Source organism: Lupinus angustifolius, unplaced genomic scaffold (assembly GCF_001865875.1).
Source record: "Lupinus angustifolius cultivar Tanjil unplaced genomic scaffold, LupAngTanjil_v1.0 Scaffold_39_79, whole genome shotgun sequence".
NCBI lineage: Eukaryota > Viridiplantae > Streptophyta > Magnoliopsida > Fabales > Fabaceae > Lupinus > Lupinus angustifolius.
Window position 1 is genome coordinate 1 of NW_017721135.1, and position 52,826 is coordinate 52,826.

At 34.5% G+C, this 52,826-nt stretch overlaps 1 protein-coding gene across 1 annotated transcript; it reads left to right on the forward strand.

Moving 5' to 3' along the window:
* The first annotated feature begins 2,013 nt into the window (after positions 1–2,013).
* LOC109338719 (probable fatty acyl-CoA reductase 4) lies at positions 2,014–31,459 on the forward strand. Its single transcript, XM_019576008.1, has 10 exons — positions 2,014–2,188; positions 2,283–2,386; positions 3,356–3,558; positions 3,874–3,974; positions 14,312–14,504; positions 15,657–15,818; positions 30,322–30,403; positions 30,494–30,742; positions 30,848–30,906; positions 31,011–31,459. Exons 1-10 carry the CDS (start codon positions 2,101–2,103, stop codon positions 31,171–31,173), a joined length of 1,404 nt encoding a protein of 467 aa, XP_019431553.1. The 5' UTR covers positions 2,014–2,100; the 3' UTR covers positions 31,174–31,459.
* Positions 31,460–52,826: the final 21,367 nt, after the last annotated feature.

Genomic DNA, 52,826 nt, shown 5'->3' on the forward strand with positions numbered 1-52,826 from the left:
TGGGTGGGTGGGTGGGTGTGGGTGTGGGGGTGGGTGTGTGGGTGTGGATGGGTGGGTGCGCGCGTGCGTACGTAAGTCTCATTTTAGATTTGATTAATTTTAGCTTGTGAGACTTTTATTAGGGTTCATCCTAGCCTAGACTCTTACTAAGCAAGCATCTTAAGACCTAATAAATATATAAAAATACTAACCCCTAGATCTTCTTTTGAATGCATTGCCTTGTGTGAACTTGAGTCTTTATTTTATAGTTAATACTTGTTGTTTGTTGATTTGCTCATCCTCTCAAACTTGTCCTTGAACATTATGTATGTTGTCGATCCTTTGCCTTTATCACTCTTTTGTCTTTATCAAACTCTATGTGTCCTTCGTTTTCATCAAACTTTATGTGTACTTTGTCTTCATCAAAACATTATGTGATGCATGTTTGCCTCTTTAATCTCTCATTCATGCATACTTGCATCTTCAGAAATGAAGTTCATCTCTTCCTAAATTACAGAATCGGTCTTCCCACCAAAAATTGAATCACAATAATGGTCCATCAAACATCCAAATTTTTCTTCTTTATAGCAAGAAGCCATAAATTCTAAGATGCAGAAAGTACACAATATTATGAAAAAATAAAAATAAAAGTGCATAAACATAATTTTGTTGTTGTTGACTTGTACCAAAAAACTATAAATAATGAGATGGAGAACGTACATGTGGGGTAAGCTACCATGTTGAGTAGTTATGGTGATTGTCTTGCTCAAGTCATTCACGTAATAAATTACTAAATGGGAATGAGAAGTCCACTTTTGTCTCCTTTACGTATATATTGGCAAATGCATGGTTGTTGGATCTGCCATTAATGTTAGGTAGATTATGTGAGAAGACATATCCTCTCCTAGATGGAAATAATTAGAGATGATGCCATGTGTTAGTGAGTGCATACCCTCAATTTTGTTTAAAATATTTATATCAGTTATATAACCTTATAAATCCTAACTTTATTTTTTATAAACTATATGATATGGTTCGTGAAAATAAATAATTATTATTATGTTGAATTATTTTATAATATTATGGATATGTAATTTAAGGAATTTCACAACTACTTCTTTGTATGTTTTGTTTGGGTCCAACTAATTTCTTCTCTAGTTTTGATATGACAACACTGATTAAATTTGCAAAATTTTATGATCCACATGATTTTTATGCAATTGATTTGGTGATATTTGATAATCAACTTGAGACTTACTATACATCGTTGATAATGCATAACAATGTTGAATTTAATTATTTGAAGTAAATCAATAATCTTTTATATAAGTTTGTTGAAAGTGGATTGTTTATACATTAGTTTACCTTATTTTAAAGTTAACAGTACCGTTGCAGAAAAAGTTTTTTCAACTATGAAAATTTGAAAATTTGGTTAGTAATTAAATAGGGGACACATTGATGAATGATTGTCTAGTCACTTATATTTAGCGAGAAGTGTTCAACAACATTTCTAACAAATTGATAATTCAACAATTTCAAAATGTAAAATCTCATAGAGATTAATTATAAAATATGTAATTTATGTGATAAAATATATTTAAATTTTGTAATTTTAACATTAATGTTTTCAATTGATAATATTTATTATTTTAATTTTTAACATATCTTGCACGCCTTACCTCTGAATCCGAAATTTTAATTACCTAGATTTTAAATTATTTAAAATAAATTAATTTAAAAAAATTATCAAACTCTCATTAATATGAGAGAATCTGAGCTCGTAACTAATGTCAAACATAATATATCTCAAAATATAGAAATAGTGCATAACTTAAATGAAAGTATCGGAATCCTAAAGATCAGAAAAGTTTATAAAATCTTTATCACGTAATGATATAAACTTATGAGCTTTTATTATACATGCAGTAATGAATCACTAAAAACATCTTTTCATGAGGAAAAAAGAAGATAATAATTACATCATTTTCCATCATTATACGTATGCTTTAACACCTATGTGTTTCATATAGCTGCATAAGCGTTATATATAGAGTCATACATTTGCAAAAGCACAAAACAAAAAATCATCTAATACACTTCTGCCACCATTATACGTATACTATGCCCATGATGGAGCTGAGAAGTGTTAGTGATTTTTTCAGGGGAAAGACCATTTTAGTTACTGGAGCAACAGGATTCCTAGCCAAGGGTACATTCTGTCTCCCTCTACCCTAAGTTTTATTCTTGTATTTTTGTTTAGGTCAATATTAATTAATTAATGTTTTCTGACCTTTTTTGAGCAGTTTTTGTGGAGAAGATACTAAGGGTTCAACCGGATATAAAAAAGTTATATCTTCTTGTAAGAGCATCGGATCCTTATTTGGCTACCCAACGTTTGCACAATGAGGTAGGGTATCAGCTCTCTAAGATTAAAATTTTGAGATCTCTTTCATGAAGTAGAGCATTTTTAGGGTTTTTCTATCTGCCAACTCTATCTATCTAGGATTAATTTTGAAAACTAATTAATACTTCTCTCATACCATTTATTTGACTCATCCGAGACTGGGGTGCCTCTAAGCAAAAGAGAATTTCATTATTATAAGGGATGAAAATATCAGAGAGCCACAAGTGAAAACCATGTGTTGAACCCTCTAGGATTGACGTTGTGTTTAACTAATTGAATTTTTTACCCTAAATTATTAAAAAACTTTATTTTTGAATAATACATTCAAATATGATTCTAAACTCAACTTTGATCAAAATTAGTTTTACAGAATCAAAAGTTATTCATAATCATATTTTATAAACACTCACCCAACATTAAACAAGCACGCCCTAAACGGTTTAACATGGAGAATCCAGCTAGAGATGCATATTTACACATATATCATTAGAAGTATCTTCAGTCAACCCTCTTGAGTTTTATTCTTCTATCACCTCACTTCCTTTTACTATACCCAACTTAAGTAACGTTCTATGTTATTATAAAATTCATCGAATAGGTCCATTAGTTATCACATATTGCTATATTTCATAAGCATTTACCTCTCATTTATTATTACACATACCTTATCTAATAAAATAAAGGCAGCTTTTAAAATATGAGGATCCGATATAATCAAGTTATTATACCTTAAGTAGTTCAGCATAATTTAATGTAGATAGGCCTATCACTTGTTTTTCTAATTATCTTTAATTTATTTACTGATTAAAAAAAAGTCAATTCAACATAATTTATTTATACAGTCATATCATTATTATAATGTCAGATTGGCATAAAATATATATTAAAATAGCATATATATGGTACATTCAAGAAATTTAAATTTAATCCATGCATATTTTTACTAACTAATCCATCCATATTTATATCTAGGTCTTTAAGAAGGACTTGTTCAGGGTTCTACAAGATAAGTGGGGTGCGAATTTTGATTCCTTCATATCCAAGAAAGTGGTAGCTGTTGCTGGCGATGTGTCACGTGACATGCTTGGATTTATAGACGTAAAACTGAGTGAAGAGATGCTGAAGGAGATAAATATTATAGTCAATAGTGCAGCCACTACCAATCTTGATGAAAGGTAAATAAAAAGAAAAATATATATATACCGATAGTATAAGAGTTTTTATACTGTCATTTTATTATCTACCATTTATTTCTAATCATCATTGACTCTTAAAAAATATAACTCAAATGAAGGATAGATGATATGCTAACTGTGTATATATCTTTACAGTATAAATATTATACACTAAATAAAATTGTAAAATAATTATCATGTTTTATAATTCTATCTACTAGTCGTTTTTATATATGATTTTTGCTCACATATATGTCAAATTCAGTGAGGCATATTATAGTCTTTTTATAGTTATCATGTTTTTTTCTTCTCCAGATTTGATGTTGCAATGGGTACCAATACGGTGGGAGCCTTTAATGTTTTGAATTTTGCTAAAAGTTGTCAAAAAATAGAAATTATTCTTCACGTATCCACTGGTATGTAAATTACAACCTTATCTGTCAGTGCCTCTATTTTTGGGAGATATATTTTGAAAGCGTAATTTGGTTTCTATGTTTTGCTCTCTAATACAAAATTTGTAAGATCTCTGATCTCCTCAGGTAATTTTATCAAAGCTTAATATTAAGACATATATCTTGAATTTTTTTTTGGAAGGTGAAAATTTTATTAATGAAAAACAAAAATACAAACAAAGAAATAACAAAAGAAAACAGAGACCACAACACCAAAGCCTAAGACAACACCAAATGAAGAACAATCAAGAAACTACAAAAACAGAGAGAATTAATGGAGAGTTAAACATAGCAAATCAAGCTAGCAACCGGTTGAAGACCTATTCAAACCAACACATAGAAGAGTCTTTGATTTTACTATTGATCTAGAATCAAGATTTAAACTTTATTACATCTAGCAACTCTCCCACACACATCCTCCTGTTGTTAAATATAAAGTCGTTCCTACACCTCTATAAGTACCAAATTGCAGTTAACCAAATCACAGGGACAATCCCTTTCGTCTGACATCCCTTAATATAATTAAGGTATTGAAACCAGTGAGGCATAGTTGAGGAATAAGGTAACACCCCCAAGAGCCCCAACTACCCATATAAAAGTTGTCAAACTCGGTAAGAGAACTGGTAAGAGAAGAAGAGATGATCTACAGTCTCCGACTGAAGATGACACCAAACACATAGTACATCATTTCCAACAAAGTTACCACCTCTCTGGGAAGGTTCCACTTACTAGGAAGTCTATCCAAGAAAATTCTCCAAGCAAGTGCGCGAGATTTCAAAGGAGCCCATGATTTCCATAACACATTATGCATCGAACGATTCTCTTCCCTGACCTCTTCCATTTGTCAAAGCACTTTATAAGCAGACTTGATCGATTAACTAAGAGAGGGATCATAAGACCAAATCCATTTGTCAGCACCATCTTCTTTAAGCTGGATCCTATTCAGAATCCCCATCAACTCATCAATCATAGGAATTTCCCACACAAAAGGCTCTCTTCTCCACGATAGTTGCCACAACCACTTCCCATGCCTCCATTCACCTAAATTACCCACTTGAGCCCCCTATCTGAACAAATATTAAAAAGCATAGGGAATGAATCCTTCAAGGAACACTCCCCCATCCAATGGTCCTCCCAGAAACAACTAAGTTGCCCATCTCCCACCTCTCTATGAAAGCCTCTCTGAATACTCCCTCCAAATCTACCCGACCCACTCACAATCCTCTTCAAATCTCTTCACCAAAGTGACTCTGAAATCCCACCAGTAATCCCCCTCTCCATTGAGAAGCAATTTGGTCCACATATTTGGAGTGCAAAACTTTAGACAAAAGAACCTATCTCTTAACGAGTAACCTCCACCACCACTTACCTAGAAGAGCAAGATTAAAAGAATTTAGATATTTCACTCTCCCATACAATAAAGTAAGAAATGGGTTAATGATTCTTACAATGAGAGGATGAGAACATAGTGGGGAAGAGCATGAGAAAGCTGGAGATTTAGAGTGGTTAGTAGAGAGAGAATGGAGAAGGAGGGGAGGTGGGCTGGTTGGTCTCACACTAACCGGCCTCAGACTAGGAAATCATCCGGTAACATAGCTTCAACTACTTTTTACTTCTCAAACTTTCTAGAGGATGTGGGCAAAAAGGAGTTATGGACTTTGTTTCAACGAAAGGGTAGGGTTTGTGAAGTTTTTCAAATAGTTATAAAAATAAAATTTATTTGCTTTTCTTTCATATAAATATTTGTTAAAGCAATAAACCAAGTAAAAGATTTGGTTTTGTGAGATTTCTCAACGTTCTTAATGAACTATCTATGGAATCTACTCTTGATAATATGTGGTTTGGCAATAAAAACTTGGAGTTAATGGTGATGGAGTGAAAGTATTTTTATCTCATAGTCATTATCATTTATTTATAGTTTTAGTTAAAAATTAATAATTGTGACCAAATGAATAACGGATAATATATCGAGAGTGTAAAAATGGTATATCATTTTTCTATACTTTCTACATCCGAATATTTATAAAAGTGAATAACCTATATTCAAACAGGGCTACATATGTTTAGGGTTTAACCTATATTCCCATGTATATAAAAGTCTAACTTTTTTTTTTTATGTATTTTGAGTTTTAGTTTATTACTAAAACATGGTTAAATTTATAATAGAAATGAACATCATGAAACACAAATGTGAGTGCAATAATGGAACTATTATCATATTCTTTAGCTTGACATTTATGCCTCTGTTCATTTTTTCTTTGTTTCCTCATATAGGTTTCTGTTAGTTTTCTGTTTTCTGTTTTATTCCTTTTTTAGCCGTTTTCTTTTTGGCGCCAATTTCTGTTAGCTTTCTGTTTTGTTGCTTAAGCTTTCATGTTTTCCAATCCTGTATAAATAGGACCAGAATTGGTTCTTCAAGGTAATGAGAATGAGGTATATTTCATTGAATTCTTGTCAGATGGTATCAGAGCTCTCAATCTGAGAGCTCTGCTGCGCATTTTTCCACAAAGTCTCTGCCATTGCCGTTATTAGTCTGCTCTTCAAAGATCAATCCAACTTCATCATCATTGTTAAAGAATAAGCATTCTTCTTGATCTGTGATTGAGCCTTCTTTTAAAAAGGTGTGTTATTTCTTATCTCATTCTATATTCATCCTGCATCGTCTGATTTAAGACTCAAAAGGAACCATGGCAGACATTGATTTTGAAGATTCTCAAGGCATTCCAGCCCCTGTTCTTTCTACAATTGACCTACAAAATCCCTGTAATCCTTACTATCTCCACCCTGGAGAAAATCCAGGGTTTGTCCTTGTCTCCCCACCCCTCGAAGGGGGAAACTATTACTCATGGAGCAAATCCATGAGGAGAGCCTTGCTCTCAAAGAACAAATATAAGTTCGTAGATGGATCAATCACAATGCCAAAAACCAGTGATCCAGATTTTGATACATGGGAAAGGTGTAACACAATGGTGGTTTCTTGGATTACAAGAACACTAACACCTCAAATTGCACAAAGCATTGTATGCATAGATAGTATCCAAGAACTTTGGCAAGATCTAAGAGAGAGATTTTCAAAAGGAAATTACTTTAGAATGTCCAATCTGTTACAAGAAGTTCATTCTATCAAACAGGGTGATAGAGACATTAATGCATATTTCACTAACCTCAAGACACTATGGGAAGATTTAGAGTCCTTAAGGCAACTACCTGCATGCACTTGTAACATACAATGTAAATGTAACCTTGTCAAAAGCATCAAAGAAAGCAGGGAAGCAGAATATGTCATATGTTTCTTGAAGGGCCTAAATGATCAATTCCAAACCTCAAGGTCTCAAATTCTTCTTATGGAGCCTTTGCCCACCATCAACAAAACTTTTTCATTAATTGTCCAAGCAGAAGGACAATTTAATGAACAAAATCTAGAAGAATCCAAGACCCTTTTTAACACCAGCAACCAAGATCAGACCTGGAAACAAGCATTAGGAAGAACTCCCTTCAACTTTGTAAGAGGGAGAGGTAGAACAGGTGGGAGGAACTACAACAACAGATTCAATCCAGTAAAGGTATGTACTCATTGTGGCAAAGAAAGACACACCATAGAAACATGCTATTTCAAGCATGGTTTCCCTCCTAATTACAACAAATCCAAACCTGGCATGAGTTCTGTTAATAGCATCACAGAGGGACAACCAATAATTGAGATCACTGATAAGAACAAGAAAACCAGTTTGCAATTCAACTCTGAACAATTCGCTCAACTCACCTCTTTACTGCAAAAGGCAGAGATCACTCCTTCCACACATCATGTTAATCAACTGAGTTTAACCAACACTGGCATAGCAACCACAACAGATTCTTCAGAGCACAATACTACTCAGGTAAAATGCATAATTGGGTTTTAGATAGTGGAGCTACAGATCATGTGAGTCCTTCCTTATCTAATTTTGATTACTACCAAACTATTAAGCCTGTTACCATTAGATTACCAAATGGTTCAACCACTATTGCTAATTATAGTGGAACCATTACACTATCTACTAATCTAATTCTTTACAATGTATTGTACATCCCTAATTCTCATTATCATTTGATCTCAATACACAAACTCACTGCCTCACTTAATTGCAGATTGATATTTGACAAGTCTCATTGCCTTATTCAGGATATGAATACCTTAAAGATGATTGGACATGTTAAAGCTATCAATGGGTTATATGTGCTCAATATGGCTGCTACTGCAAGTAGATTTACTTCATATTCTGTTAATGATATTACTGATGATACTCATAACACTTCTTTTGATTTGTGGCACTCTAGATTAGGCCACCCTTCCAATTCTGTGTTGCATACAATTTCTAAACAATTTCCTGATATTAAGTACAATACTGCTCATGTTTGTGATTTCTGCTATATGGCAAAACTGACTAAGTTGCCCTTTCCAACTAGTTTACACAACAGTAGTTCCACCTTCCAATTGGTCCACATGGACATATGGGGACCAATTGCTATCCCTTCCATTCATGGCCATAGATACTTCCTCACTGTCATAGATGATTTCAGCAGACATACATGGTTATTTCTAATGAGAACCAAAGGAGAAGCCAGAACCCCTGTCCAAAATTTCACTACTCTTGTCCAAACTCAGTTTCATAAGGTAATCAAGACTATAAGAACAGACAATGGCCCTGAGTTCATCATGCCCTCCTTTTATCAAACTCTTGGGATAATCCATCAAACTAGTTGTGTTGAGACACCCCAACAAAACTCTGTGGTTGAGAGGAAACACATACATCTTTTAAACATAACAAGGGCAATCTTATTTCAATCCCATTTGCCAAAGGTTTATTGGGGCTATGCTGTTAAACAGGCCACCTTCTTAATTAACAGACTACCCAGCCCTGTGCTTCAACATAAGTCCCCCTATGCTCTCTTACATGATCATAAACCTTCCCTAGACAACCTAAAGGTTTTTGGTAGTCTATGCTACGCATGTACCCTCCAACACCATAGGGCCAAACTTGACTCTAGAGCCAAGAAGTGTGTCTTCTTAGGATACCAACATGGCACCAAGGGTTACTTACTTCTTGATCTCCATACTAGAGAAATCTTTCTTTCAAGAAATGTGGTCTTTAAAGAACATATCTTCCCTTATGCCACCCTGCAACCTCCCTTGCCTTCTTATCCTGAAACCAATACCCAAACTTCAACTACAGACTCTTTATTCTTTGATTCACCTACACAGGACAAACACATTACCAATCAACTCCCTATAGACATTCCCTCACATACTCTATCTGAACCATCCATCCAACCAACTTCATCTCCTACTAACCTTAGAAGATCTACTAGAAACAGACACCCTCCATCCTATCTACAGGATTTCCACCACTCTCTCCTTCACCAAACATCCTCTCCCACATCTTCTAGAATTACTCATCCATTATCCACTGTCCTGTCCTACCATAACTTAGCCCCCAAACACCTACATCATACATTATCCATCTCAACCGACTATGAACCTAAAACATATAATCAGGCCATCAAATCCACTCACTGGATAGAAGCTATGCAGGATGAGCTCAATGCTCTTGAAATTAACCACACTTGGTCTTTGGTTGATCTACCACCTGATAAAACTCCTATAGGTGCCAAATGGGTTTACAAAATTAAACATAAGGCTGATGGTAGCATAGAAAGATATAAAGCTCGGCTTGTTGCAAAGGGTTATAACCAAACTGAAGGGATTGATTATTTTGAAACATTTGCCCCTGTAATTAAACTCACCACTGTAAGGCTTTTGCTTGCTGTTGCCTCTTGCCAAAACTGGACTCTGCACCAACTTGACATTAATAATGCATTTCTTCATGGTGACCTTCATGAAGAAGTATACATGTCCATACCCCCTGGAGTTACTGGACACAAACCCAATCAAGTATGCAAGTTGCACAAATCCATTTATGGCCTAAAGCAAGCAAGTAGACAATGGTACCACAAGTTATCCTCTACCCTCTTTTCTCTTGGCTATTCTCAATCTCAGCATGATCATTCTCTGTTCACGAAATCTGCATCTAATCATTTTTACTGTTTTACTAATATATATGGATGATCTCATTTTAACTGGCACTAATGCTTCTGAAATTTCTTTTGTTAAGCATCACTTGCATCAATTATTTCGAATTAAAGATCTTGGCCCTTTAAAAAAATTTCTTGGAATTGAAATAGCAAGAAGCTCCAAAGGCATAACATTATGTCAAAGAAAATATGCTTTAGACATTTTATCAGATACAGGTTTCTTATCCTCTAAACCAGCAACAACACCTATGGTAAGAACATCCAAGTTACACCAAGGAGATGGTGACCCTCATCCAGACCCTGCCTCTTACCGAAGATTAGTGGGGGATTGCTCTACCTGACCAATACAAGACCAGATATTCCATTTGATGTCCAACAACTCACTCAGTTCATGGCTTCTCCTACAACAACTCATCACAAAGCTCTTACCAGGGTCCTTAGATATATCAAATCTGCACCTGGGCAGGGCCTATTCTACCCATCATCTTCTCAACTTCAGCTCAAAGCCTTCTCTGATTCTGATTGGGCCTCATGTATAGATACCAGAAAATCCATCTCTGGCATTTGTGTATTCTTAGGAGATTCACTCATATCCTGGAAATCTAAAAAGCAGCAAACAGTGGCCAGGTCTTCATCTGAGGCAGAATACAGGGCACTTGCTTCAACTTCTTGTGAACTTCAATGGATTACTTATCTTCTGCATTTTATTCAAATTCCTTACAATTCTCCAGCTTTGATATACTGTGATAATGCCTCTGCTTGTCACATTGCCAACAACAATGTTTTCCATGAACGCACAAAGCATATCGAGATAGATTGCCATGTGGTTAGAGAGAGACTTCTTCAATAACTCTTTCATTTACTTCCTATCTCCTCTTCAGAACAATATGCGGATATTCTTACAAAAACTTTGGATCCATCCCCTTTTCATTACTTACTTTCCAAGCTTGGAGTAGTTAATATCTACTCTCGAGCTTGAGGGAGGCTATTATCATATTCTTCAGCTTGACATTTATGCCTCTGTTCATTTTTTCTTTGTTTCCTCATCTAGGTTTCTGTTAGTTTTCTGTTTTCTGTTTTCTGTTTTATTCCTTTTTTAGCCGTTTTCTTTTTGGCGCCAATTTCTGTTAGCTTTCTGTTTTGTTGCTTAAGCTTTCATGTTTTCCAATCCTGTATAAATAGGACCAGAATTGGTTCTTCAAGGTAATGAGAATGAGGTATATTTCATTGAATTCTTGTAAGAGGAACTAATATTATAAAATAGAAATGAAAGTAAAATAATGGAATGAGAATCACTACATTATTGATTAGTTTAGAACAATGAGATAGTGATTCTCGATTTATTCAATAATTTCAATCTCATTTCTATTTCATAATGTACATCATCCTCCAAACCTCTAAACATTTTTTTATCAACAATGAAATTTATTAATAAAATTGGAATTATAAGAATAAGTGGTACTCATATCAAACAAACAATTGGATGGTTGTCTCAACCATTCCATATAAGAGTAATTGAAATTATTAAAACAATCAAGGAAGGTATTCCAAGAATGTAAAAAATAAGATCTAGCACCTCCTCAAGGTTGAACCACAAATTCTCAAAGATAATTGTATTCCTCACAAGCCAAATAGTCCATAAAGTGATGAACGCGACTTTGATATCTTATTCCTCAAATTTCAGTTTTAAGAGATTATTATCCGTTTCTAATAACCGGTTGAATTGAATCCCATCAAGAATAGGCTTATTCCAGTCAGACTAAAAAAACTTCGCCTCAAAGAAGTGTGTGATGTGATTTTTAACACTTATGGGATCTTCAATTCATTCTTCATCAATTATCAAACCAGTCAACATCTTAAACCTCTGACTCCTATTGATATAAGAGTGAAAGAATCTAGAGTTAGAGTCTTCATCCCGGATCCAATTTTGTCTAGATTTCTATAATAGAAGGTTGTCTTTTTGGCTCAAAGCTCGTCATAGTTCTGTTGTAGTCTCTCTTCTTTTGTTGATATCGACTTCTGAAATGACTCCATAACTACCCTTTTCATCAACAAGGAAAATTATGTCTACGTGATCTACAATTCTCCTATCCAGAATTCTAAACTGATCTTATTCCAAAACCTTCAATGCCCCTTTTAATTTCTTCAAATTTTCCTTTAACATAAAAGAACCCCGATCTTGGTCATCCAATTTTTTTCACTCTTCTTGAACAAACTTTCCAAAACTAGGATCAAACATCCAACAATTATTTGTGCAATACGGAGTTGGCTCCCAATCAGAAATATCAATTTTTTGAAAATAGGACAATGGATAGAGAAAGTCATTGGGAGGCCTAATTGCACCAGATTGCCTAAACATGCATTCCCTCATCATTTACCAGGAATCTATCAATTCAATCTATCAATTCAACTCATCGCGTTTCCATTCGAAGGAAACCAAGTAAATTTCTTTCCATAGAGAGACAAATCAAATAATTTCATCTCATCAACAAACTGATTGAACTCGTCACATTCTCTTATATCGTCTTGTAGCCTTGTTCCCTTTCTTTCACCTTGTTGTAAAATTGCATTGAAATCACCCGCACAACACCACAACTCACCATCACGACCTAGTTTAACATTCTTAGTATCCTCCCATAATTTTCGCTTTCTATCCAAATCACGAAGGCAATAGACATTCATAACATGAGATAATTGAGTATGCTTATTCCACTTACCCATAACAAGCACAAAATTAGACCCACACTTCACATCCTCCAAATATAAATTCTCCTTATTCCATATATTCAGAATTCCACCAGAATTACCTTCAGCCGGTAGAGCTGCCCAATCAAAATTATCTGACCCCCACAATAAAGAGCATAGCCTTCTATCTATGTTCTGAATCTTGGTTTGGTCCACGTGATGAACCAACAAAATTCCATCCTTCCACCAAAAGCTTGGTCAATGTGGGAGATTGCTTGGGCCCTGACTTAATTCCCAGCCCACAATCTTACAACTATGGTGACCGAAGCATTAAAATATTTTAGATTGAAGACACATTTTGTGACTAAAACGTGTAGCGTGAAACAGTTGGACGAGGATTGTATTTTCCATTCAGTTGAAGAGGCTTTTAGAAATCCAGAATGTACTAGCTACACCTCAAATCAAGGAATTTAGTTCCAGTACGGTCTAATGCGGGGTCTGCTACCAAAAAATTAAAAGATTTGAAAAGTTGGTAAAGAAGCAAAGGAAGATATCAAAGATACTCAAGAAGAAGAAACAAAAACAGCAGCTTGTCAACTGGAATAATTTTAGTATGGATCTTGGTGATGATCCTCTTATCAATAACACTACAGTTTCAAATCAAGCCTGTGATGATGATAATAATTTGAGTCCTTCACCGTCTTCTCCAAAGGTTAACAATAGAGGTGAGGTCGGGGTCCAGGTTAAAGACTTTTCAAACGAGGCCGAAGAAATGTGGGAAATTGGGAAAATTATTGGTCTATGTGGGAAAGAAAATGATGTTGATATTATGTCTAAAGTAGCATGCTTTGGAGGAAAGGGACCATCGGTAGTTTGAGACTGCAGTCAGATGGAGACAATCTATGGTTAATGATAACCATGTTCATTAATATAAGGGGTAGGAGGGCGTTTAAAGAAGAAGGCAATGAGAGATGTTATCCAAACCCCTAAACATATAGTATCTAATCATGTTGAGTAATAAACTAAAGAGGACAAAATATCTCCTCGTATAAGGAGATAATAAGGAGATAAGTAATTTTTTTTACCATTAAAATCATGATATATATTCTATTTAATCATTTTTATTAAAAATATTTTTAAAACTAAACAAAAGAATATATATGTCATACTTTTATTAGTCGGATGAGATATTTTGTTCTCATAGATTTAAGTCCTAAAGTAATGATATATTTTTTTATTAAATAATTCTGCCCACAAAAATCATATTACTTATAAATCAATTGATAAACAAAGTGACATTTTATGATAATGTTACTTTTATATGGTGTAGGAGAATATATTATTTTTCCATAAATTTAATAAGCATGCTTGGTAAGCACATCAAAAATTTTAAAAACTTAAAAAAAAAAGTTATTACATATAAAACCTAACATTTTATAGATCCGTCTTAATCATGGACTAACAAGATCAAAGCTTAAGAGCTTCTACTAATTATTTAATTAGCAAAGCAATGAAGATTGAACAGTTTTTCATTTCTGTTTCAGCTTATGTTTGTGGGCAGGGAGAAGGACTTATAGCTGAGGAACCGATCCATATGGGTCAGACACTAAACAAGTGTCGAAGATTAGACATTAACTTAGAAAAGCAGTTGATTCAGGAAAAACTGAGTGAACTTCGAGCACAGAATGCCAATGAAGAAACAATCACCAAAACAATGAAAAAGTTTGGAATGATAAGGTGCTTTGTGAATATATATGAGAAAAAAAGTATATATTAATAGTGTAAATGTTTTTTTTTACATAATATGTGATTGTTTACTATTCATTTTCAATTATCATTGACTCTTAAATAAAATTAATACAAATGAATGGTAGATGATGCACTCATTATCTATAAATATTTACATTATTAGTATATAAATATTACACTATATTTATATATATACTTAATTTATATATATATAGAGGAGGAACCCGTTTATACCTAAGTTAAGTTACACTAGTTACACTCAATCTCATCTATTGATTTCCTTAAATCCAACGGACCAAATGGATGAGTGAAATAAGTAATGAGAGAAAAGATGAAGACTTTTTAGTATCACTCATTTGGTCCATTGGATTTAAAGAAATTAATGGATGAAATTGAGTATAACTAATATAAATTAACTTAGGTATAAACCATATGATTTCTTTTATATATATATATATATATATATGTATGCCGCACGTGAGGAGAGATCCGTTTACACTCAATTTAAGTTAAACTAGTTACATTCTAATGGATCAAATGAGTGAAACTTAAATGTTATTTAAGATTTCTTTTTTCTCTCTCATCACTTATTGTAGTCACTCGTTTGACTCGTTAGATCTAAGAAAATGAATGACTGAGATTGAGTGTAACTTAAATTGGGTGTAAACAAATCCGATATATATATATATATGGAGCTTCTCAAGTGAGGACAATTCACATATAAAAATTGTGAGAATAATAAATTTTGACTTTACAATTAATCATGAATTATTAGGATTAAAAGTTAGTTATTTGTCACATGATAATTATATGCATGTATCTTTTAATCATAATCGTTCAATAAAAATCAAATGATATATATAAAGTTTTATAATTTCTAATAACTCATTATTATTATTATAATGTGAGTAACTCTTTTAATCCAATACACTGCACGTACACAGCAAATAATTATGTATTCACCTTGTGAAAGTGTCCTGAGTTCTCCATGCACTTCAATCAATCAATACTGAATACTATGTACCTTTTAATTTTACAATCAAGCTCTTCATAGAGAAATTTTTTTCCAAAAAGCTTATGGCCATACGACATTTATTATATTGCTCTTCAAATTTCCGCTCATGTTTGATAATAATGTAGGGCAAATTTGCATGGATGGCAAAACACGTATGTATTTACAAAAGCAATGGGAGAAATGATAATGGGAAATATGAAAGATAATCTACATTTGATTATAACACGTCCCACTATGATAGTTGGTACTCACTCTGAACCCTTTCCTGGTTGGATTGAAGAAGTCAGGTACTCAAAAGCCCTTTAACACCCTTAAACACCTGCGCTTCCTTCGTGTCTGCATAAAGATATATATATATATATATATATATATATTTTGCTTATATGGGTATTGGTTTTTATCTCTAGTATTAGCCCTTGAACGTAGTATTGCTTATATGATTATCATCTCATTAAAAGACCAATACCCATATAAGCAAAATATATATATATATATATCTTTATGCAACTTCTATTAATAATTAAATGTTTCTGAAAAAATCATTTAAGAAATAGTGAATATGCACGTAATCAATTTTTAAGTGTTTGTGCACCTTTTATTTATTTTATTCCAATACTTTTAATTTACCATTATTTATATTCAGATCAATTATTGCTTGCATATTAATATTTATTATTAATTGAAAAAGGTTATTTTTTTTAATCAGCGAAAGAAATGTATTAAAAATGCACAAGGGGTGCTAAACCAATACAATCACAGTTAAGATATTGTAGAATTACATAAGTTTAGAATGCAAAATCTAAGATTTAAAAACCACTGACTAAACGGCAACGCCGTTTTCCCCACTACAGAAGTATACCAAAGCCAAGATGTAACTTGAACTAAATCTAGAAATTGAAAAGAAGAGACTTTCTTATCATTGAACACGATTTCATTTCTCATACCCCATAAAGACCACACCACAACAAACCATAATAATCTCCACATTTTCTTTCCTTTTCTAGGCTGCCAATAGGAATCACGAAACAACAAAAGATCTGACATTGTCTGAGGAATAATCACTGGAATCTTCAGCCACGCATAAAAACCAAACCAGATATTCACAGAGCTAATACTAGAGATAAACAAATGATTTAAGGACTCAGGATACTGAAGACACAACACACAGTTCAAATCAATTGGTCTAGAAATAATATTACATCTAAATAACGCATCCTTTGTAGCTATTCTCCTCTTACCAATTTTCCAAATGAAACAACAAACCTTTAAAGGAGCATGAGAGTTCCAACAATTCTGAAGAATATAATTACCATCAGCAAGCATAGAATTATCCAGAGGCAATACAGAATGGACATTAACTAAAGACTCCAAGTAAGCTGTCTTAACAACAAAAGAACCAGAATCATCTAACCTCCATCTCCACCGATCCAAACCCATTGTAGTACATTTGAAAGGAAGAATGTAATGGTACAAATTTTCAACAAGATTGTCCTCCCTTTGTAAAAGCACCATTCTCCACATAATCTTCCACTGCCAATCATTTCCCACCCACTCCCCAAAATCAGCAATCAAAGCTTGCCTATTAGAAGCCAACAAAAATAGTCTAGGGAAAGACCTTTTTAGACTTTGATTACCACACCAAACCTCTGACCAAAATTTAGTATGAGTCCCATCACCAATACTTTTGAAAATTTTAGCTTCAAAATCCATACCAATTCTTCCTTGATAGTTGGATAAGCTACCAATATCTTGCCACCAAAGCGAATCAGTCCTAGCAGGACGAAACTCCAACTCAGAACCATATTTAGCTACTACAACTTTAACCCATAGAGAGCTAGTTTCTTGAAGCCTTCTCCACTTCCACTTACATAACAAGGCTCTATTGAATTGTTGAATATTTTTAACCCTCAACCCTCCATCAACTTTCAGCCTACACACCTCCTTCCAAGACATCCAAGCTATTCCCCTCCCTCCATTATTTCCCCCACTACAGAAGTATACCAAAGCCAAGATGTAACTTGAACTAAATCTAGAAATTGAAAAGAAGAGACTTTCTTATCATTGAACACGATTTCATTTCTCATACCCCATAAAGACCACACCACAACAAACCATAATAATCTCCACATTTTCTTTCCTTTTCTAGGCTGCCAATAGGAATCACGAAACAACAAAAGATCTGACATTGTCTGAGGAATAATCACTGGAATCTTCAGCCACGCATAAAAACCAAACCAGATATTCACAGAGCTAATACTAGAGATAAACAAATGATTTAAGGACTCAGGATACTGAAGACACAACACACAGTTCAAATCAATTGGTCTAGAAATAATATTACATCTAAATAACGCATCCTTTGTAGCTATTCTCCTCTTACCAATTTTCCAAATGAAACAACAAACCTTTAAAGGAGCATGAGAGTTCCAACAATTCTGAAGAATATAATTACCATCAGCAAGCATAGAATTATCCAGAGGCAATACAGAATGGACATTAACTAAAGACTCCAAGTAAGCTGTCTTAACAACAAAAGAACCAGAATCATCTAACCTCCATCTCCACCGATCCAAACCCATTGTAGTACATTTGAAAGGAAGAATGTAATGGTACAAATTTTCAACAAGATTGTCCTCCCTTTGTAAAAGCACCATTCTCCACATAATCTTCCACTGCCAATCATTTCCCACCCACTCCCCAAAATCAGCAATCAAAGCTTGCCTATTAGAAGCCAACAAAAATAGTCTAGGGAAAGACCTTTTTAGACTTTGATTACCACACCAAACCTCTGACCAAAATTTAGTATGAGTCCCATCACCAATACTTTTGAAAATTTTAGCTTCAAAATCCATACCAATTCTTCCTTGATAGTTGGATAAGCTACCAATATCTTGCCACCAAAGCGAATCAGTCCTAGCAGGACGAAACTCCAACTCAGAACCATATTTAGCTAGGATAACATATAAGTTGGTAGGCTATTCAAAACAAAATTAATTAGGACAAGTCTCCCCCTAAACGAAATATTTTTCAATTTCCAATTAGCAAGACGAGAAGTGACCGCGACAATAACATTCTTCCAAGTTGACCTTTTTCTCGGATTAGCTCCAACCGGAATTCCTAAATAAACAAAAGGAATTGTCCCAATCTTACAAGATAAAAATGAGGCAGCAACCCTAAGAAAAGTGTTATTAATGTTAATACCAACCAAAGAGCTCTTCTGAAAATTAACTCTATGACTCAAAACCAATTCAAAGCACCTAAAAATGCTTTTTATAGTCCATAAGTTATTAACAATAGGCTTGCAAACTAAAATTGTATCATCTGCGAATTGTAAAACCGACAACTTCTTCCCACTTCGAAACCTTCAAACAGATGTGCTGAAATAGCCATACATACCAACCCATCAAACCCTTCAGCTACCATAAGGAAAAGAAATGGAGCCATAAGGTCTCCATGACGAATACCTTTAGAAACTGAGAATTGCTTAGATGGAACACCGTTAATCAGAACAGACATTATAGTAGACCGAAGACAAACTTTTATCCACCTCCCCCACTATAACGAGAACCCAAATCTAAATAACATATAATCAATAAAATCCCAGTAGAGAGAGTCATAAGCTTTCTCAAAATCAACTTTAAAGAGAAGACAACCATCTCTATCTTTTTTCGCTGAATGCATCACTTCATTAATAACAATTGGCGCGTCTAAAATATTTCGCCCACCCAAAAAAGCCGACTGAGAAGAAGAGATAAGATAACCCATAACAATTTTCAGTCTACCCACCAACAACTTGGCAGGAATCTTATATAAAGATCCTACCAAGGAAATTGGTCTATAATCCTCCACTCTAGTAGGATTCAAACACTTTGGAACCAAAGCAATGAAAGAAGAATTAAGACCACTAGGAATTTTACCATTAATCTGGAACTCTTTCACAAATAAACAAACATCCTCCTTGATGATAACCCAATACTCCTAAAAGAATTTGAAATTAAACCCGTCAGGCCCAGGACTTTTATCTTTTGCACAGCTCCACACCACTCTCTTGATCTGAACAACATCGAAGTCCACACTAATGCTCTTCAACTGGTCAGCTGTAATAGTTGGAAAATCCACTCCATCAAGCTTAGGATGACTAATCTGGTCACTAAGAAACAACTTCTTAAAGTAATTAAAGATTCCTTCTGAAATTTCATTTTGCTCTTCCCTCCACAAGCCATCCACCGAAATCCCCAAAACTTGATTCCTTCTCCTTCTAGCATTAATACGAGCATGAAAATAACTGGAATTCACATCCCCAACCTTAAGCCACTGACATCTAGCTTTCTATTAAATCCAACTCAAGAGTTTCCTCCGAAATCTTCTTTAAAGATTGGACCGAACTCCCAAACTTCTCTTTGTTCCACTCTTTAATTCAGAGTTTCAGACTCTTAAGCTTCTCATTCAACACAAAAGCATTCCACCCCCAACCTGAGTCTTAGACCAAACATTTTTAACCAAATCAGCAAAACCAGGTTGACTGATCCAAGCATTGTTAAATTTGAAAGGCTGAGACCCATAACGAATACCCTGGTTTTTAAGCAAAATTGGACAGTGATAAGAAAACTCCCTCTTCAACGCCCATTGAGAAACATTCGACCAGACTGAAATCCCATCTGTAGAAAGGAGAAATCTATCCAATCTACTCATACAACCCTTTCCTGGTTGAAACCAAGTAAAGTTCCTGCCAACGAGGGGTAAATCAATAAGCTCCATACTTGTAATCCACTCATAAAATTCAAAAGAATCCTTTGAACAATGAATTCCATAAGCCCCCTTTCTTTCAGCCTCCGCCCTAATAGCATTAAAATCTCCAAAACAGCACCAGACATTAACACCCACTGTAAGTTTCAGCTTCAGCAAATTCTCCTAAAGGAGCCTTTTCTTACTCAATTGACAAGAGGAATACACATTCACCACACAACAATCAGTTTGGTTAGCAAGGCAAGTACCAATTATGGCTAAAAAACCCTCTCCCCTCAACGTAGTCTTCTTAGAGAAAACCATGTTGTCCCAAATACTAATTAAACCTCCAAATCTTCCAGTGGAACTAGAAAACTCCCAGTCACAGTGATTGTTACCCCAAATATTATAACACAAAAAATCATCGCACCTCTCCAATTTCGTTTCCTGAATACCAAGAAACTCCAGTTTATTCTTTTAGATTAACTTCCTCAACTCCCTCCTCTTAACCCTACTCCTTAACCCTCGAACATTTAGAGATGCACAAATCATAACAACCCATTTTCAACCCCTTGGTTAGTTTTAGGGAGACTAACCTTATCATGTTCCTCTAGTTCTACCAGTCTATCAATCATCTGCGAGTCCTCTCCTTCGTAAGAAACCCCAATCTTCTTGCCAATTTCCCAGAGTTTAGTAGCTGCTTTAACTCCATCTTTGAAATGCAATAAATTAGCACATCTAACATTAGAATCAGTAATTGAGTTACTGATAGAGGAGTCAACACCCATTTACATCGCATTTGCCCCCTCTTGAGACTGAATAAAATCTTTCCCTTTCTCCATTCTACTTTCAACATCTCGTTTTCCCTTCATTTTTTTAGTAACCTTCCTTCTTGATTTGACTGCCCCAGAAGATAGACCTTTAGTAACTTGACTTCACACCATTATCTTCTGAGAAACCTCACACTTAAATGGTTTCTCCAATATGAATCTAATAGTTCTTCCTTTTCACACAGAACTTAGAGCAAGAACCCTTCTCAATAATGGATGGACGGTCTAAACAATCTTTTTTAGGGCTCTCTCCCATCTCACAACCCCTAACTTCCCCAATCTCCCTTATAACCCTCAACCCTGAAATTTGAATACCCACTAAAAGAAAATTTTCAACCTTCTTTTCCTTTTTTCCATCATGCAACTTGGTTTCCTTTACCAACCCAACTTCAGAATTCTGGTTTAAGCCCACTACATTCTGACCCACTTTATTAATATTGACATCCCGTTGTTTAACTATATTTTCTAATGTCAAATTGGGCTGAATTTGACAAGGTTCAAGCCCATCCTTTAATTCCAAAGCCCCCTCTAAAAACGAGCCATGCTTACCCTTCCACTTTCTTTCACTAGCCAAACCACCTGACATCACCTTAAAGCTTTGAGAAGAGGAATCGGAAAAAACTTTTTGCACACAATTATCTTTAAGAGGAAAAGGATCTAGAAGACTTTCAGGAACCACAGAGTCAAATGGATCTATTCTAAGCTCACCCTCTTCCAATTCACCAGACTTGTCTAACCCCCCAACCTCTGAATAGAGTGAAACGTCCACATCTTCTTTGTCCAGATTTTGCTTTTAGTAAACCCCTAGAGCAGATTGACGTACTGTAAGCCGATTGACAGCTACCAACCCTGCCACATCATCGTCTTCCTCGTTGGAACAAGAATCTTCCCCCCACACAGGATTTTGGTCAAACCATTGTTCATCCTCTTCTGAATTGATTTCTTCTGAGCATCTTCCTCTTGCTTCCTCTCATCCTCATAACTTAGAGAAAAAAACTCTTCTTTCAATCTAATATCATACAAACACGAACCAATCAGCACTTTCTAGACTAAATTGATCGATTCAAAAACTTGGGTAAGCAAAAGAACTCTGCCATATTCCAATCTTTCCATATTGGTGATCGCCTCATCCAACCTGACGATCTGTCCCTTCGGTTTAACAATAAGACTGAAAAAATCCTCCTTCCATGCTTGTAGTGGAATGCCATAACATCTTACCCACGTCAACCTTTCCTTCACCACCACATCCGTTGACCATCTTTTAATACCATTAAAAAGAGAGGAAAACCATTCTTCTTCACAGTCCTTCAGGACCTTCAAATCCTCATCTGTCTCCCCTCTTAGCAGAATCAACCTTCCTCCTAATGGAGTCGCTTGGATTGAGAAGAAACCTTCCTTAAAGATTAAGTTCTGAATGCTATCGATGTCTTCCCAATTTCTAATTTCACCAACAAACCAGTTTTGAAACTTTTACAGAGTAATAGCTGAGACAAAATAAGATGGACCATTCCAAGAATTCAGATTATCCTCCATAATCTTTGATTTTCCTTTAGTAAGGATCTCTTTCCACGATAGATGTTGAACAACTTGGGAATTCCCTGCTAAACCACGGTCTGTCGACTGACCCACACCAATATTCTTATACATGTTAACAATATCCCCCATTGCATTCGTTTCACCTTGTCTCCCAAATTTCGGTCTATTAACTCTGACCTTATAGTTCCCAATCCAGAAATTCTTCAAAGCATTCTCAATGGTCCCTTCCACATCATGTTGTTTGTATCTAACAAATCCAAAACGTTTTGCCCTTCTATCCGTCTTCTGAGGAATTATTATATCACCCATACTACCAAACTTTGCAAAAGTTGTCTACATCTCCGGAATTCCATGACTCTCCAGAATATTTGTCAAGAAAAACGTTGTGCAAGTAGCATATAATTTCTTCAGGTAACCTCTAGGTATGAAGTTAGAAGGTCGACAATTCTCTCTTTGAGCTGATTCTCTATATCCATCGCTGCATCCTAAACCTCCTTTCCCCTACTGCTGCATCGCTGCAATATTGTATAATATGAGCTAGATATCAAACCGAGCAAGGTCTTGTATTAAGTTTATTCAGTTTAAATAGTTAAGTCATCAGGTTAGACCAAGTGATTTTAAATATATTTAATAATAATCTATAATATATAATTATATATAAATGCAAAAATTTATATAATTAATAATTATATATTGAAGTAACATTTCTACATTTTTTTGGATCGAAGTAAAATAAAATATTAGTGTAGTATTCCACTTTTTTTTAAGTTATGGTAACAATTCGGTTTACTTTCTAGTTGGACTTGCCGGACAGCCCGATTAGCGGTCGGATTACCCAACCCTATCCGGTTTTCATAACATTGCTATAAAGTATTGGATAGCAAATTCTAAACATATTAAAATGTATTGTTAGTTTTTAAATGTTTTGGTAATGACGATTAGTTTCATGAAGTGAGTATGCAAGCACTATGCTTCATGGTATCATATGGCAATAATTTTTTGAAACTTTATTTGTCTATATTGGAGCATAAAAATAAATCTGGGCGTATAGCTACACCATAGATGAAGAAGAGTACTGTAGTTTTATCCAATCTTATATTTTCTATATCTTTCCTTTTTTGGTAGTCAATTATTAACTTCCCAGTTAGTTATTTCTACTTTTGGTATGTTGTATACATAAGCTTTTTAACTTATGATTAATTGCAATGAATAAATGAGGAATTTCATTTCACTAAATTCAATATGGTATTAGAGCAAATTGCTCTGAATATCGTTGTCGACTCTTTCTTTCTCTCATTCTTCTTCACTAAATTGAGTTCTTATTCCAAACTGCTTCTTCACTCCTCCATTGTCATCTTCTTCAATCTTTATTCCTCTTTCTTTTTCCATCAATTGTGGATTTCGTATCAGAAATGCAAGATCATGATCCACACATCACTTTGCACAACAATGAAGCTCAATTACAAAACAATGGTCTTCCCTATTACTTACATCCAAGAGAGAGAATCCTGGAGCTATTCTTGTATCAATACCATTAGATGGTTCAAACTATCATTTGTGGAGTAGAAACATGAATCATGCATTTCTTTCTAAGAACAAGTATAAGTTTGTTGATGGTTCTATTCAAGCGCCAAATTCTACATATCAAGATTATGATTTTGGGAGAGGTGTAATACCATGGTTATATCATGGATTACAAGGATTTTAACTACACAAATACCATAGAGCACTCTTTACATAGATAATGCTCAAGATTTGAAGGATAGATTTTTGAAAGGGAATTACTTTCGAATATCTAAATTGTTGCAAGAGATATATTCAATCAAGCAAGGTGATATAAATATCTCAAGTTATTTTACTGACTTGAAGATTTGGGATCATTGAGACCATTGTCTTCATATACTTGTTCTATTAGAAGCAAGTGTGTTGTAATGAAGACAATGAAGAATTATAAAGATTTAGAATATGTTGTTTGTTTCTTGAAGGGGTTGAATGTTAAATTCAATACAACAAAGGCTAATATTCTGTTGATGGAGCCTCTATATGCAATTAATCAACTTTTCTCCTTACTATTGCAAGAAGAGAGACAAATTGGTGATATTAGCACCAAGGTCTTATTCAATTTGAATGAATCAAGGCTACATCAAGTAAACATATCACAACAATTGAGAGGTGGTATGAACTTCAGAGGTCATATGCAGGGAAGAAGTGAGTTATGTTCATTTAATGGATAAGATTCAAACTAAATCTTGGATCTGGTTATCTTCTTTTGTAACTCTACCTTCTTTGACTTTTACAAATTGGTATATTGATCCAATGTATTGTATTAAATTAGCTTGTAAAAAGATCACTTCTTGATCTTCCATGTATTGGGTAGCACTCCTTGTGCTCTGTTTTAATACAATTTTCTTATCGAAAATCAAATATGCTGGGAAGAACAAAAAATTATCAAGGAATAGGAAGAAGCCTTGGAAGAAGTTATGAATCAGGAAGATCCAATAACACCAAAGTATGCACTTTTTTTAATAAGGAGAGACACACTACTGATGTGTGTTATTAATTACAAGCATGGATTACCCCATAACTTTGGAAAGCAGAAAGCAAAAACAACCACAACATTACCAGGGAACCATGATGATGTCCTGCACATAGAGAACTTTGCAAAGCCTACTCTTAATAAGGTTTTCTCCTTACTATTGCACGAAGAGAGACAAATTGGTGATGTTAGCACCAAAGTCTTATTCAATTTGAAATGAATCAAGGCTACAACAAGTAGACACATCACAACAATGTTGTGGTAGTATGAGCATCAAAGGTCATATGCAGGGAAGAACAAAATATTATCAAGGAATAGGAAGAATCCTTGGAAGAAGTTATGGATCAGGAAGATCCAATAACATCAAAGTGTGCACTTTCTTTGGTAAGGAGAGACACACTACTGATGTGTATTATTAATTACAAGCATGGGTTCCCCCAAACTTTGGAAAGAAGAAAGCAAAGCAAGAGAATGTTGCATTTCATAATGTAGCAATAACAACCACAACATTACCAGGGAACCATGATGATGTCATGCACATAGAGAACTCTGCAAAGCCTACTCTTAATAAGGTTTTCTCCTTACTATTGCAGGAAAAGAGACACATTGGTGATGTTAGCACCAAAGTCTTATTCAATTTGAATGAATCAAGGCTACATCAAGTAGACACATCACAACAATAGAGAGGTGATATGAGCATCATATGTCATATGCAGGGAAGAACCAAAAATTATCAAGGTAGGGGAAGAAACCTTGGAAGAAATTATGGACCAGGAAGATCCAATAACACCAAAGTATGCACTTTCTATGGTAAGGAGACACACACTATTGATGTGTGTTATTACAAGCATGAATTTCCCCTAACTCCAGACAGCAGAAAGCAAAGGAAGATAGTGGTGCATTTCATAATGTAGCAAGAACCAACACAACATTATCAGGAAACCATGGTGATGTCATGCACACAAAGAACTTTACAAAGCCTACTCTTAGCTTTAGTCCTACTCAGTATATTGAGCTTGCATCTCTTTTACACAATGTTGGAGCTTACTATCTTACTCACAAGGTAAACCAACTCAATATCATGCCAATTGATGAAACAGATCCTCATAAGGATTTTGAGCAAAATTCAGATAACAACTATCATTGGATTCTTCCTACAGGTATCACTAAACATGTATGTCCTCATTTATTTAGCATTACCACATATCATTCAATTAATCTAGTTGTTATCAAACTTCCAAATGGGTCTCTTATTAAGGCTAATTACTCAGGGATGGTCGTGTTTTCAGAAACTATAGTACTGCGTAATGTCTTGTTTGTGCCTAAGTTCAAATTCAATATCTTGAATTCATAGACTTGTAGTTGCTTTGCTTTGCCGAGTAATTTTTGGCAATTCTCAATGCATGATCCAGGATATGAATATCTTGAAGATGATTAGACATGTTAAAGTACACAACAATCTCTACATTTTGTCTTCTACTTCAAGACCTTTGTCATAAGATAGTTATTTTGTCAATTCAATGTCCAATGTACCGATTTTTGATTTCTGGTAATTCAGATTAGGTCACCCTTCAATTCATGCTTTACATAGCATATGTAAAACCTTGTCTTATGTACATTTTGATTCTCGGAAGGCTTGTAATCTCTGTCACATAGCTAAACAAACCAATTTACCTTTGCCTAATAAAATACATAGATGTTATGCACCATTTGATCTTGTTCATATGGATATTTGGGGCCCTTTTTCTGTTTCTTCCATTCATGGATTCAAATATTTCTTCACTATGCTAGATAATTTTAGTAGACACACTTGGTTATATCTAATGAGATCCAAAGCTAAAGCTAGAACATTAATGTAGAACTTGGTTACTTTCATTCACACTCAATATCAAAAAGTTGTCAAGTCAATTGGCACTTGCAATGGGATTGAATTCAATGTGCCCTCTTTCTTTGAAAGTTTTAGTAAAATCCATCAAACTTCATGTACTAAAACTTCCCAACAAAACTCATTTGTTCAGAGAAAACATAAACTCCTTCTTAATGTTACTAGAGCATTACTTTTCTAAGCTAAACTTCCAAAGGTGTTTTGGTCTTATGATGTCCAACATGCAATTTACCTTATAAATAGGTTGCACAGTCCCATATTACATAACAAATCTTCCTATGAACTTATTTATCAATGTCAACTTGACCAACAAGAACTCAAAGTTTTTTGTTGCTTATGTTTTTCTACTACCCTTATGAACCATCATACTAAGTTGGATGCTAGAGGTAGAAAGTGTATATTCTTGGGGTTCAAATCTGGTGTCAAAGGTTATATGCCTTTTGATTTACATACCGGAGAATTTTCTTGTCTATGCATATCTATTTCTATGAGGACCAATTCTCTTATCTCACTATTTCTGTTAATAATGAACACAACACATTGAGTCATGATCCTTATGTCTTTGATTCTCTTCTTTATGACCATCCAAACACCATACTAAATAAACAACCCTCACCACTGTCTCCACATCCTCCATATTCCCCATCCTTTCCTAACATATATACTCCACCAGAATTCGTTACCCACCAAATTACCTTCATGACTTTCATTGCAACATCATCACAAACACACCCACCACACCTAACCACAAACCTCACATTGCCCATCCTCTTTCATTTGTGTTGTCTTATTCTTCCATTTCATCATCCCATCTGAGTCATATCTTTTATGTGTCTACTAATCCTAAACCTAAACATTATCACCATGCCATCAAATCCCAACATTGGATTACTAGCATGGAAAATGAGCTTCAAGCTCTTGAGCTTAATAACACATGGAGCATTGTTGATTTACGAAGTGATAAGGTACCAATTTGTTCAAAGTGGGTTTACAAAATTAAATACAGATCAAATGGTAGAATTGTTCAAAGTAGAGGGGATTGAGTATTTTGATACATTTGCTCCTTCTGCTATAGTCAAACTCACTACACTTAGATTGATTCTTGCCATTATTGCTTGTGAAAATTGGCTATTACATCAGTTAGATGTTAATAATGTCTTCTTGCATGGTGACTTAACTGAGGAGGTGTATATGCCAATTCCTCAAGGAGTGTTTTTCTCTAAGCCAAAAGCAGGTGTGCAGCCTTCATAAATCCCTTTATGGCTTGAAGCAATCTAGTAGGCAGTGGTACAATAAACTCTCCACCAAACTCTTATAGATGGGTTGTAGCCAATCTCCTTATGACCACTCACTCTTCACTAAGATTGCTTCAACATGTTTCACTAATTTGCTTGTTTATGTGGATGATTTGATCCTAGCTGGGAATGACATCTCTAAGATTGCCTTGGTAAAGCATCACCTTCATGATCTGTTCAAAATTAAGGATTTAGGTCCATTAAAATACTTCACTGGCATTGAAATTGCAACATCGAGCAAAGGGATTACTTTGAGCCAACAAAAATATGCATTGGATATCCTTGTTGACACTAGTTTCTTGGCATCCAAACCTACTGCCACTCCAATTGCAAAAGGTACCAATATTTCCTAGAATTCTTTTGGTGCTTACTTAGATCCCACATCTTGTAGACGTTTGGTGGGTAGATTGCTTTACCTTACCAATTTCAGACCAGACCTTAGTTTTTCCATTCAACAATTGAGTCAGTTTATGAGCAATCCCATTAATGCTCATTATCAAGCTCTTACTCGAATTCTCTTATACATCAAGAACACTCCTAGTCAGGGGCTTTTCTACTATGCCATTCATAACTTCAATTAAAAGCATTTAGTGATTCAGATTAGGCTACTTGTATTGATTCTAGACGTTCTATTTCTGGATATTGTATTTTCTTTGGACATTCCCTCATCTGTTGGAGATCGAATAAGCAAACCATTATTGTCAGGTCTTCTTGTGAAGCTGAGTATAGAGCTCTTACTGCAACATCTTGTAAAATTCAATGGCTTTCCTTCTTGTTGGAAAGTTTCTCTATTTCATTCATTAAGCTTACTCTCCTTTATTATGACAATGACTCAGCTCGTCATATTATATTCAATTCAATGTTCCATGAATGAACAAAGCACATCCAAATTGATTATTACATTGTTAGAGAAAGGTTGCAAGCTTATCTCTTCCATTTACTTCCTATACCCATATCAAAACAGCTTGTTGATTTGTTTACAACGGCCTTGGATGTGTCTTCTTTCTCTTATCTTCTTAACAAGTTAGGTGTGATTAAAATTCACTCACCGGCTTGGAAGGGGGTATTGGAGAATAAAAATGAAACTGGGAGTATAGGTACACCACAGATGAAGAAGAGTAGTGTAGTTTTATCAAATCTTGTCATTTTTCTATTTCTTTCCTTTTCTGGTAATCAGTTATTAACTGCCAAGTAACTAGCAAGTTAGTTATCTCTACTTTTGGCACGTTGTATAAATAAGCTTTTCAGCTTATGATTCATTGCAATGAATGAATGAGAAATTTAATTTCACTAAATTCAGTAGTCTGCTTTAATTTTTATGATGGTGAAAGCGATTTTCATAAAAGTATCACGCAAGATATCAGCATATTAGTATTTGAATGGTTATAACATTATATCAAAATAAGTTGCACTTTTATTTAATAATGTTTTGAATTTTTGAAATATAGTATTTGTTTATGACTTCAATCCTTAAATAATAATAATATACTTCACTTTTTACATTGGACTTCTGTATAATTTAACCATTTGTTAGTTTTGTACAAAAAGTATTTTTACTATATACTTGTATCACTTTCTTATTTTCATTATTGTATGTATCTATGTACTATAGTAGTAACCTAATGAACAAGTGCAAAAGTGTAATGTTGGATATGCAAGTGAGAGTGTCTCATATCTTTCGGGAAGGGAATACTTGTGCGGACAAGCTAGCCAATTTTGGTGTAGTTTATAGGATGGATCATTGGTGGGAATCCCCCCCTTTGTTCTTGATGCATGAATTTCATAGAAACTTATTACTCCTTCCTAATTATAGGTTTAGGGGCTTGTAATGGTTGCTTTTTTGTTAATATAATCCCGGGTGTGTTTGCACCTTTGTTTTAAAAAAATATGTACTATAGTAGTAAAAAGAAAATATTATTCTCCAAACCATAAGTCATGTCAATCATAAACTAAGTTTAAAATGATTTAATCTGGTAATTGCAGAACTATGGACTTTTTGATTGCTGCTTATTGCCAAGGAACATTAACAAGCTTTGTTGGTCATTCAGATACAGTTTTAGATACGGTAAGTCCCTCCCCATAAATTATCCTATACTTGCTTCAATTATTTTCTATGACTCACATTTAAAATTAAAGAATTGAAATTATAATGCAGATACCTGCAGACATGGTGGTAAATTCTATGTTCATAGCACTTCTGGCTCATTCTAAGAATCATTTCAAAAATTTGATATACCATAGTGCTTCTTCCTTAAGAAATCCATTCAAATTTTCTGATCTTCAAGATATTATGTATAGTTATTTCACAAAAAATCCATGGGTGGATCAATATGGAAAACCAGTAGTTGTCACAAAAAAACTAACATTATGCTCCACTAGTATGGATGAGCTTCCCCTAAACAAGGTATTAGTTCCTACAACTAAAGCTAATTAAGTTCTTGTCCTAACATTATACTAACTTAAAAGGTACATTTTCCACTAATCCTTGTTTTTTGCATTATTTTTGAAGGGATCAAAGTTGGAGAAAATAAGAGATTTGTACAAACCTTATGCGCTCTTTAAGGGCATGTATGTAGTACCATTGTTATGTCTACAAATTCAACCTAAAGTTATGTTAGGATCCATATTTAATTACATTGGTATAAACTTTGTACTACTTTGTGAACATGCAGCTTTGATGATCAGAATGCAGAAAAACTACGAATAGCTACTAAGGGGGTTCAGGGTATGAATGAAGAGTTTAACTTTGATCCCAGGGATGTTAACTGGAAGGACTACATGATGAATATCCATCTTCCTGGTCTAGTCAAGTACTCTATACGTAGTAAGATGTGACCTTATAATTTCATATGGATGTGGTGTGAAACTTATATTTGGATTAAGTATTTAAATATGCTTTTGTTGGTCAATAAATATCAAATGAATTGATATGACTTATTTATATTACTACAAGAAATGTGGTATGAAAACTTTGGTTGTTTTTATATAAGGTTGTTGTCATAGTAGGTCATGTTTCCATTGGGTATTGGAAGAGAATTGTTGTGAAGCTTTGCCATAGTCACCAAAATCAAATGCTTGTCAAATAAAATATCATTGTTTAAACACTCAAATTTAATATCAAGATTGGCACTTCTCATACTCGCATCAACCTGCAATAGCTGCATTGCATATAGAAATGTGTTCCAAAAACAATTTTCAATAAAATAAGGATGTGATAGTAGTCTGATTATGTGGTTTCGAAATATCTCATCATATTTGACATCACAATCCAACCAAACTACCCCACTTTATTTGCATAACCTAATAGTGACCACAAATGTTGGTATATCAAATAATTTTAGCATAGAAGCCATTTCAAACGGATGAACAGGCCTTCAAACAACAAATATATGGTTTACTGGGATAAAGAAAATATAGATGAACTCTTATGGTCTATTTGTGAGTTAGATTTTAGAGGATGAAGAGAAATGAAAGGCTTCAGAGTAATGAAATGACTCTGAAACTTTCATTTTACTTTCCTTTCCCTCTAAAATTCAATTTACAAATGAACCCTTACAGAATGGTGGTGAAAACACAACCACATATGCAATGCAATATTAGGGATTTATATCTCTCATCTAGTTCTAATTGTCTTTATATATCTACTTAAATCTTTCATACAAACAATTAAATCAATAAAACAAAATATTGAGTTCGAGTTAATGGGAAGATCCTAGTGGCCAATCTTTCATACAAACAATTAAGTCAGAATCACTTGAGCATACTACTACTTTTATAATTGCATGAGATTGAGTATATTAGTTCAGGGTCAGAAAAATAGCCTTCATTTCAATTGTTTTAAAATCATTGCAAGTGTAGAAGCTCAATAACCATGAGACAAGTTGTTGTAGTTCATCTTGTGAAACATTTTTTATAAGTCACCAGCAAAATCTAGAGTTGTACACTAGACCCAAGATATGGAAGGTGTATACTAGGATATAGAGAGTACGGCTAAGAGAGGACGGAAATGGGAGTAGTTATGGAAAACGGGAGAATTTTAGTAACTCCCCCTTCTGTCATGGGTTACAAGGGTATTAGAGGAAAAGGAGGAGGGAAATGGCCATTCATTCATATTTTTGGAGTGAGAATTGGGGAGGAGAGGTTTTCTCGCTAGTTAGGAGTGTAAATTCTGGAATTTCTATTTTATTGTACAGCATCAATGCTCATTTCTTTCTAAAATGATATAAAATAAAATCTTGAATTTGAATGTTTCTATCATTCGCTTGACCTATTGGATTATCGAGGAACAAGTGACTCGTTGTCCATGCCACCAAAGATGTTAGACTGAGTTGATGCATTGGAGGAACGAATGGTGATATTGGAGACGTCCATGCAGCAATCCTTCGTGGAGTTTCGTCAGTCTATGATGGAGGAGTTTTCTAAGTAACACAAGGTTCGTTTTGGAGACACACATGAGCCATCAATCTCTGAACACTCAGTGGAGGAGTATAAAATGGCGGTGAAGAAGGTAGAGTTACTAGTAATTTAGAGCACTAATCAGGTGGGATGGATCACCCGAGCAGAGATGTATTTTGAAGTGAAAAGATTATTGGAGTTAGTTAAAGTATGTTTAGCCAAGTTGAGTTTGGAGGGCCAAACCATCCATTGGTTCAATTTGCCTCATGAGACGAAGGATGACTTGACATGGGTGAAACTAAAAAGGGCTTAGATCGAACGATACGTTGGTCGCTAGAGCAAAAATGCTTTTGAGGAACTGAAAGATTTGAGACAAACAAGAAGTGTTGAGGAGTATATATATCTAAATTTGAGTTCATTTCTTCTCAATTAGGAAGGTTGACGAAAGATCAATACATGTGATATTTTATTGGGTGATTCCGACCAGATTTGAGGTTATGGGTCAAAACATTTAACCCAACCAATCGTCTCCAAGCCATGTGTATTGCTCGGGGTGTGTAAACGAAGTTGAGGGGCACATTGGCACCTCGTGGGGGTGTTGGAAACAAGAAACAGTGGAAATGATAAAAGGATTGGCTTAGTGGGTGTTATGAAAGGAGTGTTTTTGGGTCAGGTCAAAACGTGACCTCAACCCGGATTTTTTTTTCCCTAACTCAAGAATCCTAAACAAGGAGAATTTTCATTCTGGGATTCAACATCCAGAGTCCCGCATGGTTTGAACCCAATTGTCAACCAGTACAGACAGTAAAGACAACAAGAGAACACCCATTATTTATCGGAACTAGGGCATAAGGCATTTTGCTTATCCAAAACTGATGACCGAAAGGCAAGGGGATTTTGTTTCAGATGTGGGGACTATTTTCATCTGGTTGTATCAATGTGCAGACACACAGTTGCATCCATTGGTGTTAGGTGATGCTGAAATGGTAAATACATATTGTAAGATTATTACAATCGAAGTGAAGGAAGATGAGGAGGAAGGCATAGTTGAGTGTAATTCCATAGAGTTATTTGGATTAGTAGAAGGCATTCCAACCTACAAGACAATCCCAACAACCCTCCACTTAGAAGGGAAGGTGAAGAGGATCTATGTGGTGGTCTTATTTGACAATGGTGCCAACCATATTTTTATCTTGCCATGTGGCTACTACCCTAGAAATTCTATTAAAACAAGGTAGGACCATGAGAGTAAAGTTAGGCGATGGTCACTATGTGATTATTGGAAGATGCAAGGAAATCAAACTTCAATTAGAAAATTATATTACAAGGAAGAAACACAATTCATTCAACTCAGTTACACAAGGAGGCTAGACTAGTTAGTGTTCGACCCTATCGTTGTCCCTACATCATAAATATGAAATTAAGTGGCAAATTGAAGAAAGGCTACAACCGAGTATAATCAGGCACAATTGTGGTGTTTTTTCCATCCCAGTTATATTAGTAAAAAAGAAGGACATGTCATGGAGAATGCACGTGGATTACAGGGAATTAAACAAGATAATTGTGCAACATAAATATCCAATTCTGGTTGTGGAAGAGTTACTGCATGAATTACATGACACAACATATTTCTCTAAATTAGACTTGAAGTCGGGATACCATTAGATGCGCATAAAGGAAGAAGATGTATACAAGACAACGTTTTGAACGCATGAGGGGCAATTGTGAATTCTTGGTCATTTTCGAATTAACCAATCCACCACAAACCAAGTATTTAGACCTTATCTTCAAAAATTCATCTCGATGTTTTTTGATGATATTTTGGTGTATAGAACGGGGTTGTATGAACATATGGAACATTTGAGAACAATCTTAAAGGTTCTGCAATGTGGACAACCTTGAAGATGTGTTCATTCTATCATCCTTAGATCGATTGACAGACAAAAGTAGTTTACGGATGCTCGACGACTTATCTATGATGTTTTGTCTTGGAGCATCCTAAGAATTGGGTTGAGTGGATATCTTGGGAATAATTATGGTACAATACAACATTTCATGGGTTCATTTGTACCACTCCTTTTGAGATAGTCTATGTGAGGAAGCCACATCCTCTTGTGAGGTATTCCTAGGGAGAAATGACACCAGAGGCAATAGTAAATGAATTGGCCGGCATGGATGAGTTATTGAAGCAATTAAAACATCATTTATTGTATGCTCAACAACAATTGAAGAAGTATGTTGATGAAAAAAAGAGAACTCAATTTTGAAGTTGGAAAATGGGTATTCCTTCTATTGAGACCTCATAGATAACTAACAGTTGACAGACGCATTAATCAAAAGCTCACTCCTATATATTTTGGTTCATTACCTATAAGTAAAATGATTAGAAATTTGTACTTAATTATAGTTTACATTTCTATCTTTCAAAACCGTATACATGTCTCTACTTTAAGGAGAGGCTTATTTTGGTAATAACATTTCAAAGTATAAGTACCATAATAACACAAACCTTAAAAAATGATATAATTTCAAGAATAATAATTTGAGGATAAAAGCGAGATCAACAATTTATTGAATTTTGGAGTTTGGACCATCTTTGGCACTATACATGTATTTCTTCTCCTTCAAAAAAACTTAAACTTACATAATATCAATCAAAATTATAATATAATTATACTTCACGTAATGGAAACCTTTGGGTGCTAATAAAGATGATGGAAATGATCAAAATTTGAACCATCTCAACTATTTTTCATATATTATCTCCATCAAAAATCCTAATCATAGTAATAATATAATAAAAAATTAAATTTGGACACTATTAATATAACAAATCATCTTGTAACAACAAATGTTGAAACACCTTTCTCATTGGATTTTCTCGTCTCCTTGCCAATCTTCTTGCTTACGTGCTTTTTTATTAAGCCATATTCCTTCTTGTATATATCTTGGACATTTCAAGAAATGAATGTATTAGATTTTGTGCTATTCATCATTTGTTTCATTGAATTAAGCATCAAGCCATAATCGACAGGTTATATACAAGTTGAAGTGTAATAACAGAAAAAGGAAAGACAATTATGTTAGTTATTAACTAACTGAAAAAAAGGAAATAATAACAAAAACATAAAATTACATCATTCTTTTTAAACTATCTAATGTATAAATAACCCATCTAATATTCCCCTCAAGTTGGAGAGTAAATGTTTAAAACTCTCAACTTGGGAAGAAGATAAGAGAAAGTAGAAGTGTCCAATGCTTTGATGAATAGATCAGCTCTGGTTGTTCTTTGCTAGGAATGGGAAGCAAGTGGAAAAGGTGAGCTTGTAACCTCTCTCGAACAACATGACAGTCTATTTCTATGTGTTTAGTGCGTTCATGAAACATAGAATTAATTGCAATGTATGAAGCATAATTGTTGTCGCAATAGAGAAGAGAAGGTTTGATGAGAGTAATGGGAAAATTGTCAAGCAAAAGGTTAGCCATTGAAGCTCACAAGAAGTGGTTGCAAGTGCCCTGTACTCTGCTTCAAAGGATGATCTAGCCATGGTGTATTGTTTCTTGGATTTCCATGACACTAAAGAATTTCCAAGAAAGACACATAATCCAGAAACATATATTATTGAATATGTGTAAGTGGCCCAGTCAGAATCACTGAATACTTTCAGTTGGAGTGTAGAATTGGATGGATAAAAAAGGTCTTGACCAAGCGTCCCTTTAATATATCTGAGTATGCAAGTGAGAGCTTGATAGTGAGCATTAGTTGGCTGGTTCATGTACTGACTTAGATGTTGGACAGAGAAGCTGAGATCAAGTCTAGAATTAGTGAGATATAGTAGTCTTCCCACCAACCTTCTATAAGCATTAGGATTAGTATATGCACCCGATGAATCTTGGCAAAGAACAATGCTTTTAGCAATAGGAGTGAGAGCAGGTTTGGATGCCAATAATTCTGTATCAGCCAAGATATCTAATGCATATTTTCTCTGGCTTAGTGTAATACCTTTGCTTGATCTAGAAACTTCAAGCCCAAAATAGTATTTCAAGGGTCCAAGATCCTTGATTTTGAACAAATCATGAAGATGTTGCTTGACAAATGTTATTTCAGTGGCACAATTTCTAACTAATATGAGATCATCTACATGAATGAGGAGGACAATGAAGTTGGTGCCATGATTTTTGGTGAATAAGGAATGGTCATGAGCATGTTGGGTATAACATGTCTATGTAAGAGTATTTGATAGCTTGCTATACCACTTTTTACTTGCATGTTTCAAGCCATAAAGAGACTTGTGGAGTTGCATACTTGATTAGGCTTTGAGCATAGTACTCCTTGAGGAATGCCCATCTACACATCTTTTGTCAAGTCCCCATGCAAGAATGCATTATTAACATCCATATGATGTGAGAGCCAATTCTCAGATGCAGCAATGGCCAAAACCAACCTGACTATTGTTAACTTGATTACAGGAGCAAATGTATCAAAGAAATCAATTTCTTTTGTTTGATCATACCCCTTGGCTACTAGCCTTGCTTTATACATCTCAACACTCCCATCTAATCTGTATTTGATCCTATATACCCATTTAGAGCCTATAGGATTCTTGTCATTTGGTAAGTCAACAGTGCTCCATGTATTGTTTAATTCTAAGGTTGCAAGTTCATTTGTTATGGCAGTTATCCATTCAGGTGATTTGACAGCTTGTAGGTAAGTTTTTGGTTCAATATGTGTAGAGATAGAGAGAATGTGATATAAGTGAGATGATGAAATAGATGTGTAGGAGAATACAGAGGAAAATGGTGAGTAATATGAGAAGTAGTATTTGTGTTTTGTGTGATCAGGTTGCAGTAAAAATGATGAAGGTATGTAGGTGGATGACGAATCCTACTAGACATTCTAATATTTTGTGTTTGTTGAGGGGAAGATGAAGGTGTATTGGACACAATGTTTGGTTCAGGATGAGAATTGATATATGGTTCAATAAATGATGGTGAGATAAAGATGTTGCCATAAAGAAGAAAATCAATTGATGAATCAGGGGTCAGAATATCAAAAGTGGATGCCTTGTTTATGGAAGAGTAAAAGAATTGATCCTCATAGAAGTGAACATTTCTAGAGATGAAGATTTCTCTAGATTGTAGATCAAACAATACATAACCTTTAACCCCTATCTTGAAGCCCTAAAATACACATTTCTTGGCTCTAGCATCTAGCTTAGTGTGATGATTCAGAAGTGTAGATGCAGAGTATAAGCAGCCAAATACTTTGACTTCATTAAGATTAGGCTGACACTGATGTAGCATATCATAAGAAGACTTGTGTTGAATAGTGGGACTAGGAATTATGTTAATAAGGAAAGTAGCATATTGCACAACATAGGTCCCAAAAATGCTACGAAGATGAGCATGAAACAGAATTGACCTCGTCACATTAAGAAGATGATATGCTTCCTTTCTACAACTGAGTTTTGTTGTGGAGTCTCAACACATGACATTTGATGGATAATCCCAAATTTATCAAAGAAGGATGGTAACTGAAACTCTCCTCCTTTGTCTATTCTAATTACCTTAATAACCTTGGGAAATTGTGTTTGAATAAGGACAACAAAATTCTGCATTAATTTTCTGCCTTCATATTTGGTTTTCATAAGATATAACCAAGTGTGTTTACTATAATCATCAATCATAGTAAATGTATGAGATCAAAAGCAGCCAAACTTTTATTGATATGTTATGAAATGGTAATCTCGCTTGTTTTACCAAATGATAGAAATCACAAATTCTTTTAGCATAAAATTGTACATAAGAAAAATCTTTATAGATGTGTTGTAAGACAACAATTGAAAGGTGTCCTAATTTTTAATGCCACAAGTCAAAAGAGAAATTGCTATAAGCAGAATTGACAAGGTAAATTTCCTGCATACAAGGTTTTGAAGGTGCATCAAAGATGTAGAGATTCTTGTGCACTTTAGCAAGTCCAATCATCTTCAAGGTACTCATATCCTATATCACGCATTGAGAATCATCAAAAATCACTCTGCAATATAGGTCAAATGCAAGTTTATGCACAAATGAGGTTGAATTTGAACTCAGGAACAAATAGTACATTGTGTAGAACCAAATTCTTTGAAAAGACAACCATGCCAGAATGTTTGATAATTTGATAATAACATATCCATTTGGTAATTTGATAATAACAGGTCTAATATATTGTATGATACAAAGCTAGACAAATAAGGACACACATGGTCAGTAGCACCAGTATTAAGAATCCATGGGTCGATATTACCCGAGTCCTTATGTGAATCTGTTTCCTCAAGGTGCATTATGCTTAGCTGATTGATCTTACTACTAGTAGAACCAGATATACAAGCATTACTTAAGAGAGATGCAAGCTCAACATATTGTGCAGGGCTAAAGCCAGTTTGATCAAACATATATGTGTTGTGCCAAATCGTGGTTGTGTGCATACATGTTGGTCATGTGGTGTGTATATTCCCCCACCACGAAGTCATTATACTCATTAAGGCGCATGATAGGACAAATTGGAAGTGCGCGATTATGTCATCAAGTAATAAAATATCGATCCTAAGTGGACTAGAAAATTTCTTTAATTATAACTATTAATTTATACTTTAACTCAAAGACGATTTAAAAGTGAATTTAGAACAATTGACACGAATAATTATGAAAATAATAAAAAGGATTGCAATCTAATTTAGGAAGAGTTCCTAAGATAAGGGTTACCATCTTTACACTCGCAAATCCTTATTTTGCTTCTTTTTATGAACTTTAAGTTGTGAGGGTGAATTGCTCTTTGATATGTATCATCCTCTCTCGAGCTCGAACACGTGTACTTAATTGAAGTGACACCTACTCTCGTGGTAAGATTATCAATTGAATCATTACTTGAATCTTTATATCCAATTACTTCATAGAAACCCAAGGTGAATTCCAGTAACCCCCGAGAATACAAATACTACTCTTATGAATTAGGATTATAGTTTGAATAACTGAATGGTCAGATAGTTGGGTTCACCTCTCGGTCTTTCCCCAATGTATCAAAGATGTATAATTTGTTGGTTAGACAACTCACATGAATAAAACTCAGTTTAATAATTCAAACAACAACACTCAATGAAATAGAAGTAAGAACAAGTGTTCATTGAATATAAAATGGAATATCCCCAATCCTACAAAAAGAATACCAAATTCTAAATTAAAGAATTGTAATCTAAAAGTGTCTACAATCCTTGATGGAGAACCCTCATTTATCCTAATTACAAAATATTGGGTTAAGCTCAACAAAATATATCTGAAAAATAGGAATAGAATATAACATTCATGATTGTGGGTGTATGTGGTGTCTTCACTTCAAGTTGCTTCTCTTCGATCCAGGCTCCAAGGCGACTTCCTTTGGCCCTTCAATCGGTCTTCGCATAGCCTCATCACTGAATTCCATCTTCTCGCACCAAATGTCTACTTTTTGGGCTTCAATCCATCCAAACTGCCCAACATAACCAAAAGTGTAAGACTGAGAGGGAAACTAAGAGGGGATGAGTGAATTAGTTGTTTAAAACTATGATATATTTTTCTACAAATTTCAAGAGTTAATAGCAGCGGAAAAGTTATATAGAAAAATAATCAAGTAAATGTAAGGAGATAAAGGAGAAGAGAGTACACAGAGATTTTATACTAGTTCACCTTCTTGTCCACCGAAGGCTACGTCCAGTACTCTTACAGCATAAGAGATTTCTTCACTAGATATTAAGAGTAGCAATTACAATTTCTCACCCCGAGATTTTCTTGTACCTTACTCACTCTCTGGAAAACACGCTTTCCAAGTGACTTTATCCCGTTTCTTGTCACACCCTTGTGAAAGAAAGTAATTCAATACTTTGAATGAAGAAAATCTTTAACTATGGAAATGGAATGCCTTTACAAGATTTTGAAGTTATGAACTCTTGCAATCCAATAACTCTTTGTGTACTTTAGTACTAATGCTCAGAAGGTTTGAATAACTTGCAATAACACTTAAGGCAACTTTAGAAAACAAGTTATGAAAGTTATGAACAAGTTGCACTAGTGTAGAACAAGTATTTCAGAAAAGTATAGATTATATAAGTGAGTTACATCTTTGTTGTTTTTCGTGTTGTATATATATGAAATGATTTTCAATGCCTTTATATAAACTTTCTAATCAACCAGAACAGCTCTATGGAAAGGTAGGAATTGTTGGGAATGAAACCATTTTGTTTGTGTTGAAAGATGTGTAGTTTGAATCTGAGAACTGGTGTAACAGCTCTCAGTAATCGATTACCCAACTAGTCTGTCCATCTGAGAAATTTATTTTCACAGGCAGTAATCGATTACTCAAAAGGTGTAATCAATTACCCAACTGTTATGTCCAACTAGGTAATTATTTACCGTGTTGTGTATTCAGTTACCCACATGGTGTAATCGATTACCCTGATCAATTTTTGTTGGATAACTCGTTTCTCACTCATGTAACATGTTACTTAGTTCTTGTAACATGTTATAGTCATAGTAACCTGCTACTTAGATCTAGTAACTTGTTACACAATATTTTGAAAATTGTTTTCATTTATGAGATGTTAGTGTCTTCATCAAAACCATGTCAAGGTCAGGAGCCAAATCTTCTTCACAATCTCCCCCTTTTTTGATGATGACAAACCAATATCTTCTTGACAATATAATTTTCTGAGAGTAGCATATTTTGTCATATTCTTGACTTGTCTTGAGTAGGCTCCCCCTATTTAGTATGTTCCCCCTTTGATTTGGAGTTATGTGCCTGAAATAATTTTAACTGAAAATACACTCTTCCAACTTTTCTCCCTTTTTGACTTCATCAAAAAGAAGAAAAGCCAATAGTCTAGCATAGTATATATAGCATACAATATGTGTATAACAATCATAATAGTAATCAACATAGCATAGCAGCAAATTAAAAAATGTTCAAACATTGTTCAAACCATAACCACAAAAACATCAAAACTATAAAAAACAGCAAATGTCCAAAATCATGCAACATTACAAAGAGAATTTCTAGACAACAAAAGTTCTAAGATTTAGGTTCAGTGCTATAATCATCAAGGTCCATGCTATTGATCTTATAAGAAAGACGTTGAAGCTCGAATTGGAATTGTTGATTCTGAGCGTCCAAAGCATCCATCCGATTTGAGATGTAGCCTCAAAGAGAGAATAACTCATCCACGATCATCTGGTTTGTAGGTCAAGGAATAGATAACGAAGACTCACAATGAAACTCAGAATTTTGGTGTTCATGAGGGTTAGTAGAAGCATTGACATTAGGATCAGCATGTGTAGCATGTCTATCACTTTGATTCTTATAGATTCTATCAACGAGATCTCGAAAAAAGCCCATTTTGTGGATCACATCCACATCGATCTTACTATCGCGTGCATCAAGTATGACTTTGGATTCACCAGCAGTGGTTTCACCAGCGGTGGTTTCACCAAAATGCTCAAGTATACTGGTTATGAAGATTGCATAAGGCAGAAGGCTGTAAGATTCTCGAACATACCACATATGTCTCATTACTATGTTAGCCGAATTTATTGAAAGGTTATGCTTAAGAGCATACATCAATTGTAGTTCTATGCATTGATTTGAGAATGATTTGAATATTTTGGAAGAATGACATAGCTCAAAAAGTAATGAAGCAAACGATCTTCGAAATTGAGATTTCCTACAGTAAGGATATCTCTGGTCTTTACAGTTTCACCTAAAGCCAATTGCTTAAGCATTTTTATTTCCATTTTTAGAGAATCTACACATAGAGTAGTAGAACTCTTTTCTATCATAATTATCACAATCGCGTGCAAGACCAAAATATTTTATGCTATCTTGAGAAGGTATGTTACAGCAAATTGAATTGAAGGTCTTAATATCCAAAATAATTTCTTTTCCTTTCACATAGGATGTTAGATGATTTTTCCTAAAGTTCAAGTTACAGTAAAATACTTTAACAAATTTAGGATAGTAGGCTTTTGATTCCTCACAAAAATAAAAAAGATCTTGTTGCCTTAGAAGAATAGGGAAATGAAAATCTTCAAACTCAAAGTTATTGATATTACCATACTTAGGAGCAAAGATGGAGCGTCCAAGAAAATGCTCTGAGAATGTTTTGTGTTGAACATTATTTGCAAGAAGACATGCCAAGTCCAAAGGGTTAGCCTCAGAAGATGAAGCTTCTTGCTTTCTTTGAGACACACTGGTACATTGTTTCTTAGCTCTTAATGATGAAGTCATTGATTACGGTTTTTGAAAAGTTAGATTTTGAGATTTGAGTGATTTGGAGATTTTTTTTATTGGAGCCACTAAACACGAAATCCATAGAATAGAAGTGTTTAGAACTCAAAATGAGATATGAAACGACTAAAAATCACACAAATCGGATCAAAAATGAAGATTTTAGGGGAACTCTAGGGTAAACACAAAAATGAGGGTTTGAGGAGGAAGAAGAAGTGTTTGAAAAATGAGGAGGGAAACTTAAATAATGCTCAGAGTAATCGGTTACTCACAGTGAGTAATCGGTTACGCAACATAAACAATTCCCAAATTTCAAACAGACACCTTACATAATCGATTACACAGGTGGATAATCGATTACTGAAGTTTCCTACTTGATGTAATCGGCATACTGATGCCTGGTAATCAGTTACTAAACATATATAATCGATTATATATCCATGTATTTGAAAATTTTGAAAAGATTTAAGCAATTTTAAATACAAGTAGGCATATTATAAGCAGAATGAATCAAACATATAATCAGGAATCAGCATTTAAGACAAGTAAGTTTCATCAAGTATACCTAATTCACGTCTAATTTTATAGAAAGGTTCTTTTGCCAAGGGTTTAGTGAATGTATCTGCTAGTTAGTCATGAGTATCAACAAATTCTACAGATACTCATCTTTCTTTTGGACATGGTCCCTAAAGAAGGGGTGTCGTATATCTATGTGTTTGGTTCTAGAATTCATTACTGGATCCTTTGTGAGATTTATAGTACTAGTATTGTCACATTTTAGGAGAATATATCCTAAGTCTAAGCCATAATCTCGTAATTGTTGTTTAAGCCACAACACTTGGTCACAACAACAACCTGCCATTATGTATTCTGCCTTAGTAGTACTTAGCGCAACACAGGCTTGTTTCTTGCATGACCATGAGACTAGTGCATTTCCTAATATATGACAAGTACCTCTTGTACTTTTTCTCTCAGTTTTGCATCCAGCATAATCTGAATCTGAATGTCCAACCAAATCACACACACTTCCTTTTGGATACCATAATCCAACGCCAGTTGTGCCTTTTAGATATTTAATGACTCTTTTAATAGCAACTAAATGTGACTCTTTTGGTTTAGATTGATACCGAGCATACAAACAAACACTAAACACTATATCAGGTCTACTGGCAGTTCAATAAAGTAGGGATCAAATCATACCTCGATACTCAATGCATTTTCCAGTTTCATATGTATCAATGTATATACCAAAACCCATAGGAGTGGTAATTGGCTTGCAGTCATCCATTTCAAATCTTTTTCAGCAAATCTCTATAGTATTTGCAATGACTCACAAAAATATCATTCTTGAGTTGTTTGATTTATAATCCAAGGAAGTAATTTAGCTTCCCCATCATAGACATTTCAAACTCCCCTTGCATCATATGGCCAAAATCACTACACAAAATCTCATTAGTAGAACCAAAAATAATATCATCTACATATATTTCAACAAGAAGAGTATGATGATTTATTTTCTTAATAAAAAGTGAAGGGTCGACCTTTCCTTTGGTAAAACATTTTTCAAGAAGAAAGTTTGTTAGACGATCGTACCAAGCACGAGGAGCTTGCTTTAAGCCATAGAGCTTTCTTTAGTTTATAAACATGAGAAGGATGTTTGTAGTCGTCATAACCTGGAGCTTGTTCTACAAACACTTCTTCTTGTATATAACCATTTAGAAAAGCACTCTTTACGTCCATTTGATATAACTGAAAATTTAAAGAGCGAGCATATGCAAGTAGCAACCAAATAGCTTCAAGTCTAGAAACAACAGCGAAGGTTTCATCAAAATATATTCCTTCTTCCTGATTGTATCCGTGTGCTACCAGTCTGGCTTTATTTCTAACAATAATTCCATTTTCATATGATTTATTACGGACTACCCAACGCGTTCCTATAACATGCCTATTTTCTGGTCTAGGAACAAGTTCCCAAACTTCGTATCTCTCAAACTGGTTTAACTCTTCTTGTATAGCAAGAATCCAGTGTTCATCCTAGATTGCATCATCAATCTTGGAAGTTTCTATTTGATAAATGAAAGCCATGTTTAAACAAGCATCATTTACCTGTAAGCGAGTAGTGACATCCTTACTTATATCGCCAATGATGTTGTCAGTAGGATGGTCTCGATGAGTTATCCATTCTTTGGGTAAATCAGAATGAATATGCTCTTCTTGAGAAGACAGAGTATCATCCATTTTCAAGTGCTCAGTATTTGTTGTTGTTTTGGTAAAAGAATCCTCCTTTAAAGGGGAACTTGGCAAGTCCTCTTCATCAAGAGTTAACCCATCCTTTATAATAGAATTGGTTTCATCAAAAGATACATGAACAAATTCTTCCATGGCTAGAGTTCTTTTATTGAAAATTCTATAAGCTTTACTCGTAAGAGAGTAACCTATGAATAGTCATTCATCAGCTTTTGCATCAAACTTGCCTAAGTTATCTTTACCATTATTTAAAACAAAACATTTACAACCAAATACATGCAAATGAGAAATGTTTGGTTTTGGGTTTTCTTGAGAATTGGTCTTATAAGAACTTTGTTTCAAACATAAGATGACGTACTAACTAAATCAGTCCAAAAATATTTTTGGGAGATTAGGTTCATTCAACATTGTACGAGCAAGTTCTTCTAAGGATCGATTTTTTCTCTCTACAACACCATTTTGTTGTGGTGTTATAGGAGCAGAAAAATTGTGATTGATACCTAGATCATCATAAAATTCTTCAAAGGAAGCATTTCGAAATTCTTCCCCATGATCACTTCTTATAGCAGCGATTTTCAGAGATTTTTCATTTTGAACTCTTTTACGGTATTTTCTAAAGGCATTGAATGCCTCGTTCTTATTAACTAAGAATAGAGTCCAAGTATATCTTGAATAATTGTCTACTATAACAAGAGCATAGTAGTTACCACCATAACTTTTGGTCCTTGAGGGACTAAATAAGTCCATGTGTAGTAACTACAATGGTATATCGGAAGAAACCATATGCTTAGGTTTGAAAGAAGTTTTTGTTTGTTTACCCATTTGACAAGCACTACATAGTTTGTCTTTAACAAACTTTATTTTAGGTAAACAAACAACTAAATCTTTCTTAATCAGTTTATTCAAATGATCCATATGAATATGAGCAATTCTCCTATGCCAAAGCCATGCATCATTATTATTATTAGCAACTAAAACTTTTATTGGAAAAGAAGAATATATGTCAATCAGACATATATTATTTATCCTCTTACTAATTAGTTTAGAGTTATTAGAATCCTTACTTTCGACGATGCATATATCAGGATAGAATGTCACATGAAATCCTTTGTCACATAGTTGACTTTGCTCAACAGGTTGTGCTTGAGTCCTTAGACATATAATACTCCTTCTATAGTTGTTGAAGGTGACTTACTAACTCTACCAATTCCAAATATTTTTCCTTTGTTGTTATCACCATATGTGACATAGCCTTTGTCCCTTGGAGTAAGGACAAAGAACTTATCTTTGTCACCCGTCATGTGCTTTGACCAGCCGCTGTCCAAATACCATAGACTATCAAATTTTCCTACAAAACAGGTTAATGTAATATTAGGTACCCAATTTTCCTTGGGTCCTACATGGTTAGCACCTTTCTCAACCCATCTATAATGACCTAAGGGTACACCCTGTTTTCTAATCATGCAAGTATTTGGTGTATGCCCATGGTTCTTATAGTAAGTGCATATGGGATGATACTTATGTATCCTAGATATGTTGTTATTACTATTAAATGCATGGATACTTTGTTTTTGAAAGTTTCTCTTTGTTGAGATATTTTGTTTCATAGAAACTTCGTTGTTAGAATAACCAAGACTTCTTCGGTGTGTGGAATGTCTCTGACTTTGATAATTTTGTCCAGATCTTTGCTACTCTTGTTTATTTTATTGAGTTCAAGACTAAATTTTGAAACTTTCTTTTCAAGAGTAATGCAATTTTGACATGAAGAAGATGATGGTTTACTTATGAATACTTCTAACTCAGTTTTTTGTATTAAAAATAACTTAGTGAGTTTGACATATTCATCATGTAAATCATTAAATGCAAGTTACAATTCAGAAGAAGAAAATAGGTTAGTTTCATTTACCTCTTCATCATCAGAGTGATGAGATATCATTAGTGAGAGATGTGATTGTTCTTCATTTTCTGGTTTAGAGGCAGAACTGGTATCATTATCTTCAAAAGTTATGTAGGCTCTTTGTCCAGTCCTCATTTCATTCTTGTTGTTGATGGCATTCCTTTTTAGGTTTGGACATTCCATTTTCATATGATCGGGCTTATCACATTCAAAACATGTGAAGTTTTGGTTTGAAGTGGAGGCGTCATTGTTCTTGATAAATTTCTTCATTTGTCCAGTTTTAGTGTCTTTGTTCCTTTCAAGGAACTTGTTGAATTTATTTATAAACAAACTCATATCTTCCATCTCTTCCTTTTCAGATTCATCTCCTGATGAATTATATCTATCCATCTTTTCTTTGAGAAATATATTCTTCTTCTTATTTTCTTGCTCTTCATATTGTTCAAGTTGACTGAGTTCAAATTCATGTTCCTGTAATTTTCCAAACAAAGCAGTCGGGGACATTTTTGATAAACTTTTCTTTTCAAAAATGGCTGTAACTTTTGGTTGCAATGTTCTGGTGAGTGATCTTAGAACTTTTAAGTTGAAGTTACTATTTGATAAAATTTTATCAAGTGCAATAAGATGATTTGTAAGGTGAGTAAATCTCTTTTGCAAATCAAGTACTTTCTCTCCAGGCATCATCTGAAACATTTTGTATTCTTGGCAGAGAGTATTGAGTCTCGACCTTTTGACCTTCTCACTTCCTTCGTGTGTAGTCCCTAGAGTACCCCATATTTCTTTACCAGATTTTTAGTTTGATACTCTAAAGAATCCATCAATACCAAGTGCAGAAGTAAGGATATTTTTTGCTTTTAGATCATATTGCACTTTCTTATTGTCTTCATCATTCCAAGAGGATTTCGGCTTCACTTCCCTCACACTGTTGATAACCGTGAAGGGTTCATAGGGTCCTTCCTCACTTCAATTCCAAATGTCCATATCATGAGACTCTATAAAGATTCTAATTCTGGTCTTCCAAAAATCGTAGCATTCTCCAACAAAGCTTGGAGGACGATTGATGTTGGAACCTTCTCCTAGAAATGATATTGCATCCATCGTAGAAACAGGATCAGTTTTGAGAATAATTTACTCAATAAAAGCTCTAGTGTTGTTAGGTATGAGTGATAGAATACACCTAGAAGGGGGGTTGAATAATTGTCGCAGTTCCCACTTACCGTTATTCGCACCAAAGCCCTATTCTGGAAAATCACCCAGTTAATTGATTAAAGCTATGATTTAATTGATTAAGTCACACAGAATTAGCAGTTGTTAAATGGCTCAATTACACAAACAATTAGAGATTATACAGAAATGATATAGCATATATATTTGAACAAAAATTATCTTTATTTAGCAGTAATACTATATTCAAAATATCAGCTACAATATGCAATTAAAAGCTACTTAAAATAGTAAAGAGATAAGGGAAAGAAACAGCCTGCAACAAGGTTTCTATACTGATTCGTTTTGCAGTCCACTACAAAATTACATCCAGTCCTCCCCTCTAATATGGGAGATTTACATCCCTAAAATTGAAGCCAATGTATCTTACATACACACTTCCAATTACAAGACCTTGAATGCTACCTTCTTGAATTCTCAGAACCTCTACCTTTGTTTGACTATACCAATCGCCTAGGAAAACCTTTCCTACGATCCAGCCCCAGCCAAGAGTATATTCTAAACTCGAGACCTCCAAGTCTTGGTGAGGACTCTCTGATCTCGTTGGTGGTACGGCCCCAAGAGACGACTTTCCTTGTTACACAAACAACACAAAAAAACAGAATAATGTGAAGCACAAAATAGCTCAAAGTTTACAAGAAAGAACAAGCTATAAACCCTACTCAAACTCACAATTACTAAGAATATGTATAAGATCAGAATCATGAAGAACATGTAATTTCTACCATTAAGAAATCTCTAAACAGTAATGAAAGATTCATGCAAGAACAAGATAGGATGATGAACACATTTGATAATATGCAATGGATGGCATGTTAATCCCTAAGGATAATACTATCTCACTCTAATCTCACATGCAATTCTCTCTACCTATATGACATACAAAGAATATGAAAATATGCAACTTAGAAATTCTAATATGAATGAATGAATGTATTAATTCGTATATGAAATCTGTTGAAAATACAGTTTATATAGAAAAGCTTTTTTTCACCCAGTTAATCGATTATGTTGCTTGATAATCGATTAACGGGCTGTTAGAGAGTAACTGAATTCTGTTTTTCAGTTATCTATTGAATTTGTTAAATGATATGATAGTTTTTAGACTTTGTGAGATTTGCATCTAGGTTTACCTAACCTAGACTTAATAACTAAGACACATCTACGACTCTAGTCTAGACATGAAGCTCTTGAATCTTTGGCATGTTTATTTCTTGATTTATCTTTAAGCTTTCACTAAGTCCTTTATCTTCATCAAAACATAGGCAAGCTTAAGTGCTCTCTTGACACATTGCACATTCAATCTCCCCTTCTGATGATGACAAACTCAACACAAAACTTGTTTTGTTGCATAGCTTGAAGATGATGATCACATAATGCATGGTTGTTGATATCAAAGTTAAAGCGCATAGCTAGACAACGGAAGCTTAGTATTATTTACAACCTGCACACATTAAACAACAAAACAACCTTTCTCCCCATTTTGACATTATCAAAAGGATAAACTAAATGAAATTTTGGTCAAAAGTAAGAAGAGATATGAAGTGAACTCAAACTGTATTTAATCAATTAATGTTGAGAATGTAAATAATTAACCAGTTGATGAAAGAATTGAACAAGTGCACACATTTACCAGCATTTAATCGATTAAAATAGCAGGTTAATCGATTAAACCAACAGAATACCACAATATGACATATTTAATGGCATGGAGGGTTATACATGAACCAATCAAGCATGGAATGATCAAGCATTTACATTATCGCATTTAAACAGTAGGCTCAATCAAACAAAAGATATACATATAACCAAACATGATCAAGAACCATTACACATGCAATCATGATATATTTGACGTATATAAGTAAAATGAAACCACAACAGGAACGATTTAAGTTCAAATGGCATGCATATCAAGTCATCAAATTGCAGCAATAGTAGATAGTTAGAGTTACAATCCAGAAAGCAAAGAAAAACTATGTCTCGAAATTACCAAGCAGCATAAATCCTGAAAATTAGCCATATAGAAGGACTAAACCTAGGGAAATATAAGATCTAAGGCCTTCTAATCTAGGGATGTAGAGGAGGATCTCTATCATCAGATATGGTCAGACTACTATCACCCTGGATGAGGAATCTCAGCTTCTCAAACTCTACACAAAACCTCGCATTATGTGCCTCAACAGTGTTCTGGACAAAGCTCCTCATAGCTTGATAGTGGTTATCGATGTAAGCAACCTGACGCTCCTCAAATTGTTCCAAATCAGTATGGTAGGATTCCTTCAAGGACTGAAAGTGTAAGTCCGTCTTGTTGTTCAGCCTTTGCTCCATAGCATCCAATTGAGCTACTCCGAAGGATGATTCCCGTGGCACAGTTCCAGATGGCTCCCCCTGAGTTTTTGCATTAGGCTGATCTATACAAATCCACTGTAGTAAAATCTTCCTGGTATTGCCAAGTACTTTCATACTTGTAGATACCCATCTTGTGGATAAGGTTTTCACCAATAAGGTGATCTTTGTCAGAAGTCTCTATGATGATGGTGTTAGATACATCAATATGCAGATAGTCAATAATTCTCGATATAAAGATATTGTAGGGCAGAAATTTGGATTGCGATATAGAGACATTATACATGACCTTCATAATTTCTTCAGGCTAATTAACCATATATTCTCCTTCACAGCATACATAAATTTCAGATCATTAAGAGTAGGTTGTGCGTGATTAGTGTTCCTCTGAATCAAGATATACACAATCAAATAGTGAAGCAATCTATTCTCTACTGATAAAGAACTAGCTTTAGTCAGTTCACCTTGGACATACAGATGGGGACCTCTCAGATATGTTTTATATACCTCAACAACATCGAAATCAGCAAGCCATTCATAATCACCTAGGCTAACACCAGTAGTGGATAAGCCACCCACATTCATAAAAATGCTACTATACATCTCAAACATATTTTCCAAAATCATAGACCAATATCTACCATCCTTATAACGGAAGTTAGCGTAAAATTCCCTAATCAAAGTGGGGTACAGATTACCCATTAATTCCAAAAACATTAAAGCTCCATGAGCCTGCATACCTTGCGGAAATTCGAAATTATGTTCCGCCATCCAGGTAAGATCAACATACCTTATGTAGGTGGGTTTCTTCCTAGAAATTTGGACAACCGGGTCTCCTAAAGTATGAGTGAGTAGTAGGGATCTCCACATTCATGTCTCATGTTCGGATTTGAAGATGAAGCATTAGGAGGCCTACGAGAGCGTTGAGCAGTTGTCTTGAACCTCTTTGAACGTCCTCTTTCCATTATTGCTTAAAAACCGTGAGTAATGAGAGGAAAAGGACGACAAGGGAGGGAACTTAGAGCTTAGGGTTTGGAATTGGGAATGGAATTTCTTAGGAAATAGAGAAACAAATTGGACGAATTTAGGTGTACAAATGGGTAAAGGTGAGGTTTAATACTTCAATTAAGCTAGGATTTCGAATTTGTTGTTTGCATTTGAGATTTTCAGAGAAAAGGAGGAAGAGAGGGTTTGAAAAAGTGACAAAAATACTTCTGATTCTGATATATTCGCTATCGTTCATCGGTTAAGTGTTGCATTTAATCAATTAAGCAGTGTAAAAATTCAAGGTTTTCAGAAAAATGAGCCCAGGTAATCGATTAAAATGAATCTTAATCGATTAACTTTAGTGAAAATTGAAATGTTTGCTACTGGAACTCATTTTAATCGATTAAGAAGGATAGTTAATCGATTAACATGCATCAGATTTGCATAATCAAGAGGTTTTTGGGTTTTAAAAGAATGCAAAGATTTCTAACATTTATCAAGCAGTTTTTACTCAATCATATATACATGTTCAGCTTGTCACACAAGCCCATGAGTCATAATAGGAATATAATGCATTCATAACAAGTATACATTTTGAAGCATGGAAGACATTTATCATGATAAGCATATAATAACATTTTTAGACGATTTTAATCAAGATAATTTTCATCAAGAATTCCAAGTTCTCTTCGAAGAACATAGAAGGTATCTCGTGAGAGAGGCTTGGTGAAAATATCAGCCAATTGCTTAGATGTTTCAACAAATTCAAGCACACAATCGCCTTTTTGTACATGGTCATGCAAGAAATGATGTCTAATTTCATTATGCTTGGTTCTAGAATGCAGAACGGGATTCTTTGATAGGTTTATGGCACTTGTATTATAACATTTTATAGGAATCGTTTCTAGATTAAGTCCTTAAGTTGTTGCTTCATCCAAGGGATTTGAGCGCAACACACACCGGCGGCAATGTATTCCACTTCAGCGGTGGATAAAGCAACACATACTTGCTTTTTACTGTGCCATGCAACTAAGGAACTACCAAGTAAATGACAAGTCCCACTAGTGCTTTCTGATCCAACTTACATCTCGCAAA

Bases quoted from the DNA above. Each gene is read 5' to 3' on its own strand.
- LOC109338719 (XM_019576008.1), top strand. From the start codon at position 2,101: ATGCCCATGATGGAGCTGAGAAGTGTTAGTGATTTTTTCAGGGGAAAG. The intron at 2,387-3,355 runs GTAGGGTATCAG...ATTTATATCTAG, and splicing joins CCCAACGTTTGCACAATGAG to GTCTTTAAGAAGGACTTGTT. The intron at 3,559-3,873 runs GTAAATAAAAAG...TTTCTTCTCCAG, and splicing joins ACTACCAATCTTGATGAAAG to ATTTGATGTTGCAATGGGTA.